The 69,832-nt window shown below is 37.8% G+C and overlaps 1 protein-coding gene and 1 long non-coding RNA gene across 2 annotated transcripts in view; both read left to right on the plus strand.

The window, feature by feature from the left end:
- LOC144313635 (outer dynein arm-docking complex subunit 2-like) overlaps positions 1-5,274 on the plus strand; it is a 60,042-nt gene extending 54,768 nt beyond the window's left edge. Inside the window, exons 4-5 of the mRNA XM_077896699.1 lie at positions 3,529-3,564; positions 4,854-5,274. Of these exons, the coding sequence (XP_077752825.1) occupies positions 3,529-3,564; positions 4,854-4,967 (150 nt within the window). The 3' untranslated portion in view covers positions 4,968-5,274. The remainder of the gene's footprint in view (positions 1-3,528; positions 3,565-4,853) is intronic.
- A 17,003-nt stretch (positions 5,275-22,277) lies between these two features.
- On the plus strand, positions 22,278-51,840 carry LOC144313637 (uncharacterized). The gene is made up of 5 exons (XR_013379267.1): positions 22,278-22,454; positions 44,728-45,013; positions 45,724-45,836; positions 49,402-49,596; positions 51,606-51,840. It is a non-coding gene; the product is annotated as an uncharacterized LOC144313637 (long non-coding RNA).
- Positions 51,841-69,832: the final 17,992 nt, after the last annotated feature.

Raw genomic sequence — 69,832 nt, forward strand, 5'->3', positions numbered from 1 at the left:
TGAGCCCGGTCTCTCAGGGCTCCCTCCTTTCTCCTTAGATCCCATCACAGAGGCAGAACTTGATAGGGACTCAGAGACTTTACCCTGCTGACCTTCCTCTGAGGGCCTCTTGCCTTTCCTTACAGAAGTGCCCACCCACGTGACTCTCAGCCTCCACTGGGTAGCAATAACCTGACTTCTTCATAAGAGGATATCATGCCAGCCAATACAGTGCTGAAAATGTTTTGTTACATCTCACTTGTTACTAGAATCAGAACAGTGCTTGAAGTATGTTTTCTCTTAGAATAGTGCTTGAAGTATGTTTTCTATTGGAATAATAATGGCTAAGAACTAAAGAGTAGTTACTGTGAGCCAAACCTTGTTCTGGGATCCTTATCAGATATAACTTTGTCTCCTTTATGGATAATATTATAGAAAATAATAAACATGGGATTATCATAGGTGGCTTCCCCATGCACATTCCTCTTGGCCCCTATCATATACTCCATCTTTTCCCAGTTTATTACCTTTGTCTGAGAGCAGGAGCAGGCTGGGTGCGAATCTTTTCCTTAATGTGCCTTGTAAAGGTCAGGCAGGGGAAGGGACAATCATTTAAAATATTAAATTATCAGTGTACTTCATTTCGCTGTGGTCTTCTCCATGTTCCTTCGCTTAGATTGAATTTTTTAATTTCAACATCTTCCAACCCAATAGAAAGAAGTAGAAAATCTGACCAAAAAAGCATCTGAGTTCTGATCAAACTCATAAATGAGTTTATAGGATAGAGGCACCTGGGTGGCTCAGTGGTTAAGCGTTTGCCTTCAGCTCACTACATGGGGCTCCCCGCAGGGAGCCTGCTTCTCCCTCCGATTCTCTCTCTCTGTGTCTCTCATGAATAAAGAAATAAAATCTCAAAAAAAAAAATGAGTTTATAGGATAATCTTTTCCAAAATGAAGGTAGTTTTATTCAATTATTCTAATAGCAAAGGAGGTGTGATTGAGTTCTGGTTTTCTATAATATAAATTAATAAATAATATCGCTTAGCCTTAACTTTTTGTGAATATTTTGAATTATAGCCACTTCCCTATTCATCGAACTTCTCCCATTTCTCTTGCAAGCATATTCCATATCTAATGCTTTTGTCTCATTTTTATTAATAGCTACTTCATGCCTTTATTTAGCAATGGGGGTGATGTCCTTCTGGACTAGAGACTGATGCAGGAGGAAACTATAATTTGAGCAACTGATCCATCTATTACCATGAACACAGAGTTCTGCTAGTGCCACTTTCTTCCCTTATTTTTTTCACATAACAGGACATGACAAGAAGAAGTAGCCGAAGCCTCATATAGCTGTGTCTGCTTTAGCAGCTTTCATATGATAATAAAATGAGGTACAAGAAAATAAATAAATTGATAAAAATATTGAATTGTTGATCAAGAGTTAAAAGTTGCAAGCTAGAAAAGGGATTTAAGTGGGAGTTATAATACCGAGACACCTAAGCCATGTGTTATAGTAACCAAGGAGAGCTGGCTACTCTGTTCTTCCTTCTCATTATTTTTCAATAATGTTCATAGAGCACTATTTGCTCTTTTTGCAGAGAGAATAAGAATATAAATTAAATAAATGTGTTCATAGAGGTGTGTGTGTGTATGCATGTGCACATATGTATAAAACTGCCTAACAATCTTATATTGACGTATGTTCCCATGGTCACTTCCTGGACCCTGTCAATAAGCAATACAAGTTTATCTATAAAATCTTAAACTCCACATAATCCATTCTCAAACTCTAATGTCCTATTTTTCAACATCCTGAGCTTCCATCTCACTGTTTTCTCACTTCACAGAGATCTGCCTTCCTACCTTCCTAATTCTTACAGGTCATCCTCCCAGATTATAAGTAGGCTTCTTTTTTTTTTTTTTTTTTTTTTTAGATTTATCTATTCATGAGAGACACACAAAAAGACAAAAAGAGAGGAGGCAGAGACACAAGCAGGTTCCTTGCCGGGAGCCCAATGCGGGACTCAATCTTAGATCCCAGGATCATGCCCTGAGCCAAAGGCAAATGCTAAACCACTGAGCCACCCAGGCATCCCTATGAGTAGCCTTCTGTTTGTCCTTTCAGTCAGCTCAGACTGTATGACTATTCAAATGAGTTGCAGTGCTATAACCTATTTCCTCCATCTTACACCTCAGTGATCGGATGATGCTGGAGAAAAACACTAGTAATGTTATTAAAAAGATAAACTGAGGCATGATTCAAACCAGGCAGTGCCAAACTGAAAGTGGTTAGGAGCACTCCAGGAGCTAGGGGAAAGTTTTTAACAAGATACAGAAGCAAAGCAAGGAAATTATTTGATTGGCTATAGCATAAGCTCTTGCCTTATTTGGGAAAGCCTATTTGTGATTGGTTGGCCTCAGGTTTCATATTCTTAGATTCAAGTGTGTTGATTCTGGATTAGGTTTTGGTTTGCTTACATAGGCCACCAAATCTTTAGAGACACTTTATCTAATGGCCTCCTGTTTAATTACTTTAACAATGCAAAACTCTCAAGTCAGGAGCTCCCCCAAACAGCTCTGTTTCCCTTATTCAGAAGACGGTATTTCTTTCTCTTGACTCTTAGAAGACTGATCATGTCTTATTCCCTTTGCTTCTCTAGAATTTTGCCCCTTGTCAGTGAACTTCACAATTTAGGACATTACTCTGGATACAGTATGAATGATTGACTGGGGGCCAGGCAAGAGAGGGTGCAAGGACAGTGGGAAAGTGCTGTAGGCTTTACAGGGGTGATGACAATGGCAATAGAGAGAAGCAAATGACTTTGGAATAAGTGTAGGCAGTTGAATCACAAAGATATAATTGTTGGATAGAAGCAGGGGAGATGAGGTGGGAGTGTGAGGTGAGGAGATTTCTGGCTTGAGCAACTAAGTGGTGATATCTTCACTGATATAGGAGAATACTGGGGATGGGGGACCCAGGTTTAGATAGGAAAAAAATTAGAAATTTTATCTGTAATATATTAGGTTCGAGATAGTTCTGAGATTGCCTAATATAGAGATGTCCAAGAAGCACTGGTGGGACTGTTGAACATGATGAAAAATAAGGACCAGGATGTGACCCTGGAAGTGGAGGACAATTCCATGGACAATGAGGAGGTCGAGGACCTGAGTTGCCAGACATCCTTCAGTACCTCAATTTTATCAGGGTTTTCTCAACTCCAACTTTCCAAATGTTTTATATTTTTCATTTTTATTTCAATCATTAATTCACCTGGACATAATGTTTATGTATGATGAAAGATTACCATCTTTATTTTCTTCTTTTTGGATAACCAGATATCCTTGGGCCATTTGTGTTCAACACAAGCTTAACCCCCAAATGTCCCTTGAATTCATTTTGCCCTGAAGGACTTCAGGATCCTTCCCTTTCTTTTCTATAATCCATATTCTGCATGGTGTCATGAAATTTGTCTTTCTAAAATACAAATGTGATCATGTCACTCTGCTGATTAAACTGTTTAAATAACTTCTTTTTATTGCCTACAGAATAAAAGTCCAATCCCTAAGCCTGTCATATTTAAGGTATTTCACATTTATCTTTACAATATCTCTTTGCTTATCACATCTTTTCTGTCATCAACATTTGTACCCAAATGCTACTGTGTAGAAAATAGATGACTCGAATTAAATTTTCAAATCCTTTGTCAGAACTACTCATCTGATTCATAACTGATAGACTTTTTTAAAGTTCTAATTAATTTCTTTGTCAGTTTTTGGTGTCTACATTTTTTATGTCATTTTTTGGTGTATTAGGCATGATACAGTATTATAAGTTTTAGAGTTTATAATCTAAAGGACAGAAAGCATTAATCTACATATCTATTTAATAGGAAAGACATAGGGGCATGTGTCTGGCTCAGTTGGAAGAGCATGCAACTCTTGATCTCGGGGTTGTAGGTTTGAATCCCACATTGGGTGTAGAGATTACTTAAATACATAAAAAACAAAACTTAAAAAAAAATAAAAGGGATGATATAAGGATAGTAATAGGCATTTGAGTAAACTGCTATGATAGTTCTGATAAAGCAAAGATAGCATCTTATTTGATGAAAATCAGTGGAGGCTTTGTGGAAAAGTTAACTGGGTCATGAAAGATAGGTAAAATTTAGAAATTCAGAGAAGAGAATGAGAGGGCCTTTTAGGAAGAGGGATGGCATCAATCAGGGCAAAAGAAGTGGAGAAGTGTGTGACCTTGGAGTACAGGATAGAGCAGGAGAAAGATAAGCGGCTAGAAAGGTAAACTGAGGCCAAAGCACAAAAATCCTTTAAAGGATGAGTTAACAGACTGTTTAACTCGTTAGTTAACTAACTGTCCCAAGCTGTAGTTATTTAGCACTGGGAGTCAATGCAGTTAGGGGATTGACATAATTAAGTTGTGACATGATCAAGTGGGTTGGAATGCAGAGAAATCATATCTAAGAGGTTGTACTAATAGCCGAGGCATGGTGTGCTGTTGGCTTGGCCTAGAGGCAGAAAAGTCAGAAAGAATGCAAGACAAATTTCAAAGCAGACTCCATAGCAGTTAGATGACCAAAGAAAGGTGGGAGAAATAGGTCTATCTCAGCTTCAGGAAATAAAATGGTAAGCATTTCATGAGAAATCTCGGTCTGGTTAAGTACCATTTATATTTGCATTTGCCTAAATGGCATTTCTTGTCCTTTTTTCTTTTCTTTTCTTTGTTTTTTTTTTTTTTTGGTGACTTTTAAAAACATTTAATATTAAAAATTGTTTTCAAAGCCTAACTTTATGCCTTGAGATTAATGGTTTTATACTTTGTTTCCCTCTCCGCCCTCCTCTTTTACATGTGACAGCTACTGCTGGGTATGATTGGGTCTTCTGACCAGGACCTCCAGGAAGCCGCAGCTGGATGTATATCCAACATACGCAGACTGGCTCTTGCTATAGACAAGGCAAGATACACTTGAAATGTGCACAGACGTTACAAACTACCAAATTTTACATGACAGGGAACATGTCAGTCCCATGGCCAAGAAGCCTAGATCAGGAAGCATGTTGAGCAAATGTTTTACAGACAGATAAATGTCTGAATGAAAACACAGGAATTAAAAATGCAAAGGATACTCTTCATCCAAAAATTGCATAGATATTTGTGTTCTATTTAATATTTTGGGGATATGCCATGTAATGAAATGTAAAGCTAATAAAATTGTGATACTTTTGTTTGTGATGATTTTAATAAAAGATATGGCCTTCCTGGTGTGCAGTCCTATAGTCATTCTGCATGTCTTTAGAATTTTCCTTCTGTTAAACCTATCTCACTGCCCTGTCATTATGGTTTTATCTGTTTGATCACTTGCAACCCACGGGAGAGCTCTAAGGAGATGTGCTGATTTCACGAACTGTTATTAAATAAAATTTAGAGTCAGGCAGCGGGACCTAGAGAGATCATCCTGAGGTCATTCTAGATTTCTCCTAAATACTATCAGACATCGGAGAAGTTAATGTATGGCTGTCACTGTACCAGATAATGTAAATCACAAAAACATAAGCAATGAGTGGGATTTTTACTTTTAGATTTACGAAGCATAAACAATTATGTTTTATTTCCCTCACAGGACTGACCAACACTTTTATTGAAGAATTAATTTATGTTGCTGTAAGGATAATATTACTTCACATAAAATTGCTTTGAATTTCTGAACTCGCCTTTAGCACACAGAGTACTTTTTTTTAAGTGGCCACAAAAGATTAATAGCATTTTATCAGGTTATGGAAACATTAGAGGCCACTTTAAGGAATCGCATATGTAACCTTGGTGTGCTAAAATGTTTGGGAACTAACTGTCCCAAGCATCCAGTACTAGCCAGGAAAATCATTTTGTATGCATCAGTTCCATAAACTATCTCAGTTAATTCTTTGAAGAACAGGCTAAGCAGTTTTTATTAAGAAAAATACTAAGTGCTGTCTATGTTTGTCATAATTTGGAGAAGATCATAAACTTAATTGAATTAAATGTAAATAATTTGTATGAAATGAGAAGCCTGTAAAGGATGAAAATTATACTAGTGATAGATTATCTGATTAAAAAAAATAAGAATTTCTGAGAATTTCAAGGTTTTGTAAAACATCAATCCTATTCCGTCCTCTGAAAAAGAGGTCATAAAAGAAGATAATAAGAACAAGGCAATAGTATTAATGCTAACTAAGAACTGGATTTAAATAATAGTGTAAATCCTTTAACTTTCAACATATTTCTAATGGTAAAGTTACTGTTTGCCTGTGCTTCACAAAAATTAAAAATACATCTTAGAAATCATGGATTATGAAAGCTGTAGAAACTGAACAAACATTATTGTTATATTTTTATTAAAGGAAGCTTTTACCACTATCTTAAAATATCAAAATATTCTTGATATTAGGGAGACCTAGGAGCCAAGGGAAGCAGCAGGTAGAAAACAGCAGCACAGAAAGAATTGGAAGAGTCATTGGAAGTGAAGGACTGTTCTTTCACAATATGCTTCATAGAAGGAAGCTGGGGTTTTCATTTTTTATGGTTAATAAATGCATAAAAGAAAAGCAACAGTGCCATTTGAAATGAAACTAAGGGGACACCAGGGTGGCTCAGTGGTTAAGCATCTGCCTTCCAGCTCAAGGAGTGATCCTGGAGTCCTGGGATTGAGTCCCACATCAGGCTCCCTGCATGGAGCCCGCTTCTCCATGCCTATCTCTCTCTCTCTCTCTCTCTCTCTCTCTCTCTGTCTCATGAATAAATAAATAAAATCTTTTTAAAAAGTGAAATGAAACTAAGCACTTGAAAACAGTTCAGGGAAATTAATGTGAAAATCGTCTTGTGTGTTCCTAAGAATTCTTTTAAATTCTTAACTCCAGGAAGGTAGTATCTTTAGGTACTACAAATGAGAACCTGAAGTTAAGGGTTAATTTTGGTTTGTGTGTGTGTGTGTGTGTGTGTGTGTGTGTGTGTGCATCTGTGTGAGAAATGACATCACAGAAAACTCTGAACTCGTGAGAAAAATGTCAAAGACAGTGAAAGCACCCAGAGCTATCAGAGAACAAGCAGGGGACAGTCACACCATATCTTTGCTACTATATGCTACAATAGCATTCATCTTTTCTTTCTTTCTTTTTTTTTTTTTCATTAGTTTTTGGTAAGATTTTGTGTGTTATAATTTATTTTCTGCTATTTAAAGCTGGCAACCTTAATTCCTTATTAGTTTTCAGCAACAGTTCTTTTTTAGATTTTACTCTTCCCCAGGACATCCTGGGAATCCAATATACTCTTGGTGATAGCCGGCTGTTTCAGTTTGAAAGGAATTTAAGGTGGAAGGAATTTTAAATAGATATTCTTTGATCTTCCACCATCTTCAGTTTTCAGGGCTTCCTTTTAGAAATCTTGCCGTGATCATTCTGCTGTTTAGAGTGAATGTTCTTTTGCCACTATCAGAATGACTTGCACTAAAAATAACTTGTCTCTTTTTATAACTGTCTTAGGTTCTGACAGTTAACAGGAATTTGGTTTTCATTTATGGAATGGCATTGCAAATCCTGTTATTTTGAGAGATTTTGGTATTATCATTATGCCTCCCTAAGGCATGGAATTAAGAGACTATGATCCAAAATACTCAGAAAATGCATTTCCAGTTAGGAAAATGAGAATCTCAGTTGTTGATAAACAGACAACTGAAATCATTGGGTAAATCTTTTCTTTTTCTTTTACCTAATGGGAGTAGGTTTAAAAGATAATTTCACAGTTCAGTAATTCAAGATATTTAATCTCATCCCACGGAAGACTTGGGAAATAAATAGGCTATGTTTATTCCTATAATTCAGTGAAAACAGTAAGGAAACCCACTTTTTTAAGAATCTCACTGCCTCGAATGCACTAAATTCCCCCCTAAAAAACACTTTCTCATGTACTCAAATGTAGAATTCTGTCCCTTGATGACACTGGAGTAGAAAGAGAACCAAATTGTACATAATGCTAATTAATATATACAGGCACTGTATTATATACTTCTTCCTACTTGTGATCTTATTTGAAATACAGAAGAATTGGTAAAAATAGATAATCTCGTATCATACTAGGGTCTATCTAAATGGGCACAATCATCCTGCAAGGGCAATTTGGCAATGCATACCAAAAGCTTCATAATTTTGTGTGCGTTTTGGATTATGCCCAAGAGTTATTCTACAAGAGTATTTACCACATCATTGCTTATAATGGTACAAATGTTAGGGGAAATTTTGGCTAATCCAATTATGGTCCAACCATACAACAAAAACATGTTGTAGAATATTAACTAATGACATAGAAGGCCTTTCACAAAATATTGTTAAATTGGATAGCAGGTTCTGAAGCAGTATATACACCCTGAGCCACATTTTTAGAAAAGATTAGTATGTAGCTAGACACAATGAAAGAAGAAAGAACTTAAATACACCAATCTGTGATTAAACAAATGATTATATCTGAATAGAGCAACAAGAATGATTTTTGCTTTCTCTTTGCCCATCTGTGTTTTCTAATCTGTCCAAAATGAACATGAATTACTTTTTTTTCAATAAAAACACCCAATGAATTTACTTTTCTATTATTTGGAAACTGCTAGGATAGACATTCTTCCTAATACTAACTTTAAAAGAGAGATCCTCCATCAACAAATGGGATACACAACCCGTAGATCAAATTAATGAGCAGGGTTGGTTTGTTTTTTTTTTTGTTTTGTTGTTTTTTTTATGAAATAAACATCTAACCTACTATCAGAATATTTTTAATCTGCAAAATTTTGAACATTTCCTTATTTGGTCTTTGTAAATTCAGCAGATCAGTTCTATTCTCAAGCATATAGGAAGTAGACAAATGAAATAACTCAGAAGGTCATTGACAGATTGCTTCATAAAACGTTGTTTTGAAAAGAATGATTTTACCCATTCATTTATTTACTTCATTATAGATAGCTAAGACAAATGATATAGTAATTTACTAACATATTTTGCCCGTATAGTAGAAATACAGTATAAGTCTAATAAGAAATACAGTCCCAACAAAATTTGCCAGCCAGTAAGTAAATTCTGTAGACTATCATAGAATTCTGATCTCCCCTTTTGTGTGCTATTCTTTTATGCTCTAATTGTTAAGATTAATTTCCTTGCCTTCAAGCTTTTATTTTCCTTTTTTCTCTCCACTCAAATCTCTGTCTCTAGCTTCTGTTCCCATTTTCTCTGATGAATGGCTCTTACATCTTCTGCCTCTTAAAAAGTTTTATGCTTTAGTTTCTATAAATGCAAGATGTAAAGTTAATATTTCAATATGCTTTCAATACACAACTGTCATGCTGACTTGAACTCATCTAACAGATGGAATCCTTATACTCCCAATTCATTATTTTCAAATATTCAAGTAAAAATAATTTATTCTTTATTTGCATCTGTCAAGACTAAAAGGAATTTTTCTTCTCCAGTTCATGCCACCCTGATTTATTAGTTGATAAAAAGACATCCTTTGCAAATTACATAATTGGCTCATGATGTTCAGAGTTAAGATTTGTCATAAGTTTAGATTTATGTCCCAATTTATTTTAATGATTGAAAGGTACATTAGTGTACATCAGCATGGTTCATACAGTCTTAGAGAATCTATAGCTGGTTGGCTTGCTCATAGAGAATGACTATTATCAAAAATGAAATTTAGATAAAGTGTGGATAGTTAAATGCAAATTGTTTTCACTATTGAAAACTGACCTTTGTCAGTAGATATGTTACATCAGGAATTATAAACTTAGGGTCACCTGGGTGGCTCTGTGGACGCAGGGTCACCTGGGTGGCTCTGTGGTTGAGCGTCTGCCTTTGTTTCAGGTCATGATCCCAGGGTCCTGGAATTGAGTCCCGCATCAGGCTTCCTGCAGGGAGCGTGCTTCTGCCTCTATCTATGTCTCTGCCTTTCTCTATGTCTCTCATGAATAACCAAATAAAACCCTTTCCTTAAAATCCTTTTCTTAAACCTAAGTGTTCACAAGGGCTAGGCAAGTAACATAAGTGAGTGTAAATAGCTAGATATGTTGTTGTTGTTGTTGTTGTTTTTAATGGTTCGTGTATCTTTTATTTTTTTTATTTTATTTTTTTATATATTTTTTTTATTGGTGTTCAATTTACCAACATACAGAATAACCCCCAGTGCCCGTCACCCAATCACTCCCACCCCCCGCCCTCCTCCCCTTCTACCACCCCTAGTTCATTTCCCAGAGTTAGCAGTCTTTACGTTATGTCTCCCTTTCTGATATTTCCCACCCATTTCTTCTCCCTTCCCTTATATTCCCTTTCACTATTATTTATATTCCCCACATGAATGAGAACATATAATGTTTGTCCTTCTCCGACTGACTTACTTCACTCAGCTGTTGTTGTTGTTTTTAAAATAATATTGACATGAGAGGGTGGGGGTGGGGGAAATAGGTAATGGGGATTAAGGAGTGCACCTGTCATGATGAGCACCGGGTGATGTGTGGAAGTGTTGAATCACTATATTGTACACCTGAAACTAATATAACACTGTATGTTAACTATACTGAAATTAAAATAAAAACAATAAAAATAAAATAAGAGTGACACAATTGGCAATGGACCTTTAGCCTTCATGTCTGGGGGACAGAGACTGGAGAACTAGGGAGTGCAAACAAATTACTATTCATCTCTAGCCAGTTGTTGCCAAATCAACTTCTCAAAAGAAATTCAGATTTTTACAGGCATCCTCCCAAATTTTAAATATTGGCTATTCTATCAGTCTGCTAGGGCTGCCATAACAGAATACCATAGTGGCTTAAACATCAGACATTTATTTTCTCACAGTTCTAGAGACTAGAAGTCCAAGATCAAGCTGCCAGCAGGTTGGTTTCTGATGAGGCCTTTCTTTCTGGCTTGCAGACAGATGCTTTTTTTTTTTTTTTTCTGTGTCCTCATATGCCCTTTCCTCTGTGTGCATGCAAAGAGAGACAAGTCTCTGATGGCTCTTCCTCCTCTTATGAGGACCCTAGTCCAGTGGGATCAGGCCCCACCCTTCTGACCTTATTTAACCATAATTAACTCCTTAAAAGGCTTTCTTCAAATTCTGAGATTGGAAGTTAGGGCTTCAACATATGAATTTTTATGAGATACAGTCTATAACAACAAACATGCAGAAAAATCAAAATGATTCTTTGAACCAGATATGGTTCACAAGTCTGCAACATCATAATCTTTATCTAGTAGGATGAAAGATTATTTGACTAAATCCTGACAATTGCATCCCTAAAGATGCCTGGTGTTAATCAATAGAAAACCAAAGAAAATAATTAGTGCAAAAGGACACATGTCAAAACTATCTTGGTCTATGTAGATTCATATTATGATAGCAGCACTATAAAATGCGGTACTGAAGAGATTGGCTTCCTCAAATTCAGATAGAAGCTGAGAAAAATTACTCTGAAGAAGTAGATTATCATAATGGTAAGTGTAGGGTCATAGAATAGCTGTGGTGGAGATATCTTTAGGGTCAAATCACTTCCCTCAATTAGGCAAGTATTAAAGCTGCTCAGACAGAAGCTTATTTTTTTCCAGAGGTTCTCTAGATATTGAGTGTTTCCATTCTCCCTCAGACAGATTGAACTAACCAGACTATGAAGGTGAAAAGAGTCTTGAAAATTACTTTGAGGAATCTGAGCTTAATCCTACAGGCTATTGTTCTTCAGACCTGTTTAATACAGTCTAGGGTACCTGTTACAATGTGAAGTCTGGGCCCCACCCCAACCTACTGATTCAGAATCTCTGGGGAAACCCAGAATCTGCAAACTCCCTAGACTGTAGTCACCAGGTGTTGAGCACAGAAAAAAATATCTACACATGGGTTTCCTAAAAGTTAATCTGGTCAGGGTATAGTGAATAGATTATAGAAGAGGAATTGAAGCCAATAATTATTGGTTATACGGGATCTAGTTCAAAGCCACAGAGAGCCAACACTAGGGAATAGAAATGGAAAGGAAAAAGTATGAGAAAAAGATGTTAAGAAAAAATTGGCAGGACTGATAAAGTCTTAAAAGTAACAAATAATGCTATTCTCTTATATGTTAGAGATTGAATCCACAATCATGAAATGAACTCTATTTCTGTACTGTTATACTAGGAAGCACCCTAGTATACCTCCAAAGCAGTGCTGTCCCATAGAAATAAAAGACAAGCCACTCTGTTTTAAATTTTTTTCTGCTCAATATCACTAACCATCAGGCAAATGCAAATCAAAACCACAATGAGATATCAGCTCACAACTGTCAGAATGGCTAACATTGAAAAAATAACACGTTTTGGTGAGAATGTGAAGAACCCTCATGCACTATTTGGTGAAAATAAAAATTGGGAAAGTGTATGGAGTTTTCTCAAAATATTAGAAGTATCACATGATCCAGCAAACCCACTTCTGGTTATTTATCTGAAGAAAGCAAAAACACCAAAGAGATAAATACATCCCCATGTTCCTTTCGGCCTTATTTATAATACCCAAGATACGGAAGCAACCTAAGCTGTCCATTGATGGATGAATAGATAAAGAAAATGGCGTAGGGGTGTGTGTGTTTGTGTGTGTGTGTGTGTGTGTAATGGAATACTATTCAGCCATTAAAAACCAGAGAAATCTTGCCATTTGTGACAATATGGGTAGACCTGGAGGAGCTTAGCCTAAGTAAAGCAAGGTACATGGAGAAAGACAAATGCCACATGCTCTCCCTTATATGTGGACTCGAAACAACAAAACAAGAACCCAAGCTCATAGATACAGAGAACAGACTGGTGTGAGTGAAATGGGTGAAAGAAGTAAAAAAGTCACAAACTTCCATTTATAAAATAAATAGTCCTGAGGATGTGATGTACAACATAGTGACTATAGTTAAAACTACTGGATTGTTTATTTGAAAGTTGCTATGAGAGATCTTAAAAGTTCACATCACAAGAAAAACTTTTTTGTAACCATGGTTGGATGTTAACTAGACTCCTTGAGGTGATCATTTCACAACACATGCAAATATTGGATCAATATGTTGTACATCTGAGACTAATAAATGTATGTCAATTATATCTCAATTAAAAGGCAATAAACGCAGGGGTGGCTGGCTGGTTCAGTCAGAAGGGCATGCAACTCTTCATCTCAGGGTGGTGAGTTTGTGCCCCACGTTGGGTGTAGAGATTAAACAAACTTTTAAAAAAGTAACAAATACATAAATAAAATAAAATTTCTAGTAGCCCTATTAAAAAGTGTTAAAACAGGTGAAATTAAGTTTACTATGTTTAACCCAATGCATCCAAAATATTCTCATTAAAACATTTAATCAATATAAAAACTATTGAGATCCGTTACATTTTCTTTTTCACTAAATCTTTGGAGTTGATGTATATTTTACACCTATAGCACAGTTCAACTCAGACCAGCCTCAAATCAAGGGCTCTCTAGTCTCATATAGCCAGAGGGATGCCATGTTGGATAAGTCTTAGTCTATCCACTTGGCTAGGGTAAGGGGTTTCTTTAATTAATACTATTGCTTTAATTTATACAAGTTTTCATTATTTCTTTAGGTTATGTTAGATCATTCGCCATCTTGTTGAGTGTTGTTTCCCTTCTGACAGATGTTTCAGTCATGCTCTTTCTATTGCATGATGATTTTTTAAATTCAAATTTGTATGAATTTTGAATTTCAATGAAATTCATCTAGAAGGCTATAGTCAGCATTATATTTGGGGTAAAGTTATTTTTTAAAAAGATTTTTTATTTATTTGAGAGAGAGAATGAGCTGGGGAGGGGCAGAGGGAGATGGAGAAGCAGGCTCCCTTGCTGAGCAGAGAGCCCAATGTGGGGCTCCATCCCAGGACTCTGGGGTCATGACCTGAGTTGAAGGCAGATGCTTAACCAACTGAGTCACCCAAGTGCCCCTGATACAGTTATTTTTAAATGTTTTTTATTATGGTAAAATATAAATGACATAAAATTTACCAGTGTGGCCATTTTTCAATGTACAGTTCAGTGGCATTAAGTTCATTCACATTGTTGTGTGACCATCACCACAACCCATCTCCAGAACCCCAAATTGAAACTACCCATTAAACAATAACTCCTCCTTCAGCCCCTGGTAATCACCATTCTACTTTCTGTCTCCATGAATTTGACAGTTCTAGGAACCTCATATAAGTGGAATCATATAGTATTTGGTCTTTTGTGTTTGGTTTATTTCACTCAGCATGTCTTCAGAATTTCCTTCCATTTCAGGGATGGATTCTATTCCATTGTAAGTATATACCACCTTTTCTTTAACCATTCACCCACTGAGGGGCACTCAGGTTGTTCCCATCATTTGGCTACTCTGAACGTGGGTGTACAAATATCTGTTCAAGCCCTTGCTTTGAGTTCTTTTGGGTAGACAAGCAGGAGTGGAATTGCTGAATTAGATACAGTTATTTTTAAGACTTAACTCCTCAAATTTATCATTAGAAAAGGTGGTTTGGGGCATCCTTACCAGCAGAGTCAGTGGACTTGAGATACACTCACACACTGTCTCTCTAGAAGGACCTCTGTTTCCTAAGCATTCCAACAGCTTCACGGTCACTGACTCATAGACAAAGAATCCCCTCAAGCTGCTTCAGTAGGTTCAGTATATTTTAAATCCTGAAGGAGCCAAGTTCTTCCAGTGTGTGATTCAGTGAGTGCAAATTAGGCATTTAAGAAGGTATAGTCATACTTTTGGGAAAATAGTAAGGCCTTGCAACTATGCCACTAATAGTACCAAAATGGCCTAAAAAATGAACATTAACTCTCATAAGTTCCACTGTGTGATGTCTAGGTTGTGCTAAAGGGGAAATATGTCTCTTCTGCAACTACCATGTATAATACTGCACTTTTTGAGAGAGAAAAAGGCTGAAGGCCTCTGAAAAGTTTGTTCTGGAGCTATTAGAGCTCTTTCCTCGGTGAGAGCTGCGATGAGAATTTGTGCAATTTGCACTGTGGATGCAATCCAAACTTCCATACAAACAGTCCTGTAAAGACAGTAAGGCCGGTTTCCTGACTGCTTGCAAATGCTGCTGTCTGCACCTGCGCGCTCTTTCCCTCCAGCTTTATGCACCTCCACTGCAAGGCCATGGTAGCACCAACCAAACCTCGTCTTATTGGAGTGTTGTGCACACATCAGGAGGAGCTCACAGCTAGACCCATGTGTTGCTTTTTAAAAGCTTTGGCTGTTATTCCCAATCTTCACTTGCAAGGTGTAAAACCTTAAGGGGTCATCTTAGTTACACTGTCTTGTTGAAGCAATAAACACCAGCTGATGCTGATTTAAAACAGAAGATGAGCTAACACATTGTGCTCTCTGAAGTCAATTTATTTGGGTTATTCTTTTAATCTGAACTAATTATGAGCTAAAACAACAAATGTGAAGGTGTAAAGGAGAGTCCTGTCTTCTTCTCTGCCTATGAATGCATCAGACAAATGTGTGAGACAGATGTGCTCTTGCCAAGACTTGCGGTCCAGCTTCTCAGCTCTGCAGATTCTGCTTGTGAGCCCAACAGAGCTCAAATGGACCTGCCCTGGATGGTGGCTGTGTGAGATTTTCATTTTTGGATAATACTGGTAATAATTTCCTGAGAAAGAATATTTCTCTTTTAGCCCTTTAGGCAGAGGACTGATGTTCCAAAGAAGGAATGAGGAATTCCTTTTTTTTTATTTATTTTTTATTGGTGTTCAATTGCCAACATATAGAATAACACCCAGTGCTCATCCCATCAAGTGCCCCCCTCAGTGCCCATCACCCAGTCACCCCATCCCCCTGCCCACCTCCCCTTCCACCACTCCTGGTTCGTTTCCCAGAGTTAGGAGTCTCATGTTCTGTCACCCTCGCTGATATTTCCCACTCATTTTTTCTCCTTTCCCCTTTATTCCCTGTCACTATTTTTTATATTCTCCAAATGAATGAGACCATATAATGTCTGTCCTTCTCCGATGGACTTATTTCACTCAGCATAATACCCTCCAGTTCCATCCACGTCGAAGCAAAAGGTGGGTATTTGTCGTTTCTAATGGCTGAGTAATATTCCATTGTATACATAGACCACATCTTCTTTATCCATTCATCTTTCGATGGACACCGAGGCTCCTTCCACAGTTTGGCTATTGTGGACATTGCTGCTAGAAACATCGGGGTGCAGGTGTCCCGGCGTTTCATTGCATCTGTATCTATGGGGTAAATCCCCAGCAGTGCAATTGCTGGGTCATAGGGCAGATCTATTTTTAAGGAATGAGGAATTCCTTATTGAGCATTGGAAAACCCTCAATTTATTCTTTAAAAAAAAAAAAAACTCTATTGAATTTTAATTAATATGCAAATAACTGCATAGATTTAATCTGTACAGTTTGATGAGTTTGGACATATGCAAACACTCATGATACCAGCACCACAGTTAAGGTAATACACATAGCCAACACCTTCCAAAGTTTCCTTGTGTCGGGGATCCCTGGGTGGCTCAGAGGTTTAGTGCCTGCCTTCAGTCCAGAGGTGGTCCTGGAGGCCCGGGATCGAGTCCCCCATCGGGCTCCCTGCGTGGAGCCTGCTTCTCCCTCTGCCTGCGTCTCTGTCTCTCTGTCTCATAAATAAATAAAATATTTAAAAACAAAGTTTCCTTGTGTCACGTGTGTGTGTGTGTGTGTGTGTGTATAGTAACATGAAACCTACCTGCTTAACAAATTGTTAACTATAGGCAATGTGTTGTAGTTTCTAGAATATTCTAAAATTTTTTAAAACTTATTCATGTATCATAAGTGAAACTTTATAGCCATTGACCATCTTCCCATTCCCTCCCAGCCCCCACCCCTGGCAACTACTGTTCGTTTTTCTGCTTCTCTGAGTTCATTTTAGAATAGTCACAGAAAATCTCATTGAAGTGGAATCATTCAGTATTTGTCCTTCTGTGAGTGGCTTATTTCACTTAGCATAATGTCTCCCAGGAAAAAAACATTAATAATAACCTTCTAAAAGTAATAATTATGATGATGATGATAATAATAATAACATTCTAAATAAATATTCTTAGATGATCAGATGTAGTCCTGGCCCTTCTATTCAGAGATCAAGGAAACTAACATAAATGTCTTCGATTTCCCTTCCTTTATAGAATACTTTTGTGTTCTAATTTCAATCTACCTCACCGGTCTTCTCTCCCACTATTCTTTTTCAAATATATTCTACATGTACTCTGGTCCAAAACAACAAAAAAAATCACATATGTTGACTTGATGTGCAGAAATTCATAGAACTTTAATTTTTACATGCCTTTCTGCTGATGGTTGAAAAACTTGATTTTGCCAAATAAAAGTGTCCAGCCTCTCTTGATTTAGAAGAATAGCTCTTTTGGATTAACTTTGGCATTTTTCAGGGTTTGCCCACTTCTTGAGTGTTCTCCCTTTTCTCACCTGCTTCCCTCACTGGCACCTTGTAGGCAGGGAGGATTCCTGGGAGGCATAGAGGAGCCTCTAGGTAAGTTATGTTTCCCTGATGGTTGCATCACCAGTCTGCCTCCCTGTCACACTGCAGGGAGTTTGGGCTCTCATGGTCGCTGGGCATATTGTGTTGGTGGCTGCTGATGTGTGGCTGGAGTTTGGGGTGTTGTGCTGGCAACTGTGCTGATGCCTGGAGTCCTCCATGGATCCTAGTCAAGAGGGAAGGCCTCATCTCAGCAGCTTCTCTTGAGGACCCCTGGCCTCTTCTGGCATCCAGGTCACCACACTGCTGGGCCCTCTTGGAGGGCTGGGATGTGTCGGCAACTTTCCCAGCATCTTAAAGCTGTAAGAGGATCTTATGAGGCTGCTCTGAGCTCACCAACTTAGATGTCCCTCCCAGCCAGGTGTGCTGGGGCATCTTCCTCTGGGATGCTTTGCTGACACAGGAACTTGTCTGAGGCTTGCCCCTACTCAAGCTATCCCTAATATTGTTTTGTTTCCCTCAAACTCCAAGTGGGACAAGAGCTTGCAAGCAACCTCTTCCCCTTTTCTTCCTTGCATTCCCAGGCATCTCCTCCCAAAGTAGAAGGTTTTCATTCTCCTCTATGTTTGGGCACATTTTTTAATGGTATTCTTCATCTTTCTCTGAGGCCACCTCTCAAAACTTTGGTTCTTCAAATAAAAACTCTGCTCCAAGACATTTGAGAAAACATTCCTCTATTGCTTGAAAGGCTATTTTTTTTCTATTGATTATTCATTCAGTTATTTATACAATTATGAGTATGTAGCTCAATTAAAGTTCTCACAGCAAACATCCATATAAGATCAAGATCATACAGATCAATGAGTGGACACCAACAGCACCCCCAGTTCTCTTTCATACCCTCTCCCCATCACTGCACAAAAGCACTCTTTTGATTTTCTAGCACTGCAGAGTATTTGAAAGTCTAATTTTTTGAGACTATTATTTATCTCCAGACTTTATTTTAAAAATCTAGTTTGAAACTTAGAGCTGAGCGAGGACTTTGTTCTGGACAGTGTTCAGTCTCCCTTTCCCTGCAAAAAATTATCTTCATCTTCTTTGTTTAATGGAGGGAAGGCTGCAGGGTTTTCAAAACAACCAACTACCCGAACAAACAAATAAAAAATACTAACTCTGGAAATAATAGGGAGGAAAAATACATCATATGGTATTTCAAACAACTGTCCACTATAATCAGCCAGACTAAACTGTTTCTCTTCCCCAAATACGCTGTACCGTCCTGCTTCTACATCTTGCCTGCATTGTTCCCTCTACCTCAAACACACCCAAGAATTCAGTTTTAACTTCACACCTGTTTTGCTGTTGCCTGGCTTTTTACATTGGTTGGTGAGCAGATTTCTCTTTTGATCCCAGATGTACTAAAAGAAACATTAGCAATGAATTAATTAAAATGACTTCTTACCAATGCCAGACCTGAACTGGTGTGCCATACCATGTTTTCAGTAGCCACCTTAAGCTTTTGAAACAAATGAAGACACAACGTATCTGATAGACAGAAGCTTGTATTACCTGATGGCTCCTGGTGACTGAACATTCTCTGGTTTGTGGGGTGATCTTATGCACTAAGATTTAGATAAAATTGGCTTGAACCTACATAGGAGAAAAAAACTCAACACTTTGAATATTTCCAGGAATTCTTGGGTGGGACCTATCTTTCTGACTTACTGCACAATTCTAATCATTGCTTGGTTCTTCTAGATGTTCAGTTAACCCAAGTCTCACTTCTGGCAACTACTCCCCTTTCCTTCCTCCCTTCATACCCTTGTGATTGCAGATATGAAACACAACCTCTTTTCTTTGATTCTGAAAAATACCACGCATCCAAGGCAAACATGAGTAGGAGTCATTTGTGGGAGATTCTGGGGTTAGGGCAGGACTAAAGAAAACTTACTCTGTAATACCAACCTCAGCTCTGCCTCCCAGCCATTCTCACAGTTGACCTCTGACTGACATTGCCTGCCCTGTTGGGCTCTTTCTTCCTTACCACCAATTTTCCTTTCCCATAGCCTCCCCCATTCCTAGCACTCTCCTTCCATGATGGTATCCTCAGAGATTTAAATATTTCTCTATCAATTAGTTTTTGTTGGTTAACAAACCATTCCAAACAACCACTTATTTAGCTAGTAATTCTGCTGGTCAGCAATTTGGACTAGACTCAGCTGGGCACCCTCATGCATCTGCTATCATCGGGAGGTTAGCTTTGCTTTTACTAGCTGGGCTCTCATATGTCTAGGGCCTCACCTGGGACAGATGAGCTGACATGAATCTCCCATGGAGTCTCTCATCCTCCAGTAAGCTAACCAGTGTTTGTTCACATGGAGGCTGGGCCAAGTTCTAAGAGAACAAGCACATGTATACAAGGCTTCTTGAATCCTAGGAAAAACTAGTACATCACCTCTGCTGCATTTGAAGTCATGGGTCAAAAAAGCTACAAAGTCACTTTGAAAAGAGGTATGCATATGATGAGCTAGGAGTGGGGTGGGGGATAATTATAGCTATTTTAGCAGATTATACAAGGACTGGAATTATACAAGGACAGGAATCCAAATACCCCAGTGTAGTGATCAGACAGGTTTCTAACTTCCCCGATATTGTCTGTAGAAAATGGGTCAACCACAAACTGTGAAATAGATTTAAAATATACTGGAGATAGTTACTTGCTTAAAAATGCATCATAAGGGAAAAGTCCTTTTAAAATCAATTCTCAATAATGGCAGAGTTAATAAAGACTTAAAAGAGAACTAAAGCTTCTGTAAAAGTAATTAAAAAAAAAAGTTCCTTTCCTAAGGAAAAGGAAAGAAGCTGATGAGGGAAAAATAATCAGTTCTGGGAAAGCAAATTTCAACAAGTGTAGGGCACTGACGAGGAAAAAAAAAAGACTTGATGGGAAGAAAGGATTCCAGAAGAGCTGGATGCTCTTTAAACAAACAATTTTGGCAGGTGAACAAACTATATGGGAAGTGCAGGACAGGGAAAAGCCTGCCAAATTGGAGGAGCAGAACTGTGCAAAGTTCTGAAAGGCAATTTAGAGAACCAAGGAAAGATGTTGAGCCAGATCACCAAGGATGAACAAAAAGAAGGAACACAAATGTGTACGGACCACATCAAAAGTGAGAAAGATAATACAATGTAGGGTACACACAAAAGACATCAGGAAGCAGTTAATCAGCTGCAATAATAAAAACCAAGTTATTATTGACTATGTTACCATATGGCTAAATAAACAGTCCTGGATTTCATACATTTCTCTACAAGCCTGTTGTCTGACACCACTGTCAGCACTAAGATGCATGTAGTTGGAAAGCAGAAACCCTAACTCAAAATGGCATTTAAAATAAAGGGAGGGATCCCTGGGTGGCGCAGCAGTTTGGCGCCTGCCTTTGGCCCAGGGCGCGATCCTGGAGACCCGGGATCCAATCCCACGTCGGGCTTCCGGTGCATGGAGCCTGCTTCTCTCTCTGCCTGTGTCTCTGCCCCTCTCTCTCTCTCTCTGTGTGTGACTATCATGAATAAATAAATAAAATCTTTAAAAAAATAAAAATAAAATAAAATAAAATAAAGGGAATTTACTGGACCTTGTAACCACTCTCCAAAGGTAGAGTGATCTTCAAGTAAACTTCCATTATAGTTTGAATTTTATTGTCTGAAATTATGTTGGCTGTCCCCTCTACTGTATGTTGTCTTCCTCAGCTGGGTTCCCTCATAGTTGCAAAAGGGCTGCAGCAATTCCAAAGGTCATATCCTCACATCACTCCATTCAAAAGAGTTTCACTTCCTCGAGCCACTGAGTAAACCTCTGGGCTTTCCGCTGATTGAACGGACTCAGGTAATGACAACATAGATTGCTTTAGACTTAACTGTATCCATCCCTGAGGAACCAAGGCAAGGAATGGATTTATGCTGATTTCATTGGGTTCTGTAGAGACTACAACATGGAGACTCCATCTCACTCACCTCACATAGCAGGTACTCAGTGGGGAAGTGTGCAGTGGAGGGAGCCAGTAAATTGCCTGCTTCAGGTAATGCAGGTGACAGAAGGGGAGCAGGAATAAACTGTCCTTGACTGGGCTCTGATTTGGGTGAATAAGTAGGCAAATATTAAGAAACAAACAATGGCAGGTTATTGTGTAACAAACCATGACAGGTTATAGAACATTCTCAGGGAGTAAACCTTAGCTTGGATCTCTTGCATTTCTCTCTTAAAGAAAAGCAACAATTCTATGTATTAAAAGGCATAATAGGTGCTACAAAGCCTTCTCCTCTTCTCAGTTATTGTGTCACTAAATGTGTGAGAGTGTGAATCCCATTTCTCACAATGGGTCTTCCACAGAGTCAAAGGTTCTTGTGCGGGACACCTGGGTGGCTCAGCGGGTTAGCACCTGCCTTCACACCCAGGGCGTGATCCTGGAGTCCCAGGATCAAGTCCCATATCGGGCTCCCTGTAGGGAGCCTACTTCTCCCTCTGCCTATGTCTCTGCCTCTCTCTCATGAATAAATAAATAAAATCTTTAAATCAAAACAAAGGTTCTTGTGCTTCCTGCTCAATTCCAAATAAAACCAAAAACATTCCAATGCAAATAGTTGTCCCGTATGCAATTATCATCTCAATAAATTCTATTTTCATTTCAACAAAATGTAATTGGTGAGAACAACTGTGGGTGATACATTTATTCTTAAATTAACAATAACTTTGGCCTTCTAAAAAAGCATAATTTCAGGTTTTTTTCCCTGTAATTACTAGTCTTCATATCTTTGAAATTTCTAGGGAAAAAAAATTTATTTCCTGGGGAAAATGTTTTGAGTAAGCCTCTAAACCTCATCTGCAAAATAAGAAAGATCACACTGACTTCATAGGGTACATGAGGATTAAAGGGGCTAGCTAACATATGAAAAGTAAGTACAAAGTGCCTGACATATTAATATAATATCGTTATATAATAGAATTTATTAATATCATGTAGTAATATGTAATATCATTATAATATATAATAGCTATGTCATTATTACTCCATTTGCCTGTATTTACTCAATCCTTAGGCTAGACCTAGAAGGGTCACTATTTTTTTTTAGCCCATTTTACAGAGGAAACTGAAGCATAGATAATTAAAAGGCTATTGATTTTCTTACATAGTGACATGGCAGGATTTTCCTGGTAAGTTGTAGAATAAGATTCACACCTTGAAACCAGCTTTAAACTGGGGCATCTGGGTGGCTCAGTTAAGTATTAGTGATTTCAGCTCAGGTCATGATTTCATGGGTCATGACATTGAGCTCTGCGTTGGGCTCTTGGGCGCAGCAGGGAGGCTGCTTGGGATTCTCACCCTCTGTCTCTCCCTTCCCACTTGCTGGGAAGAAATCTTTAAAAATAAAGAAATCTTTAAAAAAATAATAAGAGGAACTTCAGATTTACTAATCTCTTACTTTCCTTGAACTCTCTTCTGATCACTACTCTACTTACTCAGTTGGAAAACAACAAATACATAATGAGAAGTTATCTCTCCTATTCATTCATAGTCAAAGCTACCTTATTGGGCTTTTATTTTCTAACACCTTCTATCTTCCAGCCTCTTTTGTTTTTAGTTTATAGATGATAAAATATTACAATTAAGCATAAATACTTAACCTTAACACTTAAATACCTGGCACTTAGTTGGTAGTCACTATTATTTATTGAAGGAACGAATGAATGAAACCCAACACTAAAGGGAAAAAAAGACTTACAGAAGAAATAAAAACTCTAATTCTTACACCACCACTCAGGCTAATGATAGGACCAATGGAAGATAAAAATAGAAGAAAGCCTGAACTAGATGTGGAAACTAGGAAAAGTGGCGTTACATGCCAGAAACATAACAGAATTTCTGCTAAATATAAAGGGAATGGGAACAAACTATAGGAAGTCACAAAAGGTCAACTGTACATAGAATTTTACAAACTGTTTTTATCATTATCTCTTAAAATTTTTTTCCAGGTGAATATCAATATTACCACTTCATTTGCTTATCAACATCTCATTACATGTATATATATGATTTATTTCATTCTTGCTACCATTTAATTGTATCAATTTTTGCTTTTATAAAACTGGCATTGAACATTGAGAATTTTTCTTATTTTTAAAGGCACCTGCTTGCAGAATGAAAACATGATTACAAAAGTTTTTTTTAAAGATTTTATTTATTTATTCATGACAGACACAGACAGAGAGAGAAAGCGAGGCAGAGACACAGGCAGAGGGAGAAGCAGGCTCCATGCAGGGAGCTCGACGTGTGACTCGATCCCAGGTCTCCAGGATCACATCCCAGGCGGAAGGCGGCACTAAACCACTGGGTCACCGGGGCTGCCCTGATTACAAAAGTTATCAAGAAAAAAATAGATAAAAGTTAGTATATATGACAAAAGATTAAAAAGCAAAAGAAGTTGAAAACAGCAAAATAAGATGACAGAAGAGCAAATATATTAGTAAATGAATATAAATGGAAGAATGTACCTCTTAAGAGGTTAAGAAAAAAACCTGTGTTCAGGTCTGAAGCTAATCAACTTCATTCAGGTTATATAAGGCACTAGAAGGAAAGTTACACATAAAAAATTAAAAGGATATGCAAGAAGAAATTAGGCAAATGGTTGTATAAAGGACCCAGGTCTTTTCCATCTCTGTGCTCTGACATCCCTGTTTGGGTTTTTAGGCTTCTAACGAGATGGTTGCAGCGATTCTGGGTGTCATACCAGAAACAGCAATATCCAGGTGGAAATAAGAGACCCCAGCTCTTGCTCAGAAGAAGGACACTTTCCCAAAGACTCCCTACCTACCCACACACTTCATTTTGGCCAGCACTGAATCCCACACCTAATGATCTATCAACTGAAAAAAAGAATGGATTCACCCTTAAACCAAACAAACCTTCTCCTGAGACACTTAGCTGTGTGAGAAAGAGGTGGCTACCTGAACAAAATGAGGTCCTGGTTCTACTAGAAGAGGGATAAATGGATGCTGGTTGAGCAACCAGTGATGATCACAACACCAGATAAATAGGAACCAAAGAAAAGGTGATGTATACTAAACAGATTTAAGCACAAAACAGCATTATTAAAGATCAAGAGCTACTTAGTGATAAATTTACCAGGAAGACATAATTATTCTGATTATGTATCCACCTAAAAACATAACCTCAAAATACATGCCAAAAAGTAAGCAGAAAAACAAGAGGTGGCAGGAAGGGGTGGCTAACAATTTAGATCATAGTGGAAAATCATATAGATCATAGCAGAAAAAGGTTAACATACCTTTCTGAGAGGCAGATTGAATAGATCAAAATTAAGTAGAAATTGAGAAAATCTGAACAACAGAATTATTAAGCTTGACATAACATATATATGTGTGTGTATACATATATATGTTGTATATGTATACAGTCCTATAAATAAATATGGCATATACATATTAATTTCAAGCACACATTGAACATTTTCAAAAACTGATCACCACTTGACCACAAACACAACTCAAAAATACAATGCAACAAAGTTACAAATGCAATCAATAGCTAAAGAGAGCCAAGAAATTGATAAATTCAGAAATTTTAAAACCTACTTCTAAATAATTCATGGGTTAAAAAGAAATCATACTGAAAATTACCAAATAGAACTGATTGGCAATGTAACCCGACATATTAAAAACACACAGGATTATTTTCAGGGAAAATTCTTTCTAAGCAAACTGGAGTTAATCTTTTTCCTACAGCATATTTCCATCCCAAATGCTGACAGTGATAGAAAAACTTAGGAAAACATCTTACTTCTTCTATATACATTGGAAAGATTGCCCTTTGTTCTTTCTTTCCCTGAATGTTTTCATGAAGCCTCAACCAGAGTCCATATGCTGTTCATTTTCTCTTTATTAAGCATTTTTGTGGCAATTTTATACAATAGCCAGTCCAGTAATGGTCAGCCTTTCTCCACTGCCACCCCATAGAGAAATGTTTTCCTTATTCCATCAGGTACCTATCAGAAAAATCTCCTACTCTCTTGACCCCTCCACAAAGAAATCTAAATTGCCTTCCTTGGTGACTCTTCACAACTCTACACATTGGTAACCTCCTCTTTCTAGAACACCCACATGTGAATTTAAAACTCTATAGACAGGAGAGATATTGGTTCAAAGCCATGCAACATTTACCTTCTAACAGTAATTCAAATGTGTTGCATGGTCAACCTGACACAAGGAAGGAGGAAGAAAGAAATTAGCAGTTTGGTGTCTGCTCTATATACAGAGAGGGTGTGCAGAGAGGCTTCCACTTGACTTATCAAATGTGTAGGATAATAAACCCAAGTAAGGAAGATGAATGGGATGACTTCAGCCTGCAGGTATATTATAAAAATAATACATTATTATTTTACTTGAAATTGATTTGTTCTCATGGGTATCTAAATATGCACAAATATTTTTATGGATCATATGTTTGGTAAAGAGTGATTCTGCACATGGTTGCATTAAGGAAAACCCATTTTAGTTTCCTTTGACTTCATTCTAAGATCACAAATGTTGGCACTCTTTACCCGAACAAAGGATACACTTCCTTAAGCATGTTTCATGATAATAGCTTTCATTTTATTTTGGTTGGCTAGATGTATATGGCCTCTCCAAGTCCTCAATTATATAACCTGGGATTTCCACATTGTTTTTGACAGAAAAGTAGAACAAAAATAAGTTATGCAGACAAAATTTGAAACACATGATATGGAATTGAAAGGACTTAGTGATGAAAAAGTCTGAGTTAGTGGTAATCAAATCTTGAAATAGATTTGTTCTTAAGCAAACAGTTCAAAGTATTTGGCTATGCATCACTGTTTTTTCAAGCTTGAAAAGATTATATTGCTCTGTTTCTCAACTATAGTATATTTACAGCTGGACTTTGAAACTGATGCAGTAAACATCAAACTCTTATTCCAATCTTGAGTTATATTCTCCATTAAGCAGCCACTGCAGGGCTCTGGCTTCAGTATCACAGTATCAAGACTTGGTACAACTGAGGAAAAATAATAAGGTTTGAAAACTGTGGGCTGTTGCAATAGATATTTTGCTTTCATCATTGCAAAAGGATTGAACTGTTTTAATATTTTAATGGTATAGAGCCAGGTTATATTAAACACTTATTTAGTATCTATTATCCAATATCTTATAAGCTCTTAGTCTATTTGGGGGTTATGAATGTTTGTGTGAATCTGATGAAAGCTATGGCTCTGCATCCTCAAAATTTTGATGTAATTTCAGTGAGTGGGCTCATAGACTCATAAATTCACTCATGGATCCCAGTTAAGAATCTTAGCCCTAAAGAATCTGAAAATGTAAACTCTGAAAAAAAAGGTTTTCCTTGACTTTTGGAACACAAGATGCTCTTATTAGACACTAGATGTACATAGGAGACATCCATTTTAGGTAATTTTTAAAAGAACACTCATGAGAATATTAAAGAGAAACTATGTAATTGTTAGAAAGATTTTAAGATTTGAAATCTTTTCACCAAAAATTGACATCAACCTCAAAAATGGATAGCTAAAGTGCTAGATTAGATTCCAAGTTCAAATGGTTTTATTTTTCATTTTTTATTCTATTAGATAAAAAAAATGCTAACTCACAATTATAGGTCATCAGAACTGGCAGAAAATGTTTTATGGATCTGACAAATGGCTCTGGATATTTGGATTGAAATTATGGACAAACTTCCAATTGAGGACTACTTTCAGCATTCTGTCAAAGACCAAATCAAGGAACATACCACACTCAAGAGCTGGACTGTTGTATGCTTTGAGTTGGAAGTTAGGGGCAAATGATTTCCATTCTTTGGTTCCATTTGACTCTGAAAAGCATTCCCACTTCTGTTACAGCATATGTATGTGGTTTTATAATGTGCCCAATATGATGTCATTATTTTTTTCCTCTGAAGATGGAAGAAAATTGAGTATTTGATGTTTGAAAGGACTTATACACAGCATGATAGAGCTGTTTGCACCAGAGTTTGATTTTATTAAGAAATTCTCTTTTTTTCTCTTAAACATCAAGAAATTAAGTTGTTTTTGGCTCTGAAGTGATAGGATCAGGCCATTAACAAAACCCACTATACTGCAATACAAGCTACTTTGGCAAACCTCTTGAAATCATGGCAATGCTCTTTGCTAGCATTTTTTAAGAGGGATTGAAATATATAATATAACATTTCTTACTGAAGTTGAGGGCCTTCCTCTCACTTTCAACATATGATAAAAGTGAATATTGTACATGTTCATCGTTCACTGAGCATGTTGAATACAACTCATTACCAACAGTTCTAATTTGGTTATAGTCCCATTTACCACTATTACCCCCATATTTTTTTAAAGATTTTTATTTATTTATTCATGAGAGAGAGAGAGAGAGAAGTAGAGGGAGAAGTAGGCTCCATGCAGGGAGACTGATGTGGGACTCGATCCCGGGTCTCCAGGATCACAGCGTGGGCTGAAGGCGGCCTAAACCACTGAGCCACCCGGGCTGCTCTATTACCCCCATATTTAATCAAGGATAAAAAGCATATTAATGGCCACTATATCAGATAGGACATAGATACTGTTGCAGGTTAAACCAAAATACAGAGCCTAAAACAACAGAGAAGCTTATTTTTTTTTTTTTTGAGAAGCTTATTTTTCTCCAATACTAAGGATCTTAGTATTCAAGGTGGTGCCAAGGGTCTGTCCCATAAAATCAGCAGATGGCCATGTTCCTTCTCTCTTGGCCTAGTGCTCTTCTAGATGTTGCCCTTGTCTGCATTGTCTAATAGAGCCCACTAGATCCATAATTAGTCATGGCAAGGAATAAAAGAGAAGGGGAGGGTACAAACCATAAAACTGTCCATGTAACTCATCCAATAGCTATAGTCATATGGCCACAACTGGCTGCAAGAGAGGCTGGAAGATGTCACCTTTATTCCGGGTGGCCATGGACCCAACTAAAATAGTCTAATACCATAAAAAGGGGAGATAGAGGATGAACATTGAGTATAAATAGTAGTCTTTGTCAGAGCCACCCTGTAAATCAAGCATTATGGGTTTGACTTTCACTCGAAACCTTTTATTACCAAGCAACACATTTCTTACCAGAGAATTTGTGTTCTGTCCGTTTAGCCCAACTTTTTTCCTGGTCTTCATAAGGGAACTTTCACAATTGTTAACTAAACCAAAAAAAATAAGGTTTTTCAGTGATAAATAGAATTTTTTTTTAAAAAAGAGCACTTTCTCCTAATCCTTTCCCAGCATATATTCTTTGAACAAATTATTATTAAGCATATAAGTAATTTAATTCACTCATAAAGTAAAATATCTGCACACATACACAATTAGGGAGTTTTCTTTTTTTTTTTTTAAAGATTTTATTTATTTATTCATGAGAGACACACAGAGAGAGAGGCAGAGACACAGGCAGAGGGAGAAGCAGGCTCCATGCACGGGGAGCCCGACGTGGGATTCGATCCCGGGTCTCCGGGATCACGCCCTGGGCCAAAGGCAGGCGCTAAACCGCTGCGCCACCCAGGGATATAGGGAGTTTTCTTTTGGTCCAACTCAAATTGGGAATTTGTTGGTTCTGGTCACAAGGACTTCCAAAGGGTGATGCCACCTTTCGGCACAAGTTGTCTAGAGTCCACACTTGGGGAACAAACTTCAGGGTATGTGTCAGAGGTTTTTTTTTTTTGTTTAGTTTTGTTTTTTTTATTGCAAACAATAGAAATTAATTCTGGCTAGCTTAAAGGGAAAAGAAAAGAGTGCATCACGTGGAATGGGGATTGCTCATAAAAAAAAGAGAAAGCAAAGGACCAAGTCTCACGAAGGACAGAAGTCAAGTCAGGGCAGCCCTGGGTACTAATGGAAAGACGCTCAAAGAAACCCTACCTCAATGAATCAGCTCTAGCTGTGTTCTGTCCTTGGTCACTATGCTCTGGTTTCATACTCTGGGAGAAGATTCCAAAGCTTTTTGTTATGGGCTTAATTGTGCTCCTGCCTCAAATTCATATGTCAATGTCCTAACACCCAGTACTTCAGAATATGACTGCAGTCACTGGAAGTTCTGAGAAAATATATAATGGCCTAAATATCGTACAGAGCTGCCAAGCAATATAAAATAGAATGATTGCCTTATGATATAATAGTAATTAAAATAACTATTATCATTATTATAGATAACATGTATTGAGTACTACTGTCTGCCAAGAACTGTGAAGGACACTTTTCTGCGACATGTTATTTAATACATTCAGCAACCTCATGAGCAACTGACCATTAACTATTATCTCCATTTTTAAAATGACAAAACCAAAATTAGTGATAAAACCAGATTTTGAATCTAAACCTATCTGAACTTAAAACTAGAATTCTTGGGCAGCCTGGGTGGCTCAGCGGTTTAGCACAGGCTTCAGCCCGTGCCTTCAGCCCAGGACCTGATTCTGGGGACCTGGGATAGAGTCCCACGTCGGGCTCCCTGCAGGGAGCCTGCTTTTCCCTCTGCCTGTGTCTCTGCCTCTCTGTGTCTCTCATTAATAAATAAGAAATCTTTTTTTAAAAAAACTAGAATTCTTATGCTAGCAAGCAATATTACCACTTAAAGTATTCAAACAGTAGTTCAACTTGCTATGGAGGCAGAAATCATAATTACCATTTTCCAAACCCATAATCTTTGTGGGAGTTTTTGATTTATAGAAGCACTATACTTTTCTTTGCTTCAGCTTTGGTTAGTACATTCTTGGGGGAAGGAGACTGAGGGGCTTAAGGAGCAATTGTTAATGAAAAGCTTTTGAAAGTTACAAGATTATTGAACTGTGTGCTACACTGAACAAGACAGGTAGAAATTATTAGATCAAAACATATGCTGACAACACAAAGAGAAATTGAGGAGTCAATCCCATTTACAATTGCACCAAAAACCATAAGAAACCTATGAATAAACCTAACCAAGGAGGTGAAAGAAAGACCTTTACTCTGAAAAGTATAAAACATTGATGAAAGAAATTCAAGATGACACAAAGAAATGGAAAGACATTCTATCTTCATGGGTTGGAAGAACAAATATACTAGCCAAAACAACCTAAACATTTAATGTAATACCTATCAAATACCAAGAACATTTTTCACAGAACTAGAATAAACAATCCTAAAATGTGTATGCAACCACAGAAGATCCTAAATAGCCAAAGCAATATTGAAAAAGAAAAGTAAAGCTGGAGGATGCCAATCCCGGACTTCAAGTTATATGACAAAGCTATAGTGATCAAAACAGTATGGTTCTGGCACAAAAATAGATATAGAGATCAATGGAACAGAAGAGAAAACACAGAAATGAACCTACAACTGTATGGTCAGTTAATCTTTGACAAAGAAGAGAAGAATATCCAGTAGGAAAAAGTCTCTTCAACTAATGCTTCTGGGAAAACTGGACAGCCACATGCAATAGAATGAAACTGGACTACTTTCTTACAGCATACACAAAAATAAATTCAAAATAGATGAAAGACCTAAATGTGAGACATGAAATCAAAATCCTAGAGGAGGATACAGGCAGTAACTTCTGTGATATCAGCTGCAGCAACTTCTTTCTAGAAATGTCTCCTGACACAAGGGAAACAAAAGCAAAGATAAACTCTTGTGACTTCATCAAAATAGAAAGCTTTTGCAAAGGGAAGGAAACAATAAAAAAAAAAACTAAAAGGCAAACTACAGAATGGGAGAAGATATTTACAAATGACAAATCTGATAAAGGGTTAATAGCCAAACTATATGAAGAAGTTCTAAAACTCAACACCCTCAAAACAAACAATCCAATTAACAAATGAGCAGATATGCACACATAATGGAATATTACTCAGCAATGAAATCTTGGGGCGCCTGGGTGGCTCATTCAGTTAAGTGTCTGCCTTCACTTCAGGTCATGCTCCTGGGGTCCTGGGATTGAGCCCCGCATCAAGCTCCCTGCTCAGCAGAGAACTTGCTTCTCCCACTCCCTCTGCCCCTTCTCCTGCTGGTGCTCTCTCCCTCTCTCAAATAATATCTAAGGAAAAAAAAATCTTGCCACTTGCAATGCTGTGGATGGAGCTAGAGAGTATTATGCTAAGTGAAGTAAGTCAGTCAGAGAAAGACATATACCGTATGATTTCACTCATATGTGGAAACAAAAAAAAAAAGAGAGAGAGAGAAAGAGGCCAACTAAGAAACAGACTTTTCACTCTAGAGAACACACTGATGGTTCCCAAAGGAGAGGTGGGGGGTGAAATAGGTGATGGGGATTAAGGAGTGCACTTGTGATGAGTGCCAGGTGATGTATGGAAGCTGAATCACTATATTGTCCACCTGAAACTAATATTACACTATATGTTAACTAAGTTGAATTTAAATAAAAACTTAAATAAAACCTACATGCCAACAATGTTCACAAGACAGTGAGCTCTAACTACTCTGGAAGACCTTCCAGTGTCCATATGTTTCAAGTCTTTAAATCATTCTGCTCTGTACCTTGTCACCAAAGAACTGACCGACCACTACCTTTTTTGCAAAAAAAGGGTAGAAGCCTACTCTTGTAAGAAACCTACTTTTTGAGGTCAGAATGAAATGTTTAGCATTATCTCTTATATAATGCAATCATTCCTCTTAGGGTAATATCTGCCAGCCTGGCCTGCATATTAGAAAACCCGAAGGGCTGTTAAACAATGTATAAACCTGGGCCTCATTCCCAGACATGCCGGTGCAGGGGGTCTGGGATGGGCTTGAACATGGGTATTTTTGGAACCCTCCTCTTGTGCTTCTGATATGCAGCCAGGGTTGAGAACCAATGCCTTGTAACTATATCACCTAACTGCACTTCAAACAAACAATAAACTCCAATTTTTCTTTAAGACACCTACCTGAATTTATTTAAGTCAGAAAAGCATCAGACTTGTCACTGGCTTTTATCCTTTTTATCCTAATGAAAGTTCTGATGGTATTAATCAATCCATCTTGTCAAACAATGTGGGTATAAAACTTTTTCTCATTCACCATCAACAGCATAGGAGATTCCTGGCATACTTGCAAAATTTGACCAAAAGATATCCATACCTTTTTGTTCTAGACTATTCTACCCTTATAGTCTGTTTAAGGGTTATTATTATTTTTTTTTAAAAAAAGGTTTTATTTATTTATTCATGAGAGCCATGGAGAGAGAGGCAGAGACACAGGCAGGGGGGAAGCAGGCTTTATGCAGGGAGCCTGATGTGGGACTCAGTCCCAGGACCCCGGGATCATGACCTGAGCCAAAGGCAGATGCTCAGCCACTCCAAATAGTCTCTTTAGTTGTTTTTTTTTTTAAATATTATATATGTGAAGAGAAGTTGCTTAAGGATAGGACTTGGTAGTGTGTCCTTGTCTATTGTGACAATAACACTGCATTGCTGCATTGCTGGAGAGAATGTTGTGTTTATTGCTCATGCATCTGGGGTGATTTGAGGATTGGTTTAGCAGTTCTGCCAACCTTTGCTGGACCAGTTCACACAACTGGGGGTCAGCTGGCCATTGCCTGATCCAGGTGACTGGGCATAAGCAGGGTGACTCTGGCTGTGCCCACTTTCTCACATCCTCCAGCAGGCTAGCCCAAAGATATTCTCGTGGTGATGTCCACAGTGTTAGCAAGCCACAGACACCTTCTTCAAGACTTGGCTTGTGTCAGTCAGGTCAGCTAACATCCCACTAACCAAAGAAAGTTAGCTGGCTGAGTTGCTTATTGAGGGATGAACAGTCACCCCACTCACAATGAGATGGCCAAGGGTGTGAATACAGTCAGGGAGAAAAAACTGGAGCTATCATTGTAATTCTACAACTGTTGTAAAAACAAATCCAATAATATCAAGCCCGGAAATGGGAATAATGAAACTAAAATAAGACAGTGAAATGATGAAATAAAATATTGGAAAAACAGAATTCTTATGCAGAAATGGGAGGCCACTGGTTTAACTTTGTCAGCTTTCAACTGCTAAATACTGGAGAATATGAAGGAAGGAATTGGCTCCTGCTTGCTACTGTTTCTCTCCAATCTAATAGATGACTGTTGAACTCTATGGAATATGGACAAATCATAATGTACTCAGGAAGACTTAAAGAAAAAACATGTCACTGTGAGTATATTTCAAACCAAGCAGTTAAACTGCATCAAAATATAATGAAGTCATTGAAATTATGAGGGAATTAACATGTTTAGGTCAATTGCTAAGAAATACATTAGATACAACAAGTTATATCCTTAAATCTCTAAATAATTTAAAAAGCAACTTTGAGATGCTATTCTATCAAATCTCTTATTATTTGTTTACGTGATTTTAAGCAATAAAACAGATGTTTGGCAGAACATTATTAAAATAGGGAACCTCGAATCCTCCAATAGTTTCATAGCACAGTTCCCTTGATCCCAATTCCAATTAGGTGTTCCTTTAAATGATTTCATTTATATGCAAATCCAGATAGAAGTGATTCCTAGACCTTTTATCATCCCAAAATTTGGCCTGGCTCTTGATCTGAATAAGCAGGCAGAGTTTTGTTTTGTTTTTAAAGATTTCATTTATTCATGAGAGACACACAGAGAGGCAGAGACCTAGGCAGAGGGAGAAGCAGGTTCCCTGGGGGGAGCCTGATGTAATCCCGGGACATGGGGAGCGCAATCTGAGCCAAAGGCAGACACTCAACCACTGAGCCACCCAGGTGCCCCAGCAGATAAAGTTTTTTAAACTTCACAAAAATGCCTTAAACTGCATGATATTTAGTGAAATGACCACATTATTTTGAATATTTTGAATTCCATATATTTGGAATAGAGGATGAACTTGTGTATGAATACTAAAATTTCTTTCTCTCTGGATCAGAGTAGTTACAGAGATGAAGGAAGGTCTTATTAGTAACCACCTCCACATAAGACACAGAAAAATAGAAATCTGTGTTAAAATTCTAAAATATGGCGTAGCTAAGATAATAAGAAATTATAAAGTTTGCATTTTTTTAATGTTTTGCTATCATTTTTTCCACATTAAGGAGTACTTTTCCATAAATGTGTTATATATATATGTGGTATTGGAACATCAGTATATTTTTTAGACAAGAACATTTTTGTACTTGAAGGAAACTTAGAGGTCACCTTATTTAGCCTCAATTTACAGAACTGGAAAGTAATCCTCAAATAAGTTGAAGTGATTTGCCCAAAATCATGCAGCAATTTAACCATCATAATGATAATATCTATTACTTATGTAATTTGCAAAGCATTTTACATTTGCAATGTCCATGAATTTTAATAATAACTTTTTTGAAGTATATGGTACAGTTTTCTTCATCTATATATTTTTAGATAAATAAACCAAGGCACAGAGAGATCGAATAATGTATCCAGCATCACAAAACTATATAAAGGGACACAACAGTTCCACTGTATCACTAGGCATCCATAAAGCACCAAATAACCCAGTTGGAAATGCAAGTTAAAATCACAATGGGATGCCACTACCCACCCATTAGAATCAGAATGTCTGAACTCAAAAAAACTGACATACCAAGTGTTGGTGATGATGTGGAAGAAATGGAGCTCTCATACCCTGCTGGTAGGATGTGACATGGCATAGACACTTTGGATAACAGTTTGGCAGCTTATTTGGAAATTAAGCATATACCTACCATATGACCCAGACTTTTCACTTTTAAGTATTTACCCTAAAGAAGAGAAAGCCTATGTCCATGCAAAGTCTTGTACAGAAATGTTCATAGCAACTCTTTGGTAATGTCCTCAAACTGGAAACATGACAATATAAATGACTCTCAAAATAGTTACACTGATTGAAAGAGCCAGACAAAAAAAAAAAAGAGCATGTAATTTATGATTTCATTTATTTAACTCTACAAAATTCAAACTAATCTTCAGTGACAAAAAAAGCAGATGAGGGGTGGGAGTGCTGGAAAGACCTGGAAAGAATACAAGACCAAGAAGAAACTTAGAAATTATGGAAATATTCTTTGTCTTGATTGTGCTGATGGTTTCATGGGCATATACATATGTCAAATGTACCAAATTAAGCACTTTAAAATATGCACTATACTATATGTTTCAATATGTATGTCTACCCTAATAAAACTGTTCAGAACAAAAAGTGACCTAGCTGAAGTCAAGATTCTGAAAAATCTACTTACGTATACCCAAACTTGGTGGATCATGCTGATCCAACATGTATCTTTCTACTGTTTTCATTGAAATAAAGACTAGCCACCAAAAAGTAGGCAGATATACAAAACAAAATAATAGCATTGTCACACCTTTATGCCTTGTAAGGCAGTTACAACGAATTTTATGCTTTTTCTAACTCATAGTTCCATAAATTCTAACAAGAAGTTAGTTACGTGTTTCATTGATTTGTTTTGTTTAAATAAGAGCAAAAATTCAATCAGAGAGTCATGTAACCCATACTGTTGGGAGTGCAAATGAGAAATCTTTTAGGGACATAATTTTGCATAGATGTTTCAAGTAACTTAAAAACCATCTTATTCTTTGGTCAGATAATTACACATCTGGCAGTTTAGCCTAAGAAAATGATCTCGAAACAAAAAGATTTATGGAAAATTTGCTCCTCCAAGCATTATTTATAATAGCCAAAAAGGGAAACAAACCTAATGTCCAAAAATAAGGGAATTCTGGAATAAATCATGTCACATTGAACCATGGACTATTAAATAGCAATTAAATAAATAATTTATAACAGTTTTTGGAGAATCACTTGAAGACTTTCTGAAAAAAAAAGCCAAATCACAAAATGTCTCTCCCTCCTCTTAAAACTAATAAAATGAAAAAAAAAAAAAGATTACAAACAGAAGGAAAAAAGCAATGCATAGAGAGAAGGCCAATTTCATATAATAATGCTTGAAAAGTGGTAGTCAGGGCAAGAAACAGACCAATAAATAATGTCATTTGGATGAACTCCTAACTCTCCATTCTAGAACAGTGGAAAGTGAGAGGGAGGAAGAAGGTAAATACATGAAATCCTAAATATTCTTGTGACTCCTACTCAGTTGAGGAGAGGTTATTTGGGACAGAGGGGAGCAGTATGGAACAAGAAATGCAGCAAACTCTTGTAGAAGGGAGAACTCCTTTGCCCAAGCCAGTGTCTGGCTAGTAACAAAGAATGGTGGCTCACCATTCTTGTTTTTCTTGATAGAACACATAGAGGGCTCTGCAGAGCAGTCCCTTGTGAGGCACAGACAAATAGCTCAGTGACAAACAAGGATTTGCTGGAACAGAAAGCAAAGGAGCAGGGTGCCTGGATGGCTCAGATGCTCAGATGCTCATTAAGCATCTGACTCTTGATTTTGGCTCAGATCATGATTTCAAGGTCGTGAGATTGAGTCTCACATCTTGCTCTATACTGGGCATGGAACCTGCTTAAGATTGTCTCTCTCCCTAACCCTCAGCCGCTACCTCCACCTCGTGCTCTCACTCTCTCTCTCTCTCTCTCTTTCTCTCTCTCTCTCTCAAAAAAAAAATCAAACAAAGCAGGGGCATCTGGGTGGCTCAGTGGGTTAAGCATCTACCTTCAGCTCAGGTCATGATCTCAGAGTCCTGGGATCGAGCCCCACATCAGGCTCCCTGCTCCACGGGGAGCCTGCTTCTCCCTCTTCCTATCCCTGCCACTCCCCCTGCTTGTTGCTCTTTCTGTCTCTCTCTTTCTCTCTCCATCAAATAAATAAATAAAATCTTAAAACAAATAAAACAAAAAGAAAGAAAGCAAAGGAGAAGAAGGCAAATTCATTGTTAGAGTGAGAGCACAGGGCAGAGAAGTCTAAGGAGATTCCCACCACCCATCCCCTTCCATACCCCATCAAAGAATGTCTGTATCAAAACTCATGAGATATTCCCCCTCTTAAAACCCCTGAGACATAGCAGCATTATTCATAATAGCCAAAAAAGTAGAAACAACCCCAACGTTCATTAACTGATGATGCGAAATGTGGCCTATCCCCACAACAGAATAAAGAAACAACCTGAATAAGGAAAATGTGGTATATAAGTACCATGAAATATTATTCAGCTTTAAAAAAGAGAGAAATCCTGTAATATGTGACAAATGGGTGAAACTTAAGGACATTATGCTAAGTTCAATAAGCCAGTCACAGAAGGACAAATGTTGCATGATTCCACTTCTATGAAGAATCTAATACAATAGAACTCATAGAAACAAAGAATAGAATGGTGGGTGCCAGTGGGGAGGAGGAAATGGGGAGTCGCTAATCAATGTGTATAAATTTTCAATTGTAAAGGATGAATAAGTTCTAGATATCTGCTGCACAACCTCGTGTCTATAGACAATACCATATCATACATTTAGAATTTTGTTAAGGATGTAGCTCTCATATTAAGGATTCTTACCACAATTTTTAAAAAGTCGATGGATAGGGGCACCTGGGTGGCTTAGTCAGTTAAGCATCTACCTCTTGATTTTGGCTCAGGTCATGATCTTGAGGTCGTGAGATTGAACCTTGTAGGGGCTCCATGCTGGGCATAGAGCCTACTTAAAGTTCTCTCTCTCCCTCTCCCTTCTGCCCCTTCTCTCTCGCCCTCTCTCTCTTCTCTCTCCCTCTCTCTCTCTCTTCTCTCTCCCTTTCTCTCTCTCTCTTCTCTCTCTCTCTTTCCCTCTCTCTCTCTTTTTCTCTCTCCTCTCTCTCTCAAATAAAGAAATAAATAGTACATGGATAAACCTTGAAAATATCATGCTAAGTGACAAGAGGTCACATACAGTATGATTCCACATATATGTAGTGTCCCAAACAGGCAAATCAATAGAAAGTAGATTGGCAATTCCCAGGAAAGTAGGGGGATGAGGGAGGAGGAAGACAATGAGGAAGGATTACTAATGGGTGGGGGGTTTCTTTGGGGGATAAGGAAAAGTGCTAAAATTAGTGCTGATGGTTGCACAGCTCTGTGAATATACTAAAAAACAACGAATTGTATGCCTAAAAATGAAGAATTTTATGGTATGTCAATTTTATATTTTAAAAAAATCCTATTATTAAAAAAAAAAAAAAAGGAGCCAGAGAAGAGTGTGAACAGCTTCTGGGGAGAGCTGGGGGAAGTGCAAGAAGTGGCTCTGCTGAAGTGCTATAGCCTGAGTCGAGAAGGATGTGAAGCTTAAGGAAATTACTGAAGGGAGTAAGAAATGCCGCTGTTTAGATGTAATTAATCCCATTACAGGGCTTTAAATTATAGAAGAAAGATCACGACTCATTCACTAAAGATCAGAACCAGGCTTCTGAAAGTATTTGGAACACCAGCACTCGGTCCTCGAATTCTCAGGTTTCAGATAAGTGATAAGGGAATCGAGATGACTCACTTATATTCAGATGTGAGAGAACACTTTGGTAGGGCTGCCTTCAGCAACAAAATAACATATCAAGTATATATAAATTCACTACAGCAAAGAAAATAATGGAAAAGATCATAGAAAGAGAAAAGGTGAGCAATCATTGCTCATAGAAAGCACAACCCAAGGACTAGTAGAAAATCCTGTAAAAACAGAAAAATGGAATGCTATAAGCAACATCAAAGACCATCATTAGATTTTAAAAATTAGATACTAGAATCATGAAAACAGTGACTTCAAAAATGACACTATCATTACAAAACAAGCAATAGCACTAAAAGAGAATTCTGGTATAACACTAAATAAAAAAAGATATACAGGGTCACCTGGGTGGCTCAGTCTGTTAAGTATATGACTCTTGATTTTGGCTCAGGATATGATCTCAGGGTTCTGGAAGCGAGCCTAACACAGGGCTCTGTGCTCAGCATGGAGTCTGTTTGTCCCTTTCCCTCTGCTCCTTCCCTCCGCTCAAGCTCTTTCTCTCACTCTCTCTCAAAAAAAAAAAAAGATATAAAAATATATGTATGATTACAAATATTTAACAGAATTACAAGAAAATACCAGGTCTGATACAAGCCATTATTTTGAGGTGTTTGGTCAATGGATCTTTTTTCCTTCTTTTCACATTTTTGCATTTTCCACGTTTTCTATAGTATGCATATGTTATTTTTATAATGTATATATTAAAAGATAATGGATTCTAAATACCATAGTTGTGGACATGCTTGTGTGGAGGTCAAGTTCTATGTGCATAGTAAGTAGCAGCAACAGACTTGTAGTCTAAATGGCAGGTTGGATGGACAACACGAAGGTTTATTATCCTTCCTCCCAAAAGCTCATTGAAATTTCCAAAGAGTAAAAGGAATAAATCCATTAAGTGCTAGAAATCAAGGACGAGTATCACCAGTAAAACAGGTATCGGGAAGGGTTTCTGTAGTATACAAAGCAAATGAGGTCCCCTTTATGAAGAAACCAGCACCAAGTGCTCATAAGTGAGTCCAAGCACTAACAGGAGAAAATTGCCAGAGAAGTGTGTTACCATCTTCCCAACAAGAACTCTCTCAGCCACCTTGGGTAGAGTCAGGATATCCATGGAGCCAAAGGGAATCATGCACTGAGAGGGAGGGATGCCTACTTAAAACTTTGCAAAAGTACTAGGCTAGAGTTCCACAGAAACTGTCACATTTTTAGCAGAATAAAGTCTGAAAAACTGTTCCCTAAATAAATCAGAGGGACTGTAACTGTGGGATCCTTGTGAAACGAGAAGCTAAATATGATTATTAGAGAGAAAAAAAGGCAGTGGTTGAAAACACCACACTCTTAAGAAAGACAAATTTTCAAATTAAAAGATATCCCTGGAGCCAAAAAAGGCTAAGCAAGGACAGCAAAAAGAGAGAGAGCAAGAGAGACAGCTAGACATGGTTTATTTTTCAGAGAATAGAAAAAGAGGAAAGGCTTCCCAAATCATTTTATGAGGTTAACATATCTTTAATACCACAACCTGACAAGACAATAGAAGAATAAAGAAGAAATGCATCTCACCTTTGAACACAGGTGCAACATCAAATAAGCAATGTACAAAAAATAATAATACAGAATGACAATAAAGATTTATCCCACTACTAATAAGGTGCTTCAGCATTAGAAAAATCTAAGAATATAATCCAACACATTAAAAGAGAAAAAAGTTCCATTTGCTTCTATAATTGAAATGATTTTTGATAAAATTCAAGTGTACACAATCTTTAAAAACCTAGCAAACCAAGAATGGAAGGTAAAAAAAAATAATCAATTGTCTCATCAGCCACCCTCATTTCTTCTCTTGTGAAAGAGCTGCCGCACTTACTTTTCTCTGATGGTTTTGAAATATATCCACAAATTTTTTGATACTTGTTTCTGTAAGAGACAGAACCTAATGGTGACTCACTTCTGATGAATAGAATAAAGTAGAAGTGACAGTGCATGACTTGGGGTACTAGGTCGCTAAAGGCAGTGCAGCTTACTACTCACTCCCTCGCAATGCTTGCCCTCCGGGAAGTTAGCTGCCAAGCATGAGCAGCCCAGATGTGGAGAGGCTCAGATGGCATGGACCTGACACCCCACCAACATCCAGCAAGGAGCCGACACCCCAGCCAAAGCCAACCAGGAACTGAGCTCCCCTCACCCCCAACAGCCATGTTACTGAGTCATTCTGAATGCAGATACTCCAGTCATAGTCAAGCCTTCAGATTACTGCCACTCAGTCTGACAACTGTTTTTTTATAAATTTCTTTTTTATTGGTGTTCAATTTGCCAACATATAGAATAACACCCCGTGCTCATCCCATCAAGTGCCCCCCTCAGTGCCCGTCACCCAGTCACCCCCATCCCCCCCGCCCTCCTCCCCTTCCACCACCCCTAGTTCATTTCCCAGAGTTAGGAGTCTCTCATGTTCTGTCTCCCTCCCTGATATTTCCCACTAATTTTTTCTCCTTTCCCCATTTATTCCCTTTCACTATTTTTTATATTCCCCAAATGAATGAGACCATATAATGTTTGTCCTTCTCCGATTGACTTATTTCACCCAGCATAATAGCCTCCAGTTCCATCCATGTGGAAGCAAATGGTGGGTATTTGTCGTTTCTAATGGCTGAGGAATATTCCATTGGATACATAAACCACATCTTCTTTATCCATTCATCTTTCGATGGACACCGAGGCTCCTTCCACAGTTTGGCTATTGTGGACATTGCTGCTAGAAACATCGGGGTGCAGGTGTCCCGGCGTTTCATTGCATCTGTATCTTTGGGTAAATCCCCAGCAGTGCAATTGCTGGGTCGTAGGGCAGGTCTATTTTTAACTCTTTGAGGAACCTCCACACAGTTTTCCAGAGTGGCTGCTCCAGTTCCCATTCCCACCAACAGTGCAAGAGGGTTCCCTTTTCTCCGCATCCTCTCCAACATTTGTGGTTTCCTGCCTTGTTAATTTTCCCCATTCTCACTGGTGTGAGGTGGGATCTCATTGTGGTTTTGATTTGTATTTCCCTGATGGCCAGTGATGTGGAGCATTTTCTCATGTGCTTGCTGACAACTTCTTTGTAACCTCATTAAAGACCTTCAACTGGCACCACCACCCTGCTAAGCCACTCCCAGATTCCAACTCTCACAAACTGTGTGATATAATAAATGTTTGTTCTTTAAAGCTGCTAAATTCAGGGGGTAATTTGTTTTCTAGCAATACAGAACTAAAGCAATCAATTTTACAAGAAGGGTAGGCTTCTTCCCAGCCCAGAGGGCAAGTCTTCACTGAAGCAAGATAATCATGGCAATCTCATTGTCTATGACTACATTTTGCATAGTGAGACATTAGTGATAAATATGCTAGAGAGGGCTGCAAAGGTTTCCTCACTCTGAGAATGTCACACATATTACCATTTCTGCCTCAAAAAGTTGTTATCTGGGGGGTGACCATATGGCTCAGTCATTAAGTGGCTGCCTTGGCCTCATGTCACTATCCTGGGGTGCTGGGATCGAACCCCACATCGGGCTCAGTGGAGGGCCTGCTGTTCCCTCTCCCTTTGCTGTTCTCCCTACTTGTACTCTCTGGTTCTCCTTCTGTGTCAAATAATTACATAAAATCTTAAAATAAATAAATAAATAAATAAATAAATAAATAAATAAATAAATAAAAATTGTCTGAATATGACACCTAGAACTGTGGCAGCAATTTCGAGATCATGAGAAAAGGCAGGAATTCCTACATATGTGTAGGAACACAGTGTGAACAATGAAGTGCAAAGATAAAGGAACCCAGGCCCCTGATAGATTTGTGAGGTTATCAAGCCCTGGAGTTCCCTGAAACCCTGAAGTTCTTAAGGGGTGGGGCGGGGGGAGGGTAACAAATGTCTTTAATGCTTAAGCCCCACCTAATTAGGCTTTCTATCACTTGCAGCTGAGAACACCCTAACTGGAAAGAAAACTCTTGTATTTGTCAGTTGGCTTTGCCAAAACAAATACTATAAACTGGGTGACAAACAATGGAAATCCATTTCTCTGAGAAGTCTGAGATCAGGGTGTGAAGCATGTTGAGAATGTAATGAGAATCCTCCTCATAGTTTGCAGATGCCTGCCTTTTCACACTGTCCCCACACAGCAGAGAGAAGAGGAGGGGGATGAAAGAGGGATGGAGAGAGTTCATGCTCTTCCTTTTCTTATAAGGACACTCATCTCATCATGGGAACTTCACACTTATAACCACTTCTAAACCTAATTACCCCCCAAGGGCTCTACTTCCAAATACCATTACTTTGGAGGTTAGGAATATAAATGTCCTTTTTTTAAATGAATTCTATGATTGCATAAAAATTCAAAGGAATTTGGAAGAAAATTTATCTATTTTTTAAAAGATTTTATTTATTTATTTGTGAGAGACACAGAGAGAGAGGCAGAGACACAGGCAGAGGGAGAAGCAGGCTCCCTTTGGGGAGCCTGATGTGGGACTCAATCCCAGGACCCTGGGATCATGACCTGAGCCAAAGACAGATGCTCAACCACTGAGCCACCCAGCCATCCCAAAATTTATCTATTTTTGATGCATTTATAAGCTAGTAAAATTCTTGGAAAATAATCAGATAGCATCTATGAATATTTTAAAAGCACAAAGGCCAATCAAATATATCATTTCTAGGAATCTTTCCTATAGAGAATTTTCTAAGTGAGTAAAAAAGTATTTCTACATAGTTGTTTTTCAACATTGTTTATAATATAAATTTAATTAGAAGTAACCTAAATGCCCAATCGATAAAGGGATGATTAAATAAATTCTAGTACATACAATTCTGTGTAATTGTTTAGAAGAATGAATTATATTACATAAACTCACATGGGAAGAGCATCAATGAAAACTAGAGGGAGAAAAGCTTGTTAAAGTCCATTTATATATGGAGGTATGTGTAATGTCTGGGAGAATATACACCAAAGTGTTAAACTGTTATCAGAGAGATTGAACATTTTTTATGTACCTCTAAATAACTTGAAATATTTCAACAAAAATGTTGTTTTTTTAAAAAGAAAACCTGATTGAAGTATAATTAATATAGTGTTATATTAGTTTCAGGTGCACAATATAATGATTCAGCAGTTTTATACATTTCTCATCACTCTTCATGATAAGTCTATATTCTTAATCCCCTTTATCTATTTCACCATTCCCCTCCCCAAAAAACCTCACCTCTGGCAACTACCAGTTTGTCCTCTGTATTTGTTAAAACAGAATAATTTTCCTGATTTTAAAAGAATTTTAAAATAAAAATAATGCAATGTATCTATCCAAAATTAATTACTCAAGTTAAGGATATGTACAGTGGTCTACATAAGACATAGCTATATCTAATTTCAGAGTTATGTATTAGTAATATTTTTGTCAGGTATCCCTGCTCAATGTAATTTTTAAAGGAAATCTACTGTAAAAACTGCACTGAAAATAAGATCCATACCCCCACTCCTTCCATAATTGCAGCCACTCTCTTTTTCCATTACCACCCCCACAACACAAATAATTGGATTAGCATCCCCAAAAAAAGGAGCTAAGGAGAATGTAGAAAAGGTAAAGATGGAAATGAAGTGGTCTCACCTATGATCATGGGAAAAGCAATCAATCAACCAATAATAAAGATAACTGTGCGAGTCTTAATTTTGACCAAAAATCCATGAATTTTTTTGATAGGAATTTGATTTGAAGTATTATTTTTCTCACAGTGGTTCCAGAACAGAGTTTGCCCTGGCTAAACAGCTGCTCTCTTTATCCCTCGGGCTACCAATGACAAAGAAGCCTGGACACAAGGGCTTGCTGAGAGCCTCCAAACCAGAATGACCTCCCCAGGACCCTGAATCTGCAAGAGCAACCTTTCTAAGTTTCACCTCCTGAAACTGAATGACTTTGCATCATTCCCTGAAAGAGACCCCACATTTGTGGGATAACCATTCTTCTCTGATTCCAAACTGCTTCCAGAGCAAATGTGCCCCAACATGTCATATGAAGGAGGTGAGTACCCTTACCCAAGAGATGGTCAGTAAATTAAGAAGTGGGCAGGTTTTTGAGAGCTTTCAGAAATGAAGTTTTCTAAAGTGAGAAAATTGGCTCTAGATGGCTGGAGGTGGAGGACTTAACCTCCTTTCCTTGTTAGTTTTTCCTTTCCTTCTTTTTACCACGTTAGTATCCCCACAACACTCCTTGAGGAAGTAATGCTCATAAACAAGACATTCTTGTTATCAGCCTACCTGTGTGTAAGCAACCTGTGTAGTCACTATAGTTCCCTCTAGACAGACTGGGAGGTGCTTGAGCTGCTCTAGCCTTTCCTCTCCGCTCACCTAAAGGAGGTAAAGACTGAAGGAAGCCACAGCTCCCTTCATGGAGTGACTGACCACAGGGTTCTGTATGGCCCACCTTAGGAACAGTTTGTGCAAATCCCCAAGGAGCTTTCAAGTTTTTTCTAAATATAAAAAAGTTTGTTAACAGTGAGACACATAAAAAATAAATCAGGGGTGGGGGGCGGTTCACCCCTCCATGATGTGATTAATGTCTGAAGCTACTCAAATTATGGTCTAGTGAGGAAAACTTCAACAAAAAAATGTCTCTTGAATATTAAAAGATTCTATTTGTTTTGTAATCTGCATTTTTATTCCCCAAGGGCCTCTCATTCCTGGTCTAATTCTGCAAGATTCTATCTTTTTTTTTTTTTTTTTTTTTTGTAGGCTGCACATTTTGACATTTTGATGTTAGTATCAGCCTTATTGATGAATAGTCCCAAGTTTGGAAGTATTTTGAAAGCTGCCCTTGTCTGCCGCAGTAGGGATGCGCAAACCTGGTACGTCAATCCTTTGATGGTGAAAATCTCTGACAGGGTTTGGACATTCACAGTTCTGCTTATATTATTCTGCCAAATTGCATCATCTGAATTCAGCAGTTTAGCTTTTTCCTTTCTATCTTTCTTCTTAGAAAACTTTTTTCTTTCTTTTAATCTCTTTATGCCCTTAGAGCAAATTTTAATAGTCACCTAACCAAAAGAGAAGATACTTAAAACTAATAAAAGAGGCAGAAAGACAGATAGTAGAAAATGGGTTTAATCAGAACTCTCTAAGGCAAAGTTTCTAAAACTTGATAAATCCATGGAGATCTTTAAAAAAAATTGAACTCTATTGTTAACTCAAAATGTTTTCTAACTTAATGACATGAGCGATGTATAAACATAAAATGAGGTATGAATTCTTTATACTTATATTCCTTATGTGAATTTTATTAGTCAACTAATACTGATTGCATAAATGAAAGCACCAAAGATCTCTGTTGCTTGCACATTAAATTTTTTTTTTTTTTTTTTTTTTTTTTTATTCACAGCTGGGTTTGGCTGATGTCAGGTAGACTAGGTAAAGACTAGCCCCAGGTTACAAGTAGAATCAGTTCTCCTCAAGTCTTCATTTTGAGATCAGAGGCTACACGGAGTTTGGGGTTTTTGTTGTTGTTATTGTTTGGGTTTTTTGGCTCTTTGAGTTTTGTTTAGGTTTTTTTTAATGATGTATTACTGGACTAAAGAGGCAATGCCAAACCATGCACACATATTTAAAGCCTCATCATGTTTATTAACATTCCAGCCAGGTCCAGCTTCAATGGGGCAAGGAAATATCTTAGTTTACTCTAGTCAAGGTACTGCAAAGTCCCAAGGCAAAGAGCATGGATGAATAGATCTATAAGAGGAAGTATATGAAGAATTGAGAATGACAGCTGCTTAATCCACCACAGTCTCCTTCAAATAATAATTATTCACTTTGCTCCCTTTTGCAACATACTCCCCCCACCCCTGCCTCTCAAGACATTTTAATTAAAAAGTCTCATCCAGTCATAGCATGGGGTTCAAAGTTCAGGATCTGTGCTTTACCCTGGGGCCAGATGTGGCTCTTCCCAATCTAGATATTTACAAGCCAAAACAAAACCAAGGAATCTGTCACCCTCTGCCAACATACAATCATAAAACAGGGACAAGATTTAGCAGTAAACTCTCCTATCTGAAAAAAGGGAAGATTGGAAGGCATATGGGGTCAACTGGTCCACAGACACTCTGAAACAGGGATATATCAGCCAGTTTCTCCACTAGGGTAGGGAACAGTCCTTTATTCGGGCCCTGGCTCTGCTCCCTGGGACAAAGGGCCCAGTCCATTGTTCTCCACAGCCCTGCTCTGCCTCCAGTGTGATTTTTCTTTCCACCCTTTGGGGCCACATCTGAAATAGTATTGCCGAACATGAGCAGTTCTCTCACCCACTTGCTACCCTTAGAAAGTTGGGATCCCAGAGCTTTTTGATCCATCTCAAAGTCAACCTCTTCATCTAGCATGGCAGCACTTTTGCAAACATGGCTCTTGAAAACCTGTTGGATTTTTGATGCCGTTAATTACAGCCACTCCATGTGCCAAAATCCACACTGTAGTTTTTGTGAGGCCTGTCTCTCTCTAGACTTAATTACAAGTACTTTGAGTTCATAATCACTTTTCTCAAAAGTCATTTTGTCCAGGTGAAGGTATCTACTGCCAGACATTGCCTTAAGGTCGGTCTTAATGAGGTTGTGCCTGGATTTTGTCATTTCTGTGAGGCTATTTTTTAGTAGGTCTTTCAAATACAAGGTGTTTTTAAATTTTATCTCTTACTGAATGGAAAGGAGAAACAATTTTATTTATCAACCCTACAGCTTCTGGAATTTCTAGGTTCTCTACATCCCCTCTCAATTTTGCCTGCAAAGTGGCCAGTTTTTCTGAGCTCATCACTTTCTTGTTGTACCTTTTTGAATGCAGCAAATTACAGTCTGTTCACATTATCAAGATTCTGATTGAGAACCTTTCTGTCTGCCACAGGTTCATTAAGTACTTTTTTTTTGCCTTTGGGCCACTGAAAGCAACGGTTTTGCCAGTGTTTTGCTGCCACATAAACAGCTTGCCTCTTTTCCAGCTTCCTACGGCATTCTGCCTTCTCTAGTGAGGGGTGCTGCGAAGTCACAAGACATAAGCTTGGCTTGTAGAACAGAGAATGCTGGGATAGAGAGAGATGAAAAATTGGGAAGAATGATATAAATCATTCTGATATACCGCCCTGATATAAATCAACACATTTTGTAAATTTGTTTAAATACTCACAAAAACAACAAACCTCAAGGAAATAGCATTAACAATGTGATGACTTTTTTTTTTTTTTGGTTTATATCAAATCACAGCTCAAATGTTAATACTGCTTCTAGGCGTGTTCTTTAGAATATGACTTTACCACCATATGCCGGGTGATGACTCAAATCTCAGCCCAATTCTGAATTTTAGCTCTTACAAAGTCATCATTTATTTCATACAGTATGAGATATTTTGGCCTTCACTTGGCTTACACATGTCATTTACAGATCAAGTCTGACTGCATGCCTTTCTCACTAGTCTACCTCAATTACAGTAGCATACAGTAGCATACAGTCATATGACTCTTTGGTTAGAATTATTTGATTATAAGATAATCTTCCTGATGATCTAGAACATGCCCCTGTGTTCCTGTCAGTGCCAGCCAATTGTTAGTAATGCGTTGGCCCAGGAATGCCCGAGGCCAATCACCTGGGTCCATATTATTTATGCCAAGGTCCCATAGACATTTTCGCTGACCAGAGTCAATGGTGGTGGCTGTACCAGCCTTTGTGTTTTTACATTTGCAAGATGCACCTCAGTGCCAAAGATAAGGGAGCACTGGAGGTCCTGGAGGGTACACAGCACATCCAAGGGCCATATAGTGAGGTCATGGGTAGAGAGAGAGGGAAGAAGTGTGGATCTGGGGCTTTGACTTTATTGGCATCCAAGTGTGGTTCCCTAGGGTTTCTTGGGTTCACTCTTTATTGGAGAATTTACAGCATCCCAAGCAGGAATTGGGGTGCAAGAAAGAAAAATTGGGTTGACTCAAGCAATCATCTATCTAGGTGACACAGGGCTTTCTGAAAAGGGACCTTCACAGGTGAGGGCAGCCTAACTCCTTAGCACAGTTGTTTAGCTAGTAGCTGTGTCATACAGCTGGCAGTATGTTTATTTGAGATGGACTTATTTGAAATGAATACCTCAGCAATCAAAAGCTTGATGTCAGGCACCTACATTACAATCAAAAAGGTTAATGTCAGGCACTCACACTATATCGTGTTAAACATTTTCATGCTATTTTTGGTATGAAAACACAAGCATTTTTCAATCTCAGCACTCACATATTAGTGAGAATATGGTCTATAGATCCCCAAGCCGAGAACACTGATCTGAAGGGTTATGGGGGGATTTTAAATAACATGACATTCTTTAAAGAGCTTAACCCAATACTGAGTAAATGCTCAGTAATTTTCAGTTTCCTTCTCTTCCCTTTTCACTTTATAGATTAGACTTTCATAGTCCACAGTGAGCATTAATTTGTTCAGCGCTGTCTTCAGGTGGAACATCTGCATAAATCTAGCTTTGTGAATATTTTTAAACTGAGAGATTTTCCATCTGTTTTGGAGTTATAGCAGTCCACATTATCCTCACTTGAGCTCTTAATGATATATGTGTGATGGAAACAAGACGTCTTAACGTGTAAGTATTCACTGCCTCCCCAGTCCTGTCTGTGCAGATTCTACCCTTCCCCCACCACCTTAAGCAAGTCTTTCTTTGCCAGTCTAGTTCTTGGTGTTTTTGTAATGCAAAATTAGAAGACAGGGAGAGCAACTGGGCCAGAGCTGCAGTCAAGTAAGGGAAAGGATATTTGCTTTCTGGGTCAGCCCTGGGTTCTTTCTTGTGGAGAATCCAGGTAATGAGCAAAGCAGAAATGAAACCATAAAAAGAAGCTCAATTCTAAATTGATCTAAATAAGAAAGAGATAAGGTGGGGGCAGGAGGAAGAAGACAGAAAAGCCATAAAAGGTGGGTGTCAGGGGAATTGGGGGATTTTGAGAAGACTGCAAAAAACACGGAGTACGAAAGAAGTGTGGAAGACAGATAATATTTTTTAAAGTATTGTTGTGGGTTATGGCACAGATCTCCCTAACAGTTCTTGAGAAATGCACATAAAATATTAAAATGTCTTTTAATTTCTGTTGGGCTACTGGAGTATATATTTCTTCAAATGGAATGCTATGCTAAAATTGATTCATCTGAGCCCTGTACACACATATACACACTTTATATTTGGATCATATACAATCCTTCCTAACTAAACAGCCAGGATCCGGTTACATATTCTCTTTGAACTCAGCCTGGGGCTCTATCTGATCTTTTGCCCACCCCAACCTGGGCAACCATCTCCTTCCAGACTGTAAGAGAGAGAAATAATCTTCTATTATATTTGAACCAATGATTTATGGAAGTATCTGTTATTGCAGCTTAGCCTATACCACAATCAATACATTTAGAATATGTTGCTTTCAGTTTAAGGAATTATTAATTAATAAATAATGTAACTTTTATATACCACTTTCCATATTATGCAAATAATATGATGTTCAGTCCAAAAGTTCAGTCATCAGAGAAGTGCCATTCACTGGCATGAGAATTCATCTCTTCCTGTATAATTATGTTGTGATTGATTAAAATAAAGTTCAGATTTACAAAACTAGAATAGTGAGCCAGCTGATAGCTGTACATTCTTATAGCATTTATTCACTTATTTAGTAAAATTTTTGAATGGTTTCCAGTGTCCAGTCCAGCACAAAAAGAACTTGGAAGTTATCTCTCCTATCCACATAAAAATAGCTGAATCAACAACAATTCTGGGATCCATTAGAGAACTGAGGTCATAGGGCAAACCCCTGCCTCAAAAATTATAGAGACAGATAGGTGAATCCCACGCAGGAAAAACCTTCTAGAGACCCATTTATGGCATAGGAAACCTAAATTGTAATTGACAAATTGCTGGAGGCTCTGTGCAAATTTGAGAATTAAAAACTCCAGAGTGGGATCCAGCCTTGGGAAGGTGGAATGAGTTTTATCTCCAAAAGCCCTACCAGGTTCTCATAGAAAAGATCAGAGGAAACTCTCCACTGTGTCTGGCAAAGAACCATAGGAAATATAAGAAATATTGAATTCTTACTATGTAATGTACCAGGCAATGTATTTGTTGGAGTTACAGTGATGTTAAACAAAAGCTCTCTCTTTGTGGAGCTTTTTTTTTTTTTTTTTTAAACATTTATTTGAGTGAGAGAATGAGCAAATGAGGGGAGGGGAGGGAATCTCAAGCAGATTCTGTGCTGAGTACAGAGCCTGATACAGGACTTGATCTCATGACCTGAGCTAAAACCAAGAGTCAGATGCTCAATTTATTGAACCACCCAGGTGCACCTCTCTTTGTGGGGCTTACGTGCTAGTGAAGAAATAGGACAATAAACAATAGAATTTCAATCAGTGATAAGTGGTATGAAGAAAATAAGGTAAAGCGAGGGCTAGAAAGTGATCAGGGAGGAAAGTACAGCTATTTCAGATAAGGTGGTCAGGGAAGATCTCCCTAAGAGGTGGCATCTGAGCTGAGGTGTGAATGGATTAGAAGCTTGCTTTGTAAATGCAGATAGATCCATATTCAGTCCATTAACATTCTTCCTTCTGACCTTCTAGACATTCATGGACACCATGGATCCCAGAGAGAAGCTGACAGAAACAGTCTGACCTCCACTGTATCAGTGAGGTCAACTGCTTGATCTCTGGTGCCTAAGATTATTGCAGGGAAATGTTTGATGAGGAAAAGAAAGTAATCAAATTCCTGGATGAGTTATGCAATAGGTCTGTTCCCCCCAAAACCTGTCAATCTTTCAAATAAACCCTTCTGAATTTTGTGATCTATTTGTTGAGATTGCTTTTCATGAGCTGATTAATTATAGTATATTATGATAATGTTCTTCATTAGGTAGAATGTTCTGTGATTGATTAATATAGCTCCCATTTATTTGATTAATATAACTTTATTTCTATTGCTAGTCAAATATACTATTTTCAAGTGGTTAGATATAGTATCTGTAGTAATTTTTATTTCAGAAATTGGGACCCCTTGTGCCTATTTTAACATCATTTCTACCCCACTCCTATCCTCCATTTATCTATAAAGTAATACTCATTTATCACACAGTTTTTTATATTTTTAAAACCAGAGGAGGGGGTACTTGAAAAGCCGAGAGTAATGGTTTACAAACTGTGCACCCGGAAGTAGCGATGTAGATTTGCCTTGGGAGGCAAGTAGAAAGCAGAGAGAAAAGGAGAGGCAAAGAGGCTGGCATTGGAAGAATGAGAGGTGGAGACTGCAGGACTTCAGGCCCACATTTGTCAAGAGAGCCAGGCTATGCTGCAATGGCATACGATCTCAATGGTATCCTATCATGAATGTTTATTTCTCTCCCCACAAACACCAGCATAAGGCAAAAGACCTCTTCCATCTAGTAAGCGTAGGGTCCAGCTGTCATCATAGTGTGATGCTATTATGTATCAATACACAGACTCCACTGTCTGTAATGGGAAGAAAGGAATGGAGGATCCACAGGGGTTTTAGGGCCGGAAAGCCATCACATGGTCTCAAGCTAACTTTAAGGGAATCTGGAAGACCTAAGCAACCACCTGGAATACACAGAAAGCCCAAAATATTTCTGCCAACAAGCCCTACCGCCACTTTGAGGAGGGTAGCTATTTATTTATTTACTTATGTATAATGTTTCCAAGGGATATTTTACCTGAAGAATGCATTTTCTAGCTAAAATATATATATATATAAAGGCACCGATCCAAAAATAAAGTGATTATTTCAAGGGGCGCCTGGGTGTCTCAGTCAGTTAAGTGTCTGGCTTTGGCCCAGGTCATGATCTCACACTGGGCTCCCCGCTTCTCCTTCTGCCTCTGCCCCTCCCCACTCCCACTTGTGCTTACTCTCTCCTTCTCAAATAAATAAAATCTTTAAATAACACGATTATTTCAAATCTAAGATTGCCTCATTCTGGTATGTTTCTGAGAATATCAACTTTTATGGTTTGACCAAGATCAGGAAGACTGTTGATAGATTGATATACTGACTTGTCAGAATTGACAAAAAAGAACATCATCCCATGTAGATGTTGAGCTTCTATTCTAGAACAATAGTCCTAGGACAGGGTATAAAGTATTGGTGACCACCATTCATTCCACCCCTTTTCTAGTTGGCCTTCTCAGGTCATAGAGACTAGAAACTTAAGATCTACATTTTCCAGACTGCCTTGCAGCTTGAATTCTGAATGTGATCTAGGCTTGACAAATCAGATGTACTCTGCGGGAGACTTGGCATTTGGAAGTACGATAGAGGCCTTGCCTCTGCAGTTTTGATATGTCTTCTGGTAGGCCTCCTCACAGAGACATTTGAGGTTTTCCATGCTGCCCTCAGCTGTTCCAGTGGAGTGGGGCAGAGGGAGAGAGGAAATCTAAGCAGACTCCACGCTCAGGATGGAGCCACAGGCTGGGCTCAATCTCACAGCCCTGAGATCAGGACCTGAGACAAAATCAAGAGTCCCATGTACAACTGACTGAGCCACCCAGGCACCCCAATCTAAATGTTAGCTTGAATTACAAAATATAAAAATGTATTTGGTTTATGGTATTTGCAATACTGCATTTCCACATGTGAACTTTCTTTGTATAAAGTAATTTCATATATTCATGTTATGAAAAATTGGGACACCTGGGTAGCTCAGCAGTTGAACGTCTGCCTTGGGCTCAGGTCACGGTTCTGGGGTCCTGGGATCGAGTCCCCCTTTAGGCTCCCTGCAAGGAACCTGCTTCTCTCTCTGTCTATGTCTCTGCCTCTCTCTCTCTCTGTCATGAACAAATAAAATCATTTTAAAAAAAAAGAAAAAGAAAAAATAAGTAGAGAAAAATAATTTCATCAAAGGGGAGTAAAATAAGTCTAAATCTAGTTATAAAGTGTGAATTAAAAATTCATAACTAAAGCAATCAGCAATTACAGGATAAGTCACCATTGTATATAGTATTCATATTTATATCGCAGTCTAGTCACTATGCTACAGAAATAGCTTTCTTATTTTGTTTTTACAAATATTTCTCTATACCAATAATACCCTTAAAATAGTTTTTCCATCTCTATCTATGTCCACTGCTTTCTGTAAAGACTGTATCTAACTGGGTACTATTTGTCTTTCTAGGTTAAGAAGAAAAGTCTGAAGTAAGCTATAACTAAGTTCTTTGCAACCTTGCTCTTCAACGTGTGGTTAAAAAAAAAACACAAAGCAAATAAACAAAAAAAAGCAAAAATAGACCCATAAATACAGAATAAGCAAACTGGTGGATGCCAGAGGGCAAGGCAGTGGGGGGAGGGGCAAATGGGTGAAGGGGAGTGGGAGGTATATAGGTTTCCAGTTACAGAATGAATAAATCACAGGTATGAAAGTTACAGCATAGGGAATGTAGTCAGCGGTGTTGTAACAGTGTTGTATGGTGACAGATGGTAGTTATCCTTGTGGTGAACATAGGATAATGTACAGAGTTGCTGAATCACTATGTTGTACATTTAAAACTTATGTAACATTGTGTGTCAACTATACTTCAATTAAGCAAGCAAGCAAGACTATGGTCCTTGAACCATCAGCATCACCTAGGAGCTATTAGGAATGCAGAACATACCCAAATGTATGCATTAGGGATTTGGAGCAGAGCACAGATGTAATCAAAAGTTTAAAAGTACAAACTTTGAAGAAAAGTTAAAAGCTTCTAGAATTAAAATACTTAAAGGAAATTGAAAAATAATCTTCTAACCTTTGTCAGAGAATGGTTTCTGGCTATTCACACTCTCTAGCATCAACCAGAAAAGTAATTAGTTCCATATAAAGGATGAGAGTTTCAGGCGAGGCATAAAATTAATAATGGAACATCTCTTTATTTGAGGGTCTTTAAAAATATATTGGGTAGAATCCCATCATGATCTAATTGTGGCCTTGACTAGATGTGGAAAGATAGATTATATAACTCTTTAAGGTCTTTTCTAACTAAACAGTCAATGAATGGTCTCTGTATAAATAAAATTCCATCGTGAAAATCAACTCAAGTACCTCGTACCTTCCGCCATGCTATTTTCCAAGCTTTGGCTGGAATATTCAGAAATACTGGCAGCTATATTACCTCTTCTGAAGAAAAAATAGGGAGTACAATTCTTGATCCTTTTCATACTGGCAGTTTTAAAGACTTTTAGTGCATTCCTCATACTTACTTGAATTCATATTCTTATGTACTTAATAAGTTATTTTCCTGCCAGTTTGACATATTAACTCATGTCTGAATTAAAGGCCTTATTAAATGTCTGAGTCAAGAACAGGAAGACTGATCAGAGATCTGTTGCTGAATCCCATGTGGTTTCTATCTGGTAACTTTAGGGTGGCCAACCATCCCTTTTTGCCTGGGACTGGAGTGTTTACCCAGACACGAGACTTTCAGTGCTGAAGTCAAGACATTCAGTAACATTACAATTCAATAATACATCTTTCTGTGAATGCATGCATGTATGCATGCTTATATATACCCGCTCACACACGTTTGTCATTTTCATGTTCTTCTTGGTTTACCGCTGCGCCACCCAGGGATCCCTGACTTCACTTTAGAAGACAGAATAACAAGCAAATAAATATATACCTCTTTCCAATGTATGTGCTATGTGATGAGCTGCACCACTAAGCCAGTAGTCAGCTGTTTATCAACTCATTTTTTTAAAATGGGTAAGAAAAAATCTGAAGTTCCATATCTGCATTGTGAAATAAAAAAGAAAAATTCTCTAAATAGAGACATCTTATCTTGCCTATGGTACAAGAGAACAGTTAGTGAAATGGTGCCTCCCTTTCAGCCTTGTAAATCCATTTTTCCAAGAGTAAATTCATTTTCATCTTGTGAGGCTGACAGACTGAACTTCACACACTGCAACCGGGGAAGGGCATACTCTGAGCCAGGTGGCTCGTCATGTGTAATGAAAGGGATTTTCACCATCTTGTCAATCTCATTTTTTCAAAATATTCATAAAATTGTAGAATTGGCTGTATCTGTTTCTCTTAAGTAGCACTTCAGTGTAAAACAACTGATACTGAATTACTCAACTTAAAACTTTTTAGACCAGAAATGTTTCAAGGATATAGGAACATTGATTGAATCAGTGAAAATCCATGAATAGAGAATGATACTGAAAAAAGAAGCCCTCCTCACCAGATGTCACCATTTGAGGCAGTTATTAAGTTTTTTTCCTTTGAAAACATGTATCTAATGGGGAATATTAAACATTTATTTTGCTGCCCCAGTTAGACTATATTACAGAGTAACCAAAACAAAACAAAACAAAACAACACCACTTGATGAAAGAAAGTGTTATTTCATAGAAAAGTATTACCTATTAAGAGAAAAGGAAGGATTGAATTAGATTTTAATCATTGTTGATCCCTAATGAAATTATTGACCTAGGCAAGGGTTGTCAAGTAGTGTTAAAAAGCATTAAGTGCATGTTTTATGGGGAATCTAACTGTTATAAAGTGCCAAAGCAATACTACAAAGATTTCTTTCTAGTCACAGGAGAAAAACATAAGTGTACGTTCACAAAGCGACCAGATTTTCAACACCCGAATCCAGTGCTCAAATTTAGCCCCCTGAATGGTGGAGCCATCAAACATTATGTCTCCTGATGTGACACACAAAAAAACACAAACTGTCACCTGTGGCATATTCTAGCCAAAATGTTTAACATAACCTGAGCAGAAGTTTATTTTTTTATTTTTTTATTTTTTTTTGAGCAGAAGTTTAAACCAAACTTTCAGCATAAGAAAATAGTGTGGATGGGGGAAGTTCAATGATAGCACCAGAAGACGCCCAGACAAAACCAAGACGAATCATTCTGTTGGGGTCCTTGGTCGGATCTGTTCAACAAGTCAGTGTACAATGGGGGAAAAAATTAAGGATGATGCTAGAATATAAGAAAACCAAGAGCCATAAAAGCTAGATTCAACACGTAGGACCTACTAGCTCTAAATGGTATTATGAAGATAATTGAGAAAATCTGATTCAAGATAGACTATTAGATAAGATTAAAATTTTGACTCACAAAGGGAAAGATCATTAGAAAACCAAGATACAAAACAACTTGCTTTGCAATCATTTCATTTTTTATAAAAATACATCCATATATAAAAAAGTATCTGAAAGCAAATCAAAAAGATATTAAAGATAATCTCCAATGGTGGGAATATAGTGCTTTTCTTTTCTTAATTTTTGCTTATCTTGTTTTCTAGCTTTCTCAAGGTAGCAGTGTTTGTAACAATAAGATTGTGTGTGTGTGTGTGTGTGTGTGTGTGTGTGTGGTTTAAAAACTATAAGAATTAAACACTGAGGGTGGGAGTGCCCATGATTTAATGCCCTTAGAATTTTAGACCTCTCTGGTACCTCACACTGATTACTGCAATAATTTTCAATGACTTTAAACAGAGAACTCTTAATCTTCGGTAAGGACTATTGGTGAAGATTTGCTCATCTCCTTTTGTTTATTGCTAATAATATACTTCTGAACATAAGAAAGTGATTCTGTTTTAAAGGAAGAAAGGAATTAAAAACAGAAGAACAATGAAAGGAAATCTGTGAAGAGGGTATTGGGCAAGGACAGAAGTGAGGAAAGAGATAGGAAGCACATGATACCTATTTTGAAGTATGATTATACACACGTGAATGAAGTCTCTGCAGCCCGTACCTCTCCACCTAGCTATCTTCAAATCATCCCTTTGGGAAACTTTCTGTCTTTCCAAGTCTCTGCATGCTGTTTTAGCCCTAAAAACAATCTCAACGTGCTATATTAACTACCTACCCACTTACCTCTTTCTGTCTAGACTGAGGGCAAGGGACAGATTTTTGAAACCACTGTATCTCAAGAATCAAGCACAATGCCTGGAATAGAATGGATGCTAAAGTATTGACTCAATCAGAGGAAGCCCTCCAAGAAAACATAAACTAATATTTATAATGGGGCAAGAAATTGCCCCAGCCACTAATATTGCATCTCTATATGTCACAGAAATTAAAGAAACACATTCTGAAGTAAATGAGATCCAAAACAACCGGGGAAATCCTGCCAAGAAGGCTGTAGTCAAAAAAAAAAAAAAAAAAAAAAAAGAAGGCTGTAGTCTTCAGGAAATCAATGCTCCACAAGATCAGCTGACAAGATCAGCTATTTTAGCCTCTGCTCTATTTGCAGATTTAAGATTGCAGAGGGCACCTTCCACAGGAGATTGGTCGGTTTCCTGAGTGTGTAGCATTCAGCCCCCCAGGCACCCTCTAGTACCTCCTCCATCTTACTGGGAAGTCAGAGTTGAGTCATAATCGTAGGTCCAGGGCCAGGCCTGCATTTTAAATCCCCAGATCCACAAATGAAATCCCTAACATGCCAGACTCCTGGCTCCATTATTTAGTAGCTATATGACCTTGAACTCAGATTCCTCATCCAGAAAAACCTGATTCTAGGACTGTGCCAGGACATTGTGTAAGAAATGAAGTGATTCATATAAAACCCTGGACAGTGCCTGGCACCTAAGGGTTCCATAATTATGAGCTCTTGCTATTGTTACTATTCTCCCTCACAGTAAAGAATTCCACTACGCACCCAATTATCCCAGAGGCCTCCATACCCTTCCCACAGTGAATTGGCAATGTCAGCAATTAGCATCCATGACTGCTCTTTTTTTATGGGATACAAATGAAAGCAGTGGACATAAAACACAGGTCTCCCAATATCTAGCTTATGCTCACTTCTTGGCAGCCTCATCATTTTCACCATTTCCTTTACAACTCTGAAACTTCAGCTTTAAAAGCCATGGTCATTTGTTTATCTTCTTGAGGATATGACTTTCAATGGGAATCTACCTTAGCTGTTATTTAAGAACAAAAAGCATAAAACACTCTTCATCTGCCCCCTTCAGGTAAAGATGACATTTAACAATAATTGAGAAAGTAACTGTTTTCCAAAAGACACTCATGATTTACAAGTGTACCCACCATTGTGTGATTTTGCTCCTTAAAATGACTTGTATTGCCTATTGAAACTCCGATCACACTTTAAAAACTTGAAAACAGAAATTTTCACATCTTTTTAAAAATTTCTCAAAGAGTTTAAGCGAATTATTAAAGTCAGTTGTTGAAAATAAAAATGCAACATGTGATTAATTTATAAGAACTGATTGATATCAAGGAAGACTTGTAAGCATAATTTTTTTAAAAAGATTTTATTTATTTATTCATGAGAGACACAGAGAGAGACAGAGACACAAGCAAAGGGAGAAGCAAGCTCCATGCAGGAAGCCTGATGTAGGACTCGATCCTGGGACTCCAGGATCACACCCTAGGCCGGTGCTAAACCGCTGAGCCACCCAGGGATCCCCAAAGACTTGTAAGCATAATTTTAAGCAAACTCTTCTTTTAATTGTGGGTGGGCCGAAAACAAATGGTAAATGTGGTCTGAAATTGACCTATTCTGTGTGAATCTGTCTTGTCTTGAAGTATCTTTTTTTGAGATGACATGAAAAACAAGTCTCTAATTAACCTGAACTTGAGCCCCAACTTTTAAATTATTATTAAGCCAAGATTTTTTTAATTATGAAGCAATTCAAATTATAAAACTTTCACTAAAACCTGTTGATCATATTAATATATATTTACTTATTAACAATTATATTTTGCTGGAAGCAAAAAATATTTTTGTTTCACTGAGAGAAAAAGATATTTTAAAAATATTACTTACCTTTGCCTTTAAAAAAAATTTTTTTTGTGTTTTAGAATTAACATGATATAATAGGACAATAGTGCACATAGACTATTTACAAATACATGATTATATATTAGAGACGTCTGCCCAAAATATTTTTTACTAATCAGGGTGTATAATTTAAAAAGCTTAAGCGCCACTGCCCTAAATCAATTTTTTCCCTAAGTATGGTTTGAGAAACATCTGTGTTAGCATTGCCATAGGGCCTAAGCCCAGGAAACCTGACTTTCAGCATGTATAGTTGGGATCTGGAATGTGCATTTTTAACAAGTACCCCTGCTTAAGGCAGTTCACAAGCTACATGTTGAAAAACATGGTGTTGAAGGAAATAAAAAGCATTTTGTGGAGCTCATGATTGCCTGTGAATAAGGCTGGTAAGTGGTAGTAGCCATATGCAGTGCCCATAATCAGCTGTCTCCTCATTCATCTTAAGGGAAATAATTTGCAAAGCTGACTTCGCGGGATCCCTGGGTGGCGCAGCGGTTTGGCGCCTGCCTTTGGCCCAGGGCGCGATCCTGGAGCCCCGGGATCGAGTCCCACGTCGGGCTCCCGGTGCATGGAGCCTGCTTCTCCCTCTGCCTGTGTCTCTGCCTCTCTCTCTCTCTCTCTGTGACTATCATGAATAAATAAATAAAATCTTTAAAAAAAAAACAGAAAAGCTGACTTCGCTCAAGTGTATAATCCCCTGACCCTCAGTGAAAATATTGTTTCCTAAGAACGGCTCTGTAATAATTGCCCCTCTTAAAAATGTATGTTGCCCTGTTAAAAATGACACTCCTTTCTGTCACTTCAGGTGTTGTCACATGCATTAATCATTGTAGGCTCATCAGAGGATAAACTCATGGGAATTATTCAGTAAGTGTGATTTCATTTTGATTCATCAGAGAACCCAAGTTTAATAAATTTTTTAGAAGTCAGTTAATCAGTACGTAAATAAATGCAAAAAATTTAAAAGCACTCGAAACAACCAGTATCACCCTTAGACCCAGGTAAGGGGCCACTGTCCTGAACCTTTCTTTGAAAGTACCTACATCACACACATGTGTGCAGGTAACTATATTAAAGAGCACACAGTGCCTCTGTTGTATAGGACTTAGCACTCATTAGAATGACTTTAAACCAAAAAATCTGCTGTTGTGACCAATACCATTCAGGGACCATAGGAATTCTTCTACACATTGTTTGTTGTATAACCTGAGGATAAAATGTAATCACTTCCAAATATTGGAAAGGTTTTGGTTATCCTGCTAATAACATTAGAGGTGAGCATTTCTTTCAAGAGCAGAGAGAAAAGATAAGTTAATCAACTCAGCAAATCCTCTGAATGCAATCTAGCCTTGCTTCATATAGTATTTGTTTTCCAGAAGTGCCTGGCATCACTTTCTTGCTTCTCCAATACAAGATATTCAATGTTTAGCAAATCTTTGCAGTGGTTGCACCTGGCAGTGACAGAACATTTTGCAATATTAAACAATTTATAACACTTAAAGATTGATAAGTGTGTAGATCTAGACTGTCATTCATGAAATCAGATATCAATACTTTACACTGACAACCAGCTATGCCTTGAACACTAGCATGAACAGATAATTTTATTTATATGGAATATTCTAAATTAATTTTCCAAAATATTAAATAAAATTTCAGCTTTATTTAAAATCCTATATTCATTAATTATTAATTTTTCTTTTCTATTTGAATGTTACATATAATGTTTTAGAATGAAATAGCACTTCATAACAATATATATTAAAAATATATAAACTATATTAAAATAACTTTAAACCTAAAATTTTCTATATTTGCTTTAATGTACATTCTTGATGAAAATATATTCACTTATTTCATATATTCAATATATCTTGGACACTTTTAGTAGAATTACTTTTTATTTGAATTCCTTCAGAACACAAGTTATGAGAGCATATCGATCATAATAACACAGTGATCTTTACTGAAATGAAGACAAGGAAAATAAATTTAACTAAATAAATACATAATAAATTACAAATTGTGTCTCTTTCATTTTATTACTCATTTAACATTGCTAGTCCAACAACAAAACATCCAGACATGTGCAGTAACAATTAAACCAACTTGTCTTCAATATTTTTCAAAGAAAAATCATAACTTTAAATAGTTTTTGATTTTTCATCATGATAGTATAGTTGTCAAGGTAGAGGGATGTGACATATTTTATTTAACAGTGTTTTTAGCTTGATTTGTAACTTTTAAATATTTAGACATATGGTGTGTAGGCGTCCATTTGTACTTTTGCCTTGGACTACACGAATATTAGAGGGAGGCCTAGAAGCTATCCCAAACAAAAACAAGACAAGACAAAACAGCAAGAAATTCATGAAGTTGTAGGAGCCACTATCATCTCTTTAGGCCTCTCAGTCAAACGACTGGTTTTCACCCCACTTGGGATATGCCACTTACAATCATGCTGTGTCTATTCCTATAACAGAGCAACATTTCCAGATCGCTGGGGGTGTTCCAAAGTATGTTGTTTTTCATTGCTGAACCACTTCACCGCCTGGTAGGAAGGATGTTCTCCAGATTGAGAGAACCCACAGAAGAGTCAGCAGTTATTAGCTTTTGAGTGTGAACACACACATGAAATTTTAACAGGAAGTACAGCCTTTTGCAATGATGTCGGAGCTGTGGGAAGTCAGCACATTCTGGGTGACACTGAGAGTCTATCTGCTCCCCACCAAGGTCACATACAGAAAGGAAAGCAAACACACTGGTGTCAAATTTCCTGCTGCTGCATGAGGAGCCAAAAGGTGTGCAACCACGTATTTAGCTGTGCCTACAATGATGCAGTCAAGTAACGTTCTTTCTCTCTACCCTTCCAGCGTACCTTCAGAGAGGCGGTTAGTCAGAATTAGGTGATTCAGCAAATGAGCTCTGGCACCTGCCTGACGGCATTCAAATCCTAACTCCACCAGTGATCAACCCGTGACTTAGGGCAATTCTAGGCCTAGGCGTCCTCTTCTACAAAATGGGCACTAATAGGTGCTTACCCCAAAGGATGGCTGTGAGAATGACATGAGTTAAGTGCCTACGATGGTACATGGGCATGTAGTAAGTGCCATGTGCATATGATGTAAATTTTTTTATTCCATAACTATGTCCCCATTTATAAGAGTCCAGAAGAGCAGCATTAGGACATTCTGTCTTGAGCTGACCGCTACTGCAGGTCCAAGAAAAAAAAAACTGTGATATTTGGATATTACAGGGCTTCTCTTATCCTAGACTTTGGGCTATTTAAATTGCACAATTCATTGGCATAAACACCTTTTTTCCTTTTCCCTTTCTTGTATAGCCCACACTCCCTTCTAAAACAGGATTTGTAGTAGCTGACAACATCAAAGCACACTTAGCAAAGATCAATGAATATCAAAACAAACAGATAGCTAATTACTTAGGATCACTGTATAGTTCTAGGTGAAGGCCCAACTGCTCCACTCCACCACTCCACCCCAATAAGTTGCCTGCCGGGGTAGTCTGGAGCCGAGACACTTGGGCAAGAATTGGTCTTAGGAGAGAGGTAGAGGCTTCTCTCTCAAGAATTACCTCACTGCCACATATGACAAGTTTATTCTCAAAACTCGTCTCTTCCAAACCCCCTCTCCCTTCAAGAGTTTTCCAAAAGAGTGTAAAGGTGGAGGACCAGAGGCAGGTTTCAGGAAGGCCTGGACCAGGAAAGATGAGCTAACAACTCCTGTGTTTACTCTTGCTGTTTTTGTTTTTTTGTTTTTTTTTTTCCAATGGAAGCCCTAAAAATCTCTCTTGAAACCCAGAGGTTTTTGGCATAAAACTTGAAAATGTCTGATGTAAGAGGTGAAAATGCTGTTTTTCAATCAGGCTCAAATTTCTGAAATAATGATCTTTTTGCATGTTTTCGGGAAGGATGTTGGTAATATGGTTACAAAATTTTTAGCAGACACATAAAATGGCCCTTTATCGTCTTTATGCTCCCTCATGCAATTTCTACAGATGATTTACAGATTTACTGGATTCAAGCAATCTTTATATCAGACACCTTAGAACATTTTAGATGAGGTATGTTTGTTTTCTGGGGCTTTCTTAACAAGTTTCTAAGCTAGGCAAGGATCATGTCTTTTAAATCAAATTCAATGCAGTTCTTGGCACAGGATTTTGCATGCAGGTGTCCCATAAATGTTTACTGTTGATTATTTTAAAAGAAAACAATGGAAAAAATAGTTTGAATTTTGTGGGGTTTGGGGGAGAGGCAGGAGGAAGTGAGCTAGAAAACAGTAATCCTTATAAATTAATCACCATTTTTCCATGACTTAAAAAAAACATAAGCATCAAAACCCAAACAATACCGTGTCTAAAGGTATGTCAATACTTTTTTTTTTAAAGGGGGTTAAAATACAAAAAGAACAGCATTAAAAATATTGTGAAAATAATTAGGCTGATTCTCTAAACATATTTAACACATTCTCAGGAGGAGAGGGGAGAAAGCATGCTTTCTTGACATCTTTTGAGTTCCCTCTGTTTGGGAAAGCCTCCAGTCATCTAAAAGTGCTTTGCTTAAGCCCGCTGGCGGTAACTTTGTACAGGTGTGCATTATGGAGCATATAGGCTAAGTTCCCTTTGTCAAGAAACCCCAAAGTACTGTGACTTCAAGAAGGGGAAGTCTATTGGTCCCTCATAAGAGTCCAGAGCTGAATAGCCCAGGTGTGGGGGGCCAGCAAAATCAACCTCCCGTCAAATCTAGCCTGCTGTCTGTTTCTGTTCCTGAGGTAAGAACAGTTTGTACATATTTAATGACTGGAAAAAAAAAAGTCAAGGGAAGTATATTGTGTTGCACATGAAAATTACATAAAGCTCAATCTTCGGTGTCCATTAAATAGTTTTACAGCAACACAGCAACACTCATTCATTGACTCATTCATACTCAAGCATTATCTACAGCTGCTTTCACACTGCAGTGGCAGAGTTGAACGGGGAACTTATGACCCACAAAACCTCACACATTTACTGTCCAGCCATTCCCAGAAAGAGTTATCTGAGCCCAAGCCCGGAAGCTCTCATCCATGTGGTCCATTCAAAGCCCCAGGTTCCTTTCATCTTGTGACTCTCTGCTGTTCTTTGAGTTGTTATCTGATCAATAGATGTGGGTCACTGTCACATCCGTGTTCCAGCCCTTGGTAACAGGGAAGAGTTAAAGAAGACAAGCAATTTCTTTTTAAGCAGATTAAGCAAAAGTTGAATACATCACTTTTGCTCACACGCATTCCTTTGGTGAATTTATTCAAATAAACCACACATACATGAAAACAGAATAAAAATGAAAGCAGGGAGGATGGATGGGGTGGTGGGGTCAGCCAAAAGCTTGATACAGCATGAAGTACATAGAGTAATTGCATCTTAAAACTCTATTGAGTACCTGAAGTCCATTTGGTTCCAAACATAGAGTCATACTAGCTGGTGATCAAAAGTCTTCACTATATTTAAATGGCCACGTTTTGATATGCAAGCAAATTGATTTTCAAGATAGAATAGTCTCCTGGGAGAAATTCTTGTATTTCAATGCACATTTTGAGGACAAAACGTTCTCCAGATTTCACCTCAAGATTCCACAATATAGTATATTTTCATGTGTATAATGGAGTAGAGACTCTGTGATTATTGGTGGCTACCAAAGATATTTTGGAATGAAACGAAAAGATGAAGTGTTAGTGCTTCACGGTTACTTCAGGCCCTGTCTCAAGCTCTGGGAAGTAGAAGAAGAACATTAACCCACCTGGATCTCAGCTCTACTGACTGTTCATTATTTGTATTTCTGTACTTTTTATGTAGCTAACGTTTTGAGGAGTGTTGGCAACAAAATATTTGCATGTTTGTCCAGAGTGAATTCGACTAATATGCAAGCAGATTGAAGGTTCTCATATTGACTGGTTGCTTTGTGAAAAAAAAAAAAAAAAAAAAAGTAATTCGCATTCCATTAAGTATTGAGCAAGAAAAAAAAAAGATGCATTTTACTTTTTCAAATGATGGATGGCAGGGACTCATCACTTTTACAAATAACCTTATATTGCTGGTGGTCAGTTACCACTTGGTTATGTGATGCATTTGAAAAGCTCTGTACAGCCGTCCTCTACTCTGGAGACTATGGCTGCCCGAAACTGCTCTCCTGCTTCGAGCAGGACACGACAAAATAAAAGGCAGCTTCGTCCTAGAACAGTGTTGAATTAGCCTTCTAAATTAGAACCATAACCAGGCCATGCATATTACTATTTCGATACTTGACATGCTCTGAAATTAGAAACAGAATAATATTGGAAGTCTTTGGAGCGCAAGATGGTTTTAAAATTTTGAAGATTAAATTTATTACAGCCTTTTGGGTGTTTTGCAACATCTCTTAGACCAATCTACATTGGAAAGGAATTCGCCATGTACACCAGAAAAGGAATTTCAAATCAGTGGGGGAAAACTCTTTAAGGGACACCACAGGAATAACTAGCTATTCAACTGAAGAAGAGAAAAGAATCAAGTTAGATTTCCACCTCACAACATATACAGATTAATTCCAAGAGGATTAAAGAGCCAAGTGAAAATAATTTTTTAAAACCATTAGAAGAAAATAAAAACACAAAATACAGACACAAAATTGTAAGGAAGACACAAAACCAAGAATTCATAAAGGAAAATGCAGACCTATTGACCTATATTCACCTTTAAACCCCCTATAAGGCAAAATCAAAATAGGCAAAAGGCAGATGTCAGACCAGGTAACATATTTGCACTATATAAAACATATATATCATGGAAAAATGATTTATAAAGGATCTTTATAAAATTAACAAGGCATCTAATAAAATTATAAGCAAGTTTCTTTAATTAAGAAATACAAATGGCTTATAAACAAATGAAAATCTTCTCACACAATAAGACTATTTTACTCATCAGACTGGCAAACATTATGATGTCCAAATATATGAAATGCTATGTAGCACGTCAGCAAACGGGGACTTTAGGGGCATAGATTGGAGGGAAATTAGGAAATATCTATCAAAATTTTTAAATCATGTCTCCTTCAACCCAGGAATTCCACATCTGTATAGCGATTCCTAGAAACATGCTTACACTTGTGCAGAAATAGTCCAACAAAGGTGTTTAATGTTTATTATAGTGAGAATTGAAAAGGCAGAAATGATGATGGAGAATGACTAAATGGATTATGGAGCATCATGTAAGACTTAAAAATACGGAATTACATGTATATGTCCTAATATGAAAGTTCTCTATGAAATCGAATGAAAAAGCGAGTTTTAGTTTAATTCTGTGTGTCTGTGTATGTTTATATAAGGGCATAAGTTATGGTCTCATTTATTTCAAAAGGTCAGAAAGCGAAACTATGATGATTTGCTTGCATTCATGTATGTGAACCCAGAGAAGAAGGAGCCAAAGGCTGCACATCAAATCAGCAGTGGCCACCTCTTGGTGGTTGCTACCCAGGAACGTGACTGGGTGGAGCTGGCTGACGAGGAACTTCGACTTGTACTCTGTTCCTTGGCTGTGAGTGAATTTATGGAGAAGGCCCTCTCAGAGAGAATTTATCCTGCATTATTTATGCAATTAAAATTAAATCATAAACAAAGCAAAAAATGCCTTGTGAGAAATTTGGAGGCTCCCATTTCTGCTGGCTCACCCACCACGTTTCTGCAGCTGTGGCTTTCCCTATGGGCTTCGCTGTTTCCCTTATGCACTTCGACATGTATCTCTACAAGTCACACTGGCCAAGTGTGAGGTGAACCTGCTATTTGTTCATAAATTTACTATTTTATAACATTTGGACGGGAAGTGACAGTCATTCCCTGGCTTTGTAATTTATATCATTGCCTATAAGTAATAACTAGAAAAAAAAGAGTTTAAAAGCAATCCTTATTTTCAAAAACTTTAATCAATATTTGTTCTGAACTGTCAGGCTCCTTGGTAAAATACCAAAATGCTTAAAATGAAGGCTTTTTTTTTATCAGAAAGTGAAAATTGCTTATGTTTATAATGACACTCTAGGTCTAACAGAATGAATCAAGATTTCTGCCAAATGTTGTTACTTAACATTTTTCTAGCTTTAGCAGTAGTAATATATTGCTTTCACATTAAAAAAAAATCTTAATAATAGCATATGGCAAATTTGTGGAAAACTTAATAGCTTCATCTTTTATGCTTTAGTAAGTTCAGGCTAAACCAAGATCAAACTAACCAAAATTAAGATTAGGACTCAAATTTTCTGACTTCCGGCCTAAGCTGTTTTTTCTTTCACCTGCACATGGCCATCTCCCACAAACTACATATTCTCTTAGGTCTTCTGATATGTTTTCTAAAACTTGAAGGTTTGCTTCTGAGGATTATAATGCAGCATTTCATATGCTGAGATTACAACATAGCATTAGAAGCTCAGTAAAATTCATCTTCAGAAGAGGTGGAATTTAATATAATGATAACTGTGTCTGAACTGTGGGTTAAAATAAAGAAGAAACTTTATTCTTGCACAGAGGATGAAACTTGCAAAAATAAAAATTTTGGTCTATCAGAAAACACATGCCCATTTGTATATTATGGAGGGATCCTCCATATGATTTCATTTAAAAACCAACCCTTCACTGTTTTTTTTTTTATTTTAAAATGGATTCTAATTACTAAACTATAATCTAAAATAATTCTGCAATACTTTTTCAGTGACTTAAGACAAAGGTGTGTATATTTATTCCTATACCAAATAAAAAATGTTTCACACAAAGATTATTTTGCTGTATATTTTATATCACATTTTAAGAAAACAAATCTTATACGTAAATATATCTAAGATGAAAGTCCTCTAAGTGCATTTTAAAATTGTGTAAATGCAGTTAAGACTAAAACAACAAAATGCAGTATATACTACTCCCTAACTCAGTACTGTACAATGAAATTACAAGCAACCAAGTACATGCTTGTTGCTTTACACAGCACAGCTGACCAAAATAGATGTCAGAGGGGCGTTTTACAGCTGATTTCATTATAATGACTGGTGACCACCATCATAGAGCCATAGGAGAGAATCCCTCTCTTTCTTCCTGTGAATTATCAATTTATCAATTGTTGTGAAACTTATTCGCTGCAAGTCTGTGGCTGAAATTTTATGATGGGACTTTAAATCCCACAGCGAGTTCTGTAGACCGATGTGTATATTGAATTCACACTTCAGCAAGTCAAGTGCGGCCCCAATGACAAAATGCTAACGTTCCAACCTCAAATTATACATGAAGGGAAAACAAGGACAGGGGGGAATGTGCTCAAATGATAATATTTATCTGCCTAACGCGCAAAAACTTAAACCTTCGTCCTGTTCTGCTTTAGATTGTGCCACTGCCGGGTTTGCCATCGCGTATTTTGGGAGATAACATAATGGAAAATTCGAAGGTGTGATTAGTCTTGGAAATAGTAGCTTTAATATAGAGATATATTTAACCACTTCCAGGGCCATAAAAGGAAGATGCTTAGGTGGGCCTCTGCCCCAGAGCTGACCAGCCACCTTTAAGGAGAAAAGAATAATGATGTCATAACTTTCAGGTTTGGGAAAATCTACTTTCGCTCTTACAAAAAGATGAAGGTGTCGCTGCGGCGGCAAGGCCCGCGGCGAGTACGCGGGCGGCTTCGTGCTCGGCGCCTGGAGGATATTCAAGGCTGCCAGAAGCTCTGAGCTTCACCGTTGCACCCAAATTACAGCTTTCGCTACTCTTATATTTAGGGTGATGGTGGGAAGAGAACTATCGTCAATAAGGGAATCTGAGAGGCATTCTGACTCCTTGCACTGTGTCCCAGCTCGGGATTCTTCCAAGTTCCATGCCCTTTCCTCCATGCAGGTCCCTGGCCCTGGGCTCGCCCTCTCTTTCTACCTGGGTCACCGTGGGCTGGGCACCTGGGCTCGCCTCGCCCCAGCCTTGCCTCCCTCCACCCCTGTGTCCACGGCGAGCGCAGCCTCTCCAGCCCTGGCCTCGGACGCGGGACGTGCGCC

Source organism: Canis aureus, chromosome 5 (genome assembly GCF_053574225.1).
Source record: "Canis aureus isolate CA01 chromosome 5, VMU_Caureus_v.1.0, whole genome shotgun sequence".
NCBI lineage: Eukaryota > Metazoa > Chordata > Mammalia > Carnivora > Canidae > Canis > Canis aureus.